The 72,089-nt window shown below is 41.9% G+C and overlaps 3 protein-coding genes across 3 annotated transcripts; 2 read left to right on the top strand and 1 right to left on the bottom strand.

The window, feature by feature from the left end:
* LOC8056088 (peroxidase 5) lies at positions 17,339-19,574 on the top strand. Its single transcript, XM_021458943.1, has 2 exons — positions 17,339-17,768; positions 17,972-19,574. The coding sequence occupies exons 1-2, from the start codon at positions 17,562-17,564 to the stop codon at positions 18,743-18,745; spliced, it is 981 nt and encodes a 326-aa protein (XP_021314618.1). The 5' UTR covers positions 17,339-17,561; the 3' UTR covers positions 18,746-19,574.
* LOC8056089 (DNA polymerase epsilon catalytic subunit A) lies at positions 27,372-51,039 on the top strand. The gene is made up of 49 exons (XM_021459730.1): positions 27,372-27,698; positions 29,211-29,276; positions 29,348-29,407; positions 29,536-29,631; positions 30,055-30,215; positions 30,420-30,508; positions 30,596-30,813; positions 31,334-31,420; positions 31,516-31,650; positions 32,208-32,330; positions 32,698-32,781; positions 32,982-33,146; positions 33,600-33,776; positions 33,890-34,003; positions 34,385-34,489; positions 35,518-35,636; positions 35,705-35,846; positions 35,920-36,014; positions 36,193-36,298; positions 36,382-36,461; positions 36,551-36,727; positions 37,417-37,501; positions 37,616-37,696; positions 37,806-37,949; positions 38,611-38,706; positions 38,811-39,011; positions 39,304-39,358; positions 39,444-39,586; positions 40,150-40,583; positions 42,027-42,165; positions 42,285-42,482; positions 42,565-42,639; positions 42,723-42,913; positions 43,322-43,493; positions 43,578-43,642; positions 44,364-44,496; positions 44,573-44,674; positions 44,757-44,840; positions 46,996-47,070; positions 47,155-47,214; positions 47,311-47,567; positions 47,654-47,702; positions 47,922-48,082; positions 48,164-48,230; positions 48,341-48,457; positions 48,572-48,742; positions 48,993-49,196; positions 49,759-49,865; positions 50,232-51,039. The coding sequence occupies exons 1-49, from the start codon at positions 27,504-27,506 to the stop codon at positions 50,590-50,592; spliced, it is 6,621 nt and encodes a 2,206-aa protein (XP_021315405.1). The 5' UTR covers positions 27,372-27,503; the 3' UTR covers positions 50,593-51,039.
* LOC110434546 lies at positions 53,863-55,614 on the bottom strand. Its single transcript, XM_021458776.1, has 2 exons — positions 54,933-55,614; positions 53,863-54,848 (listed from the first exon to the last, which is right to left on the bottom strand). Exon 2 carries the CDS (start codon positions 54,775-54,777, stop codon positions 54,307-54,309), a length of 471 nt encoding a protein of 156 aa, XP_021314451.1. The 5' UTR covers positions 54,778-54,848; positions 54,933-55,614; the 3' UTR covers positions 53,863-54,306.

Here is a 72,089-nt window from a genome sequence, read left to right on the forward strand (position 1 = left end):
TCTCACTTTTCTCCCCCTTTACGACTTATCTTTGTTTCTCTCCCCCTTTGTCATCAATGACCACAAAGGTTCAAATTGTTAATGAGAATTAAGTCAATCAATGTGAGGGTCAAATTATAGTTCAATCTAGATTATTCGCCTAGAACATGTAATTCGGTTTGATCCAAGGACAAGCTTTTTCACACCTCATGAAGTATAAGGGTTATCTTGACCATGTTGAATTACACATCGTAAGCTCATATTCTAGATTCAACACTAGGCTTGCAAGCTCACAAATATGTCATATGCTACCACTAGATCAATCAATCATAGAAACAATAGTGGTACCATACATACATCAAATCCTTTTGATTTTCATGAATGAGCCTATTGTCATGCAAACATGTCTATATGTTCTAAACATGTCCTTAGAAAAGTATGAATGCTATGTCAACCATCTTTACCTTGCTTTGTTGGAGGAGAGACATGTCATATAGAAATGTAGGGGTGTACTCATCTCAAGTTGGAGAAGTCAAGTAAGTTCAATTCATTACTCAACTTACAAAATCTCTTCTCATCAAGTGGCTTTGTGAAGATGTCGGCTAGTTGATCTTCGGTGCCAATGCTCAATGCTAATATCACCCTTTTGTTGATGATCTCTTATGAAATGGTGCCTTATGTCAATGTGCTTGGTTCTTGAATGTTGAACCGGATTTTGTGTCATCTTGATTGCACTCTCATTGTCACAAAACAAAGGCACATTCTTGAATTTGATTTCAAAGTCATTCAAGGTAGCTTTCATCCAAAGCAATTGTGCACAACAACTACCAGCACTAATGTATTCGGCCTTGGCGGTTGATAGTGCAACACTATTTTGTTTCTTTGATGACCATGAAACTAGAGACCTTCCTAGCAATTGACAAGTGCCACTTGTGCTCATTCTATCAATCTTGCATCCACCATAGTCGGAGTCCGAATAACCAATCAACTCAAAGTTAGACCCCTTGGGATACCATAATCCAACATCATGAGTGCCCTTAAGATACCTCAATATTCTTTTAGTTGCCTTCAAGTGACTTTCCCTAGGTGAAGCTTGGTATCTTGCACATTTGCACACACTAAACATCACATCCGGCCTTGATACGGTGACATAGAGCAAACTTCCAATCATGGACCGATATAGCTTTTGGTCTACCATGTTGCCACTTGCATCACTTCCTAATTGATCATTTGTGCCCATAGGTGTGCTCATTGGTTTAGCTTCTTGCAACCCAAACTTCTTGATCATGTCCTTGATGTACTTTCCTTGACTCACAAAAGTGCCATCCTTCATTTGCTTGATTTGAAGTCCGAGGAAGTAACTAAGCTCTCCAATCATGGACATCTCAAACTCATTTGCCATCATTCTTCCAAATTCTTCACAAAAATCTTGATTGGTTGATCCAAAGATGATATCATCAACATAGATTTGCAACACAAACAAGTCATTGCCTAGCTTCTTAGTGAAGAGGGTAGTGTCAACCTTTCCCATCTTGAACCCTTTAGAGAGAAGAAAATCTCTCAACCTCTCATACCATGCTCTAGGTGCTTGCTTCAAACCATACAATGCCTTCTTGAGCTTGTAAACATGGTTGGGTTTCTTGTCATCTTCAAAACCGGGAGGTTGTTCAACATAAACCAACTCATTTATATATCCATTGAGAAATGCACTCTTCACATCCATTTGATAGAGCTTGATGTTGTGGGCACAAGCATAGGCTAATAATATTCTAATTGCCTCCAATCTTGCAACTGGTGCATATGTTTCTCCAAAGTCAAGACCTTCAACTTGAGTGTAGCCTTGCGCTACTAATCTTGCTTTGTTTCTCACAACTACACCATCTTGATCTTGCTTGTTTCTAAAGACCCACTTGGTACCAATCACATTGTAGTTCTTTGGCCTCTCAACAAGCTCCCACACTTGATTTCTTGTGAATTTGTTCAATTCTTCATGCATGGCATTTACCCAATCGGAATCCTTCAATGCATCTTCTATTCTCTTTGGTTCTTCAAATGAGACAAATGAATAGTGCTCACAAAAAGATGCTAGCTTTGATCTTGTTTGTACACCACTTTGAATACCACCAGTGACTTGATCTAATGGATGATCCCTTGCTATGCTTGTAGGTTGGAGTATTGGGAGTTGATTGCTTCCACTTGCTTGATTTTGATTTTGATCATCATCATGAGAGCCACTAGTACTAGCTTGATTTGTATCAATTTGCACTTCTTGATTGATCATGTGAGTGTCATTATCATCATGAACTTGCATTGTCCTTATGTCACCAACATCCATGTTCTTCATTGCATTTGCCAATTGATATCCTATCACATCATTAAGATTTTGGGCTTCACTTTGAGATCCCTTGGTTTCATCAAACTCAACATCATGAACTCTTCTAATGTGCCACTTGCCATGTTCCAAACTCTATATGCCTTGCTTGTGGTGGAATAACCAAGTAAGAACCCTTCATCACATTTCTTCTCAAACTTGCTCAATCTTGTGCCTTTCTTGAGAATGTAGCATTTACAACCAAACACTCTAAAGTATGCAATGTTGGGCTTTCTTCCATTCAATAGCTCATATGGTGTCTTCCCAAGCTTCCCATGGCAATAGAGACGGTTGCTACAATAGCAAGCCGTGTTGATAGCTTCACTCCAAAATGAATGACTAACATTGTATTCACTAAGCATTGATCTAGCCATATTAATCAAGGTTCTATTCTTTCTTTAAACTACACCATTAGATTGAGGAGTGTATGTTGGAGAGAATTGATGTCCAATGCCAAGATCATCACACAATTCCTCAATTCTTGTGTTCTTGAATTCACTACCATTGTCACTTCTAATCTTCTTGATAGTGGTTTCAAACTGATTTTGCACCCTCTTGACAAAAGACTTGAATAGATCACAAACATCACTCTTGTCATAGAGAAAGAACACCCAAGTGTATCTAGTGTAGTCATCAACTGTCACAAAACCATACTTATTGCCACCAATGCTAGTGTATGTTGTTGGCCCAAATAAATCCATGTGCAATAGCTCAAATGCCTTTGATGTGCTCATTTCACTTTTCTTAGGATTTGCATTTCCAACTTGCTTTCCGGCTTGACAAGCACTACATGGTTTATCCTTCTCAAAGGTGACATCCTTCAAGCCTCTAACTAAGTCATGCCTCAATAGTTTGTTCAATTGTTTCATTCCAACATGACCAAGCCTTCTATGCCACAACCAACCCAAACTTGATTTGCTAATTAGGCAAGATGTCAATTGAGTGTCACTATCATTGAAATCAACCAAGTATAAGCTACCATGCCTAAATCCTTTGAATATCAAGTTTGATCCATCAACACTAACCACCTCAACATCATCACTACCAAAGATGCACTTGAAACCAAGGTCACAAAGTTGTGCAATTGACAAGAGGTTGAAATCAAGGCTCTCAACTAGCAACACATTTGATATGCTCATGTCATTTGAGATAGCAATTTTACCAAGCCCTTTGACCTTGCCTTTCTTGTTGTTGCCAAAAGTGATAGAATCAAAGCCACCATTTTGACTAGTATCAATTGATTTGAACATACAAGACTCCCCGGTCATATGTTGAGTGCACCCACTATCAAGCACCCAATGCCTTCCTCCGGCTTTGTAATTGACCTACAAGACAAGATCAATTCTTTTTAGGTACCCAAACTTGATTGGGTCCTCCAAGGTTAGCAACTAAGCTCTTTGGTACCCAAATGGCTTTCTTCTTTGAGCCCATCCATGGTGCACCAATGAACTTAGCATGAACACATTTTGTATCCTTGGTAAGCACATAGAAGGAATTAAGCTTAATTGAGGATACATAAGCTTTGGGTTTCTTGTTCATGCATTGTTGCTCTAGGTGACCAACTTGCTTGCAAGCTTTGCAATACCGGCCATTGTTCTTCACAAAGCTAGTCTTGTGAGGAGCAAAGGCGGCCTTGCCTTTCTTGGGGTTATAGCCTAATCCCTCTTTGTAGAGAGAAGCCCTTTGGCTACCCAAGCACATAAGCAAGCGGTCCTCACCACCATAAGCCTTGGCTAAGGTGTGATTGAGCTCTTTCACCTCCTTCTTGAGAATTTCATTATCAACTTTTAGTGTGGTGTCACAAGTGAAACCATCACTACTAGATGAGGATGATCTAGATGTGCGACATGAAGGGTTAGTAGAAGCAATAACAATAGGCTTACTTAAGATATCACATGTTATGCCTATGTTGCAAGTTTGAGCTTTTTCAATTTTAGTTGGCTCATTTTCACATTTGTTAACTAGTGAGGAATGAGCTTCTTCAAGCTTAATGTGAGCCTTTTGAAGCTTCTTATGGTCTTCCTTTAGACTCTCATAAGATGCTCTAAGCTCATCAAGTTCTTGCTCAAGGGTTTTCTTATCCTTAAGCAAGGCCTTGCACTCCTTCCTAGTTTCTTTATAGTGATGAGTGCAATCTTCTAGCATAGTGATTAGTTCATCTTTAGTTGGTTCATCATCATCACTATCACTATCACTATCATGGTCACTCTCATCATCGGATGATACCTTAGTGGCCTTAGCCATGAAGCATGATGGAGTGTCGAAGATGGAGCTCTTTCCTTGAATTGCAATGCTAGCATGCGCCTTTTTCTTGGTGCTCTCATCATCACTTGAGGAGTCATCACTATCCCAAGTTGCAACATGGGCATCACCCTTCTTCTTGTTTGAGCCTTCCTTCTTTTCTTGCTTCTTCTTTTGCTTCTTTCTTTCCTTCTTGATAGCATCTTCATCATCACTATCATAAGGACACTTGGCAATGAGATGATCCTTGCTATGGCATCTAAAGCACCTCATGGAATGGTCATTCTTCTTGGAGGAGCTCTTCTTCCTTCTTGCCCGATAGCCCTTCTTCTTCATAAACTTGCCAAATCTCTTGACAAGAAGAGCCATCTCCTCATCTTCATCACCATCACAAGAGCTTGCTTCTTCTTCACTTGATGATTCTTGCTTGGCTTTGCCCTTGGATGTGGAAGCCTTGAATGCCACACTCTTCTTCTTCTCATCATCCTTCTTCTCACCATCCTTCTTCTTTTTCTTGATCAACTCATCCTTTTCATCATCCTCTCTATAAGCATCATCGGTCATCACTTCTTGGAACACTTGTTGGGGAGTTGATTCACTAAGTGTTGTCTTGACTAGCACGGTGATCAATGTGTCAAATCTCTTGGGCAAGCTTCTCAAGAACTTCATAGAGAATTGACTATCTTTTACTTCTTCCCCAAGTGCCTTGAGTTCATTCACAATGACTTGCAACCGGTGAAACATCTCCGGCATACTTTCATCTTCTTGCATCTTGAAGCTTGAGAACTTTTCTTGGAGGATGTATGCCTTGGCGGTCTTGGTTCCCTTGGTGCCCTCAAATGTTTCTTCTAATTTTGCCCATGCATCATGAGCAATCACAATGTTCTTGATTTGCTCAAAGGTCTTGTCATCAAGAGCTTCATGAAGAGCACTAATTGCAATATCATTGCATTGAAGCTTCTTCTCTTCGACCGGTGTTGGTGCATTCTCATTTGCAACCTCAAACTTTGTTTCGGTCACCTTTCAAACTTCTCTATTGATTGACTTGAGATGGGCAGTCATCTTGACCTTCCAATAAGCATAATTGGTGCCATCAAAGTATGGTGCCTTCTTGGTGTTGTTGATATGCAAACTAAGAGCCATTTCTTCACCGTAGGTTGTTAAGCCTCAAATAAACGGTGCCTCGGCTCCGATACCACTTGAAAGGTCCAAATGGCTAGAGGGGTGGGTGAATAGCCTATTTAAAAAATTCTACAAACTTCACTAAGCAAGTGAGTTAGTAAAACAAAAGGCGAAGCAAATCTAGCACTAGCTCAACTAAGCTATGCAAGCAACCTATACAAACTAGTACAAGGCTAAACACTAAAGCACAACAACAAGAGAAGGCTAGTTACACTCCTAAACAAGAAGACTAAACTAAACAAGCTAAACAACTAGCAAGGTATACAAGAAAGTAAAGGAGTGAAGAGTGATTGTTATACCAACGTTGTAGAGTAGAGATATATCCAACCAATCACTCACAATCACAAGAGAATCCTCGGCAAGAGATGACACAAGATTTTTACCGAGGTTCACTTGCTTCCTGGCAAGCTAGTCCTCGTTGTGGCGATACACCCACTTGATGGATCGCGAGCTAATTGGCAATCCAAAGCCAAACCCTCAGCGGGTGCCGCACATCCACTCACAAGATGGGGATCCTCCAAGCCACGAGCAATCCACTAGAGTAGCCAATTGCGATTTCCTGCGGGGAAGGCTCAAGAACCCCTCACAAATCACTAGGTGAGGCTCGAAACAATCTCCAATCACGAGCTCAACACCTCCCTTGCACCAAGCCGTCTAGGGTGTCGGGAAACACCCAAGAATAACAAGAAATCCACACTTGCAATCACCACCTAGTGCCACAAGAATGAAATCACAAATGCACAACACTAGGGTTTCCCAAATCCTCTCACCAAAGAGCACCAAGCTAAGGGGATGGTGAGGAGAGGGAAGAGATGCTCTTGAAGCTCTCAGATCTATCACTAGAGCTCAATCTCTCACTTGAATGGATCACAAATCCTTGGGAGTGAGAGAGGAGGAGGGGAGAGCTTTTCTTTTCTTGGAGTTCTTCAAGAGAGCGAGAATGGGGAATGGATTGAGGAGCAAGAAAGGAAGGGGTGAGACCTGACCTTATCCTCTACCAGCCACTCATCCGACCGTTGCAGCAGCCCAAACTCGCGAGAAATTCCAGTGCGGGTAGGAAATAATTCCAGGCGCACACGCTTTTGACCGTTGGCGTGGGTGAACTAAAGTACCAGAAAATTTCCAGTGCGGGTAGGAAATAATTCCGATCGACCCCTCTCTGTTGCAAGCACAAACACTAGAATATCCAGGTAGGGCAGTGAATAATTCCGATCGACCCCTTGCTGTTTGGGCAGGACTACTAGCTCGGTTTTCCAACTCAAAACCCCTTTTTAAGGTGCTAACTTTCCCACAAAGTACCAAAAACAATTGAGCACTTAAGTTAGCATTTTCACAAATAATTTTTAGGGCTTTCTCAAGTATTCTCACCACGTCACTAAGCGCTAGTTATATGCAAATGAGACTCACACTTAGTGGCACTAGATAACCTTTGCAATTAAAGATTTCCCCTCTTTATTGTACGGCTATCTATCCTAAATCCGGTCAATCACTTCTCTACTCATCTTAGACCGGCAAAAGCAAAATCCTATGTTTATACCTTTGCCTTGATCACTTTGATCCTTGTCCATCACCATGATCTCCACTTCATGCCTTCTCTCTTTATGACCATGTGTCCACCACTCATGTCACGTTGCTCCTTCTTCAAATGTGTTTCTATGCCTAACTCAAATCACTTGAACACAAAGCATTGACAACTTGGTGTCATTAATTACCAAAACCAAACTTGGGCTTTCACATATATATATGGCTGTGATAGGATTTTAAACTCTCATCATACAGGAACTCATCATGCAACATTTTAAAGATTTTCAAAGATAAAATTCTCCAGAATTCTAGATCTCTAGGAACAGATAAATAACAGCTCAACCTTCCCATATCGTATCCGTTAACGACTTAGACTTTAGATCAAGTACACTTCCCACAAGTTCATGTTTAGAGCAAATCTTAATTTATAACAGTCATGCCTAAACTTGAGAGAGATTTAAATTTTTGAGAACTAGTCATGGCAGAGCAACTATTCATCATTTCTATGTGAGAGCTTATCATGAGGGTTCATAGCAAACTTTATTTATTTATTTATTTAGCAAACTAAGCAAACATATATATATAAGCACAAAATCTTTATTTGGGTTTTTATGCTTATGCATCTTTTTATTATTTGAGTAAAGTATAAACGCGAGTAGAAACACTTAGCTGGATAAATGGGGGTGCTCTCCCCCAAGCTGAATTTTGACGTAATTTCTTTTGATGTAGCTAGCAGGTGGCGGAGGTGTATTTAAATGTTGGCAGCACCCTGACAGCGATTAGGATGTCCTTCGTCTGCTAGTCTTCTTTGATCCTTGAATTTTGTGGAGCTCAAATAGACAACAAAGCTTTGTGGAACTGGTTAAGCGTTAGCATAAAATCTCTTTGCCTTTATCATGTTGAGCTTCCTCTAATAAATATTACTCTCTTTGGTAGGATCATAAATTTATTTTTATATTCTCATTTTTATAGGACAGGAATATATTTATTTTATTTTTACGCCGCCATAGTGAATGTACTTATGGGTTTTATGCCACGAGCATACTCACATGGGGCTTACTATTTTTAACATTTTTATTTTCTTTTCAAGATAGCATGATTAACTATTAAGGAAAGTAAATAATTTAAGGGAAAAGGGAATGCAGAAAGGATAAATATGGATAACTATCGATTTTACCTTTCGGCGAGGGTTCAATGTTTTAAGTCTTCTGATCAAGACTTCTCACCGTGTTCATTCTTTAGGTGCGTCATTTGATTCAGGTGTGGACCTTGACGTCTGCACCTCTTGATACGGTGTCATCCATGTTCTTCGTTTGCCCAGCAGTTCGAAGTGCGGCGTTGGCAGTATCTTGCTCAGTGTGTTTGTACTCGTAGATCTAGGTACTTCACTTGGTAGAGTCTGAGACTTGAAAAATCCTCCATGTTTCTCAAAATGTGTCCTACTCATAGAGACAAGGCAGAGATCAAGTGCATGGGTCCTGTTGGTGGAAAACACCAACAGAACCAAAAGTATATTTATTCTTCTCTATCCTTAAGCATAGGGAGCAAGACAAAGTTGATGGGTGATAAGTTCATGAGTGTAGCATTTAAAACATTTCTCAGATCAGATCGCTCAACCTAATGGAAAGATAATCTATCTATATTTATGTTATATATATATATATATATATATATATATATATATATATATATATCTTCCAAATATTGAGTGTGCAACATTTTAGCTCATATGATTAGGAGTGTGGGATCACAAAGGTGGAAGGACTAAACATGTTGAATCGATTGGGTTGGTTAACCTAGAGTTGTAAATCATACATGTTTGTCTCTTTTATTCATATGAATGCCAGAACCAAGGAGAAGCTTATAAAAGTGATAGTCAAGTACCTTAAGATGTTACCTTACTTGAAGAGTGATGGTATAGTATCATCTTGTGGAAGCTTTCCTTTCTTAGTGGTTGTGCATCGTGTTTGTGGCACCCTCCATGGATCATCTCTTATGAGCTACGTCTTCCTTGTGTAAATTGTTAAACTTGATGTGTCTCTCTCTTTGTCTCCAATGTGGGTTTATCTCAGGACTTCCCAGATCGATATTGAAAGTTTTCCTGCAGGGGTTAGTCCAACAAAATATCCAATATCTACTATAGCATACTATCGGCTCAAAAAATCAACCTAGACACCATGTCTAATTTGATTTAGGAGGACATTTTAACCTAAGCACCATGCTTAATTTAAAATCCCTTGGAAGTAAGATCATCATTCCTAAACTAAGCACCATGCTTATTTAAGAGATAAATGAAACTACTCCAAACCTAGACATATACTAAAGTAAATAAAGCTAGCATGAGAGCATTTATAGAGATCTACTCAAGTGGAGATGAAGTAGTGTGATTAGTATTTAACAAATTGAGCATGTCTCAAAGGTAGGGACAACCAACATAGCAACATGGTAAAGGACGTTTTTATGTAAAGTACTCCCCCAAGCTTGAATTTTGCAAAATTCAAGTTTGGATATAATTCAATGTTGTATGATGATTGGTTGGACATACCTTGTGCTTGTCATTCATCCAATCTTCTTGCTCCAATCCTGGAAAGGTTAGTGACAAGAATACCTAAAGGAATATTTTTACAATTATCCTTATATGCTCAATACACAAGGTAATGTTGTAAATAATTAAAAGCTCATGTTACGATCTGATCAGTGCTTATTTTAGGACACTAAGCTTATCCTTGGGAAACCATCAATTTATGTCGGCGAAGTGGTTTCCCTTCCAACGCTGACCTATATCAAGATCAACTTAACGAGATCTGCAATATTTATTATAGACATATGCATCGACAACCGCCCTTTTAAAGTTTTTATAAATAGAAAGGAAGAGGGGTTGGAGATCTCAAATGTGGTGATGTTGGAGAGACCAATAGATTGGGAAGATGTTGCATATGAGCATGGAGTAAACGAAGTGGCTATGAAATAAATTCCATGCTCATTAATGTTATCTTCGTCTCCAATCTCAATGTTCGGAGTTTCTCCTGGATTGGTCTCACCTATGTCCTCTTCTGTAGTTGGATGAATCTCATCTTCAAAGGGAGTCAAGAACTCACCATTTGAAATTGAGCCAAATTTAGAATCCATTAAGGCTTCTTCCTTATCCATCCATTCTACACATTCTAGCCATTTAGAACTTGTGATCAGGAAAGGGGAGGTGTTAGAATTTTCTATATGGCTTAGCTCTCCTTCTATGACATTACTTGACATGTCATCCTCATGGTCTTTTTGACTCCTATGGTTTGATCGTCTTGATGGATTGCTAGGATCCTCATGAGACTGGAAAGGAGAGGGATAAGAGGGATCTCTGTGAACATGGAAGGGGAGTAGATAGAATCTTCTATATGGTTTAGCTCTCCTTCACTTGATATGTCATCCTCGACTTCTTCATAACAGGAACCAAGACATTCTCTAAGAGAACCATTATTGCAAGGATTTAAATTATCTATGCTTAAAAGTCTCTTATGGAACCAGAAGTCTAAACCATCAGTATCCGAAAGATTTAAGGTCAGAATTCTTTCCTCCCTTGGACAATTTTGGGGTATTGATGGTTTAGGATCGATAGCCAAAGTTTGGGATTGAAGTGGTTGTGATCTGGCTATCGAAACTTCTTCTTCTTGTCTAGGAACTGGTTCTTTCTCTTTCTCAGGGATATAAATGCTAGGAAACTTTCCACTCAATGAATCAATTAAATCCCTAGCTTCACTAGCAGGTAGGTGATAGAAGGATCCTCAAGAGGCTGTATTCAAGGTTTGCTTATTTTCCCTACTAAGGCCCTCAAAAAAGTGAATTAGAAGAGCTTCTTCTGGAATAGAAAGCTTTGGGCCAGTGAGAGTAAGGTTAATAAAGCGGTCCCATGATTTGCTAAGAGATTCTTCTTCCAGTTGTCTAAAAGAAATAATCTCACGGCGAAGTTCTGCCACTTTGGAGATTGGAAAATATTTTTAAAAAAAATATTATATAACTCCTTCCAATCTCCATGAACACTCCCTACTTTGAGTTTGTACCAATGTCTAGCTTTTCCTGTTAAAGAGAACGGAAAGAGCTTCCATTTAAGGGTCTCATCGGACATGCCTTCTATGCGAAGGAGGTCACAGACTCGATAAAACTCTCTTAGGTGTGTGTATGGGTTTTCCTCACCTTCTCCTAAGAAAGGTTGTTTTCGAACAAATTCTATGTATTCGGGGTCTATCTCAAAACTAGATGCTATGATAGGCTTTGAAGATTTTGGTGGTTCGAGATGTGTGCCCGTAGGTCTATTAAACTGATAGATAGACATGTTTGCCTTCATGATAGACCAGAGATCAAGGATTAGATAAGAAGAAAGAATAGCAGAGATAAGGCAAAGGATAAAAGGAAATTTTTTATTTTTATTTTTATTTTTTTAGAAAATGATTAAGCTAGTTCGTAGTCAACTCAGCAACCGTCTCCGCAGCAACGGCGCCAAAAATCTTGTTGACACTTGCTAACACCACTTGAATACTAGGTTGTCATCCCCAGCATGGCACTAGAGTGTACTATGGTATTTATACGCACAGAGATAAATCTGCAAGCGCACGGATACCGTTGTAGCTTTTACCCGGTTAAACGTTTATCGTATCCACAGGGAAACGGGAGAACTGATCTACGCTCTAACTTAACCTAGATAGATAGGTAGGTGTAAATAGGAAAGATGGTAGAATTGAATAAGAACAATATTAAAGGTAAGATAACAATGGGTGATAATATGGGAATAGAGAGTAGAGCAATCTAGTATATGGGCGATGGTAGGAGAATAAAGAGGATAACTATGGTTTCTCTACTTCAAAGGGGTATGTCTATGTCTGGGACGAACCACGTGATAAGAATACACCACAAAGGATGCTTATCCATAGGCCGATAAACCATACCAGTCCTGCTAACGGGAGGTGGACTACAGGGGACCAACATAGCTGTCATCTATGCGGCCTACCACATGATCCGGCTAGACAGGGGATATCCACAAGTAATCTAGGTCTAAGCACCACGCTTACACCTATACTACAACTCTAACCTATAGGGTCCTATAGATTAAAAGTACTCAAAAGAGTTGTGAACCAGAACATACATGAATAGTAATTGCATAATGAAATAGAAGTAGATTACCAGAGTCATCCCATGAGCAAGCTTGATTAGAGCTTGATCATGGCGAAGTACAACCGGAGGAAGAACCAACAGGCCGGCCTCTCCTCTAATCCTCCCTCGCTCTCCATCTCGCTACTATCTAGATCTACTCTAGTTTAGAGAAGAGAGGAGAGCTCTCATCTCCAAACTCTAGCTTTTGCTATGTCTATGAATAATGAATAGGGATCAAGGGGGTGCCTCCTCCAGGGGCCAGGGTCCTGCTTATATAGCCCTTCCAAATGAATGTGGGCCGTCGGATCAAACCGACCTTAATCGCACGGTTTTCCTTGATCCTTTAAGTCGGTGGAGCATAATCCGCGAGACGGAGCCGGATTGGCTCCTGTAGCAGGGCGGGCGCCCATGGGGGGAGGGCGGGCGCCCTATCCCCGAGCCCGCTCGGCTTCCTGTCCGTTCCCGTGGCTTCTGGAGTCTTCTAGATGATAGAAAATTGCGCGGCACGTTAATATCTCTATGTAAACCCGACGCGTGGGCCTTTCCTCCATATTTTGTGATAACCCGCTGCAGAAATAGACAAACACCAAAACTCGTGGAATTCTGTCAGATAAAACCCTAAGTCTGGGTGTTGGTTGCATTTGGATCCTTTTTTTTATTTATTTGATGATTAAATTTGATACTTAAAGACCGTCAACACTGTCTCCCAACGGAAAGCTTGTAGTTACGATGATATGGTAACCGTCGAAATAATGTTTTAGCTTCCTGGAAGTGACTAACATGGCATAGATTAGCTTCTGAATCTATGGATATCTGGTCTTGGACTCATTGAGTACTTCGCTTATGAAGTAGACTATTTGCTAGACTTTTTAAATGTGGCCTGGCTCTTCACGTTCGACCACGAGGACTATCGAAACAACACGATCTGTGGTTGCGATATAGAGGAGCAGGTCCTCGTTAGGTCAAGGTGCGGTCAGTATTGGAGGAGATGTAAGGAAAGCTTTAAGTTGTGTACATGTTGTGTCGGCCTCCTCAGTGCAGGTGAACTTGTCCGATGCTTTTAGCAATTTGAAGAAAGGGAGCCCTTTTTCTCCTAGCTGAGATATGAAACGGCTGAGAGCAGCCATACACCCTATAAGCTTTTGTACATCCTTTACGTTTCTTGGTGGTCACATATCAAGAACTGCCTTGACTTTAGAGGGATTTGGACTTATGCCGTCGCGGCTGACGACGTTGCCGAGCAGTATACCGGAGGGAACCCAAAAAACACTTTTTTTTGGGGTTGAATTTCCACTTATATCGATTGAGGGCCTTGACGGTTCGGTCGAGGTTGTCGATCAGAGTGCTGGCGTCTCTAGTTTTCACGACAACATCGTTGATGCAAGCCTCGACCAGGTCATCCCATATTTCATCGTGAAGGCATTGCTGGATGGCACGTTGGTATGTGGCCCCAACGTTTTTTAGTCCGAAGGACATGGTCATGTAGCAATATGCTCTGAAGGGGGTGATAAAGGAGGTTTTAATCTGGTCGTCATACAAGTCCTTACATGTCCTTACATGTCCTTTTTATATAAAGAGAGATTTACTTGTATAGGCCTAAAAAAAATGGCTCTTCCTTACATGTCCTTTTTATTTTTGAACTTATCTTTATGACCCTGAAATAAACTTTTATTACTTTTATGGTCTTCCGTCCGTTTTCAGCAATTAGTTAACTGGAGGATAAAAAGACTATTTTGCCCCTAGCATAAAAAATTATAGTTTTGTTTGTATGTTGTACATTTGGAGTAATATTTATCAAATAAATTCACGTAATATATAAACAAAACTCTATAATTTTTTACGCCAAATATGCCCTACGATTATATATGAATTTATTTGCTAAATATTACTCTAAATATACAACAAACAAACAAATAAAACTCTGCAATTTTTTTACGCTAGGGGCAAAATGATCATTTTACCCTCTACTTAACACCATTAAAAATGAATGGAGGGCCATAGAGGTAAGTTCAAAAAAAATAAGCCATATAAGAAAGAACCATTTTTTTCAGAGCCACATAGATAAATCTCTCATATATAAACTAGGCACCGAGTACAGGAGTCTTCACGTAATGAATGATGTTGGTTTATTTCCTCTTTATCTCTCCCAACTCAATCTTCTTCCTCCTAAGGATAGGGATGGCCCTCCAAATAGATATCTGCGGTTCTTCTCTAGTGTAATTTAACGAACTAAATAGATAATTTATTTTCTTATTTTTTTTATTTAGTTCATCTAGTTACACTAAAGAAGAACCGCGGTAGCACCATCCCCATCTTTACTTCCTCCTCCGACTCGATCTTCTCTCAGGAAATAGAAAAAGCAGAGCAGATGAGAGGGGAAGGGGAGGCGCGACTGGTGTGGGCGAGCAAGCACGGCCAGGGGGGGCCGATGTGGGCGCGCAGGCGGGGCTGAGTGAGGCCAGCACGGGTGGGTGTGGCGGAGAGGGCCGAAGCGGGCACGGGCGAGCGGGCGGCGCGGCTGGAGGGCCAGGGCGGGCGAGCGTGGGCACGTCAAGGCCACCCTCTCTCTGAATCCACAGGAGCACGTCCACTAGGTCCTCCTCATGCACGCTGCCCATGGCTGCCCTCCCCTCCTCATGTCTGATGGTCACCGTGGTTTCTTCCCAATGCTAATTCATTGTTTCTTCATGCCTTGGAGTGAGGAAAGACGTGGTTTCTCTTCAAAGAAATGATTTCTTCCATTTTTTTTCTTTTTTCTCATCAGTTAGGCTGACAATACTTTGCTTATATGATATTTTATTTAATTGAGATAGAAACCACCGTTAATGTCCTATTGAGACTGCCCGTGTAGTACTCCACGCACCAAGTAAGCATGCCTGAGAAATTGGCGAAAATCTTGCCATGCAAGTGATCGAGTTCGGAGTTGGCATCAATCCACTAATAATCTCCGATCCCTTGGCAATGAATTAATAAGAGCGAAGCATGCTTAATGGACGACGGCGAGCGAGACAGAGAAGTATAACTTGCATCGCATGAAACTGATCAGCTGGTAGAGACTGGAGACGACGGCTGGGCCAACTTGCGCCCGTGGAAAACATACGCAACAAGACACCTGATTACATTATTGTACAAGATTCAAGACTCAAGACTCTGACATGTAATCATCCGTGTTCGATATCGATATATATAATCATCCGTGTTCGGTATCGATATATACATTACCTCACTTACAAGATTCAAGACTCTGACATGGCAACGTTATATATCTAAGTAGAGACCAGTAACCACAAATTTTAATAATGGAAAGAAGTATCCAGCTTCATCCCTATTAAAGAGGAATCACCAAATTATTACAGCCCAACAATTCAAGCACAAAGAAATTTATGACAAAACAAACTCAAGACCCAATCCTAAATAATGAAGGCCATGCAAACGAATGCTCAGTCTCAAAGTATGGCAAGCCCCCAACATGAGCGCTGTTATAAAGTTTACTGTGAATAAACCTGTTTTCGGTGAATAAAAGCTGTTGAAAATAAATATTAGCCATCCTTGCAGCTAGATGGTTCCATTCGAGTAGCATGTCTCAGTAATGCCCTTCTAAACTCTACATTAAGAGGAATTAAGCTTAATACATCTGCAACATTTGCTTGTTTCTTGGGGACAATATTAAACAACGTTGAATATTATTAGGTTTTCAGCGGTTGGTTTCCTAACAACTATCTATTTAGCCATGTTATGACTGGCGCGTTCATGCATATGTCAAACCTAATAATGTTGGCACAACCAACTAGCAACCTGTTTATTCAACCGTATTGCCCCCTTTTTTTTGACAAGTCCATATTGCCCCTATGAATCCACTGCAGCACACACATAGTGGAGGTTTTATTTGTCACTGAACATGTGTGCCACCTTATTCTTTTTAAAAAACAAAAATAATATATAGTTTCTCTCTTTTAGATAAACTAGGAATAGTTGTTTTTTAAAAGGTGGGATTTTTCTTGAACCTGCTTCAGCCATCTTTATATACGTAGCACAGCTCACCCATCATTTTTCAAACCTTGCATTGGTTAGCAATGCAACTCCTTCACCAAAATCTTTGGCACTTGATGCGCAACCGATCTATTGTTGGCCACAACACCATTGTACCACCCCAACACTAACCTTTTGAAACCCAACCTAACACGGGAGAAGAGATGCACTATCATATTATTAGAGAGTGAACCATAGATGGAAATGTGAAAAAAAAAAGATGACATATATAGAGAGCACACAAATCTTGAAGCAAATTCTGGTGGCACAGAATTGTATATGTTAATGTTCCCTGATTAAAACCGTCACTGGTTGTTTATAGCACACAGCTCTGATATATGTTTGCACGGTCAACCCATTTTACCAGCAACCTAAGGTTGCACATGGATCCAGTCATCCAGCGCATAATTATTCCCATGTCCATTTAGCTAGGATTGCTAGTGGATATGGTGTGATCCTTTCTAACTTTTTTTATGAGTTCAAAAGACCAAATGCAAAGGAGTAGAACCAATCATCAAGGCTCCATACAGACGACAAGATCACTTAAAAAATAAGCAGCACGTATATACGCTTTTGATGGGGAGGGAATTTCGTTGCCGCTGATTGGACACTAGACTACTCACACCAAAAACGCTCTAGCTAGATGATGAGTATATTGTCCAGAGCTGTTGCTACTCCTCTCTACTTGCATGGATGCTCGATCGATCACCAGACACAGACACAAAGCATTGTTGTAATTGTAATGCATGATTGGGGTGCACGTTCTGGCGCGCCATTTGGTCAAGAGTGGCCCTATTTTTTTAGCCAGTAAAGTCAATGCATGCATGCAATATATGACAAGAGCAACGTATGCCTAACCTACCAATAACAATTTAGAACTTACATTGTCTGCATGGAAGCCAATCAGGCCGGCCGCTCACCCCGGCCCTCGGCAACGTTGGACAGTGCATCTATAAATACCCCTCGGCTACAAGCTTCATTCCAAGCACACGACACCACCAACTCGCTCTCGCTAGCCACGTACCTCAAACCATTCTAGCTATTTGTGATCGATATCTGATCTAGGAGTTGATCGATCTAGGAGTAGGAGGAGGAGGACATGGCGAAGCTCAACGCCACCGTCGTCGCTGCTTTGCTCTCTCTGTCCGTGCTGCTCGCCTTCCTCGCCGGGCAGTCGTTTGCCGGGCGCTACTACTACGACAAAGTCCAGGACAAGGTGAGGAAGGAAGTGGAGAAGGCCATGGCAAACAACCCCACCATCGGCCCCGCCCTTGTTCGCTTGGTGTTCCATGACTGCTGGGTCAATGTAAGTACGTACATACATGTTGAGTTTGCTTGTCGAAAAGTTATGGCTAAAAGTATTGTTCGCTAATTTATTATGAGAAAAAAACATTGCTGACAGATAGAAGTATGACTAATAGGATAAGCGAATGGGGTTGTGAATGCTTGATTATATTCGGACGACAAGACTCACTCGATATATGATGTCACTTGTCACCTTTTTGTTAGGGTTGCGATGGCTCCGTGCTCCTAGACAGGACGCCGACTGACGGCACCAACACCGAGAAGAACGCGACCAACAACATCGGCCTCGCAGGCTTCGAGGTGATCGACGCCATCAAGCAGAAGGTCGGCACCGACGTCTCCTGCGCCGACATCGTGGCCTTCGCAGCGCGCGACGCGGCCGACATCCTCAGCGGCGGAAAGATCTTCTACACCCTCCGCGGCGGCCGCAAGGACGGCGTCGTCTCGTCCGCCGCGGCCGCGGACGCCAACCTGCCGCACCCCAACTTCGACTTCGACCAGCTCAGGGACAACTTCGCCGCGGCCAGCAGCCGAGGCAGGAGCTTCACCGTCGAGGAGCTCGTCGTCCTCTCCGGCGCGCACTCCATCGGCGTCGCTCACCTCTCGTCCTACCAGGACCGACTGCTGGGGGGACCCGACTCCACGCCCATCGATTCCCGATACCAGGCGGCGCTCAACAAGACCACGCCTCCGGCGTTGCTCGAGAGTGGGCAGAACCCGACGGTGCCCAACAACGCCCGCGACGAGACCGACGCGTTCCAGGAGGACGCTGCCTACGACGCCGTGGCCATGGGCGTGAACCCGAGGAGGGGCGTCCTCGACAACAGCTACTACCACAACAACCTCGTCAACAAGGTGCTCTTCAAGTCCGACTGGGTGCTACGCACGGACGGCTTCGCCGCCAGCAAGCTGTTGGAACGCCGGCGAGGATCGCCAGAGTTTGCCCGGATCACCTACGACGGCCGGCAGCGGTTTTAGTCGCCGCGGTCACCACACAACGCGAACGCACGCACGAGAAAGCTGGACACCGAGAGAGTTTTTTTTACGCCACAACACACGGCGCCTTTTCGATGCATTGATCTGGTCTTTACATGGGCTTGAAGCCCTCCACCCCGCCACGGTTCCGCAGCTGCACGGTGCGCCGTTCTTCTCGGGCGCCCGCGCGACATGCACGGCCCGCGGCCATGACGGGGCCTGACCTTATGAAGCGGTCAAGATGCGAACGTGTGCAATCTCCATCCCATCCTGTTTCTACGCTAATCTAGACATGTGTTTGTAACAGCAAATGCCTGAACTAATGCACCTAAACATGCAGCAGCTAGTTGACACGATTACATACTGAATGCAAGCTAATGCAGTTCGACAGTGGACAACAGTTCACCCCCTTAATCGTGCTCAACCTTGATGATGCCCAGCCTCAGTCTCATCTCCATGAACCTGAGCCTCCCGAGTGGCTTTGTGAGGATGTCTGCTAGTTGATCATCAGTACTCACATGATTCACCTCCACCATGCCTTCGGATATGCATTCCCTTATGAAGTGATACCTTGTGTCGATGTGTTTGGTCCTTTCATGATGGACAGGATTTTTGCTTAGCTCCTGAGCTGACTTGCTGTCAATTCTTAGCTCAAACTGTTTGACAGCACCTCCAGTGATATCAGCCAGCAGTCTGCTTAGCCAAACCCCCTGACATGCTCCAGCTGCTGCAGCTATATACTCGGACTCACATGAGGACAGTGACACCACCTTCTGCTTTTGTGATGTCCAGGTTATCAGGTTCTGTCCAAGGAAGTATACTATGCCAGTGGTACTCTTCCTCTTCTCTAGATCACCTGCATGATCACTGTCAGAGTATCCAAGCAATTCTGCATGATCCCCTTTGACATACTTGCACCCAAGATCAGTAGTGCCTGCAATGTATCTGATAATCCTTTTCATGGCAGACCAGTGTTCGGCATTTGGTGATTCCATGAATCTGCTTACCATCCCAACAGAGAATGCTATGTCAGGCCTGGTATTGACCAAGTACCTCAAGCTCCCTACCACACTCCGGTATTTTGTTGCATTCACCACTGATTCAGGTTTCCCAGGTAATAGCTTGACATGCTGCTCCATGGGTGTGTCAACAGGATTGCAGCCCTTCAACCCACACATTTCCACAATCTTCTTAGCATATGAGCTTTGGCAGATTGTTATGACACCTGGTTTTTGCCTCACTTCCATGCCAAGATAGTAGCTCAACAGTCCCAGATCACTCATATTGAAGCTCTTCATCATTTGTTGCTTGAAATTCACAATGTTACCACTGTTTGGCCCACAAATGACAAGGTCATCTACATACACTCCAACTAACAGCAGTGATGCACCAGTCCCTTTCCTGTAGACAGCATGTTCTTCATCACTTCTGCTAAAACCCAGCTTCACTAATTCTCTGTCAAGCCTGTAATTCCAGGCCCTTGGAGCCTGCTTAAGGCCATACAGTGCTTTGTTAAGTTTCAGATACTTCTTCCCAGCACTTGAGCTAGTGAAACCAGGTGGTTGATGCACATAAACTTCTTCCATGAGTTCACCATTCAAGAAGGCAGATTTAACATCCATATGATGGACCTCCCACTCTCCTTGTGCAGCTAGAGCAAGCAACAGCCTTACAGTCTCTAATCTTGCCACAGGAGCAAAGACTTCATCATAATCCACCCCCTGAATCTGAGCATACCCTTTTGCCACAAGCCTGGCCTTGTGTTTCAACACATTTCTAGCTGGGTCTCTTTTCACCTTGAAAACCCACTTCAATCCAATGGCTTTGTGATCAACTGGTAGTTCTGAAGCTTCCCAGGTATTATTTTGCATTATTGAGTCCAGCTCCTCCTGCATTGCTTTCTTCCAGCAGTCATGCTCAAGAGCCTCCTCAACACTCACTGGCTCATCTGCAGCCAGCATGCACATCCCACTATACTCAAAATCAAGTATGGGATCAGTGGAGTCTAACAGATCAGTCAGGTTCCTGTATCTGAGTGGCCCTCCCCAAGTTTCAGAGTTTTCTGTTGATGGTGTTTCATTACCAGCAGCAGGTGCTGCAAGTGGACTGTTTGCAGGTGTGCCAGTACTACCCTGCCCTGCAGAACCTGTTCCTGGTGTGTTGTGAGGTTGTGGTGACACTTGATGATCACCACCCCCTTGAGCCATACTGCCCTGATCACCCAAAGCTCCTCCATTGCCTGAAACAGCCTGCTGCTGTCCTATTGTCGGATTCTGTTCAGTAACCTCATACTCGACAGTGAAGGTATCTGGTTCAGTGTGATTTGAGCCATTGGTTCTGGTCCACTCCCAGGGAACATTTTCTTCAAAAATTACATCTCTACTGACAGTCACCCTGTTTGTTTCAGGATCAAACAACTTGTAACCTTTTGTTCCAGGTTCATACCCCAAAAAAAGCATTTTCTTGGATCTGTCAGCAAGCTTTGTCAGTCCTGGTCCCATCAACTTGACATGTGATGTGCACCCAAATGTTTTAAAATGAGCTACATTGGGTTTCTTGCCATGCCACACCTTGAAAGGTGTCTGGTTCTTCAGGCTTCTTGTAGGTGACCTATTTAGCACATAGACAGCAGTTGTAACAGCTTCTGCCCAGTATTCTGCAGGAACACACATACTTTTCATCATGCACCTTGCCATCTCCACCACTGTTTGGTTTCGACGCTCAACCACACCATTTTGCTGAGGTGTATATGGAGTGGTTGTGTAGTGCTTGATCCCTGTTTCAGTGCAAAATACAGAGAACAGATTGGAAATAAACTCTCCTCCCCTATCTGTTCTCAGAGCTTTCAGCCTGCTGCCTTGATCTACTTCTGCCCTGAGCTTAATTTTCTTGAAGTAATCAAGTGCTTGATCTTTGGTCTTGAGAAATTCAACCCACATGTACCTACTACAATCATCAACAACCAAGAGAAAATAGGAATTCCCTCCTGGTGTCTTAGGACTTATCTGTCCACACAACTCAGCATGAACCAATTCTAGTCCTTGTTCAGCTCTGAAATTTGAGGCTTCTGGAAATGGTTTCCTATGCTGCTTCCCCAAAGTGCACCCATCACAAACCTGTTCCACATGATCAACTACAGGCATCCCATCGACCATCCCTTTTCTGCCTAAGTCTCTTAGTGCTCTAAAATTAAGATGACCAAATCTGGCATGCCACTGCCATGCCTCATCATTGTGTTTCATCAGAAGACAAACAGGATCAGTGAGACCTAACTGAATTGTGTACAGCCTTTTCTTAGTTCTGGGTGCTGAGATTAGTAGTGTGCCTTCAGGATCAATAACTTTCAGTCTACCATGTTTCAGAGAGACTTCACACCCTTTCTCCTCTAGCTGACCCAGACTAATGATGTTACTTTTGAGCTTAGGAATGTAGTACACATCAGTCAATACCTTGTGTTGTTGGTGCTGGCCTTGCATCACCATGGATCCGATCCCGTGGATCTCGACGTGTGAGCCATCGCCAAAGCGAACTGTTCCTCGCACCTTGTCATTCAGAGACTGCAGTGCTGATCGTGTTCCGGTCATGTGGTTGCTGGCACCGGTGTCCAGCACCCACACACCGTCAGTGCAGTCAACAGGCACCACATCCTTCTCCACCAGGTGAACTACTTGCGTCGCCACCTCCTGCTCCTCCTGGCCTGACGTCGCCATCAGCAGAACAGCGCCATGTACACCATGATCGTGCACCGCCATGTTCGCTTCAGGTTCCTTGGCATCTTTCTTCTTGTCTTTCTTTGAGCGTTTGCAATCCTCTGCCCAATGTCCGTAGATGCCACAATTGCGGCATCTCCCCTTGCGCCGTGGCGTCCCCATCGTCGTGAGTTTGACGGATCCGGATCCGCCGCCCTCAGGGCGCGCCGCCGGCTGCTTGTTCTTGGCTTGGGCACTGCCACCAGTCCCACCGCCTTCCTTGGCCGGTGTAGTGTGGAACCGGTGTTTGTGCTTCTCCAACCAGTCCTCCTCGGCAAGGAGAAGACGACCCATCTTGTCAGTGACCTGCTCCACCGGCTTGTCGCTGAGACGATCGTCGGCTGCCCGCAACCGCCCAACCCGCTCCTCCACCTTCATAGTCTTGGTGTCGCAGAACATCTCGATCGTTACCACTATTGGCGTGAAGCGAGGAGGAAGAACACGCAAGAATTTTTTGATCACGCGACTGTCCTCCACCGTCTCACCCATGGTTCGGAGATTGGCAACGAGATTGGTAATCCGCATACCGAATTGGTCGACGCTCTCGCCGTCCTTGAAGGTGATGTTCTCAAAATTTTGGAGCAATCGCTGGGCGTTCACCTCCTTGACGCGTTCTGCACCGAGACGCATCAGCTTCAGTGCTTCCCATGCCTCCTTCACCGTCTTGTGGTTACCGAGCATTTGCCACATGTCCTTCGGCACCGAGCGCAGGAGGGCGCTCATGGCTTGGCGATCTTGCGATCTCTTCACGTTGGTGCCTGGATCGATCACTTGCCAGATCTCCAACGCCTCCAGATTGCACTGGACGAGCATCGCCCACTCCGTGTAATTCCCCTAATCCAACATCGGCCAGACCAAGGAACTCTCCCGCACACTGGAACTCGCCGACGCGCCAGAGTAACTCATCTCCGCCTCCGCCGTCGACCTTCGAGGGATGACGCGCTTCTTCTTCGCAGGCTCCCGCGGCGGGCTCACCGAACCACCGTATTGCATCCACCGGCTCTGATACCAGCTGTTGAAACGCCGGCGAGGATCGCCAGAGTTTGTCCGGATCACCTACGACGGCCGGCAGCGGTTTTAGTCGCCGCGGTCACCACACAACGCGAACGCACGCACGAGAAAGCTGGACACCGAGAGAGTTTTTTTTACGCCACAACACACGGCGCCTTTTCGATGCATTGATCTGGTCTTTACATGGGCTTGAAGCCCTCCACCCCGCCACGGTTCCGCAGCTGCACGGTGCGCCGTTCTTCTCGGGTGCCCGCGCGACATGCACGGCCCGCGGCCATGACGGGGCCTGACCTTATGAAGCGGTCAAGATGCGAACGTGTGCAATCTCCATCCCATCCTGATTCTACGCTAATCTAGACATGTGTTTGTAACAGCAAATGCCTGAACTAATGCACCTAAACCTGCAGCAGCTAGTTGACACGATTACATACTGAATGCAAGCTAATGCAGTTCGACAGTGGACAACACAAGCTGGATGAGTACAAGAACAACCCGGCGGAGTGGAATTCCGACTTCGCCGCCGCCATGGTCAAGCTCAGCAGCCTGCCAGCTCAGGGAAACAAGTTGGAGATCAGGAAGAACTGCAGGGTCCCCAACCAGTACTAGACGATCCAGGCAGTCGCTTCAGCCTTCAGCGACGACATATGTACGGATGAAGACCTGGACATGGAAGCTAGATGCATCAACTATAAATAATCTGTGTTTTTTTTGCGTATCCTTTTAGTTCCGAAATTAAATTAAATTAATCGTTTACTAGCTACTTACGGCAGGTGTACGTTATTATCAAAGCCTATCTACAATAATAAGGATGATGATGATGACGATGTTATTTACTATTTGTCATTGGTAGTGGTGTTAGAATAAAATTTATTTTAATTCACCACTTCTAGAAGAGTGTCTGACATTTATGCCCTCCATCACAAAAATAAGGTACCAATCATCACCTCACATGTCGAACAAATGGACCCAACATTCAAATTTGGCTTCAAGAGCACATCCTATTTGCAATAGGTCTCTCTGTCCTCGCGGACCCTTACCCAACGTACAACTTTAGACCCCTTATGATCTCTCACCTAGTGTACAATTTATATATAGTACTACTTTACTAAAGTAGGATCCAATTATCTTTAACAAAATCATGGGGCTCAATGACTTTGGATAATCGGTTCTCGGTAGCTGTCTTGCTGACTCGCTCTATGTCGGTATGTTGGTACTCAGTACCCTCACTACAAGAAAAATGCCCAAATGACATGGTAGACAAGTCATAGCAAGATGTACTTGATCTAGGCATCTTTGTGTAATTCCATGCAAAGCAAACGACATACTCCTTGAGATTCGTTCAACATTGTAATCGGCTTTCAAGTCGTTTATAAATGTCGGCCTAGGCTCGGAGCCATCCCCAACATCAATTTTTTCAATGGGTCGGCCAATGTGAAACCTTGACCCAACTTATTAATCTCATCAAAATCATCAATAACCTCACAGGAATCAGTCTTAGAAGCCCCAATGCTGCTCAACACAATGTTTCAGCCATTCCAAATTAGCATCCATTAATGATTACATGATGATATTGAGCCGATTATATCAATTGGTACAAAGCCTCTCTAGTGACACCAATAAAGTGAAAAACAACAAGGTCATGACCAAACACAAACAAGCATGCAATGCCATCATCCCCCTCGAGTGAAGGAGCATCAGCCATGACAATTTCAATATCATCCCTCACTGGATGAGGAACTAGTGCAAGCTAGAAGGCATACACCGATTGGCATGGATCCAATCGCACCCAAGTATCAAGTTATAGCTACCTTACACCTCCATGATGAAGAAGGTTGTCGCAAGAGTCTTGCTTCCAAGGGTGACCTACATTGATGCAACTCCCTTGGCTCGATCGAAATAGGCTCTCCTCCACTAACACCACTGATTGTCACGTTGGTCTTCATCAACTCAACATCAGTGCCACCAAGCTTCTTATAGAGTGAATATGACATCAAGTTTATGATCGCTCCACTATCTACCAACATGTTGTAAACTTATGTCCCATTGATGTGGCCATTCACATGCAGTGGCTTGAGATGGTTCACAAAGTACTTTAACTTCAAAAACGCAATGCTCTAAGTGTGCAAAGTCAAACTGAGGCATCTTCGAGTCATCTCCCACAAAATAGTAATAGGAATACAAATACACCACATTGACTTTTGCCATGTCCGGAGAAGGCTCATAATAATCTCCTCTTCTATATCTTTGTAAACACCTCGGAGTTGGTACGAACAATAGCAACATTCTAGAACATCGCAATACCATTTGGAGTGTCAACTAACATTGATTTAGCGTCATATCATAAGTTTTAACACACGTTGGAACTTCCAATGTGACAGGAAGCACTTCGTCTGGTTTTACTAGCTTTGCCACCTCATAGTCTTTCTTTGCTATTTGAGGGAAAATTGGGTGCACTATGTTGAAGATGTCTTCTCTCATCCTCTCTAGCTTCTCCCTCTTCAATTTATTACAATGGGCACGTTGTAGTTTGCACGCACATCATCTTTGTCAAACTCCGAGGACATGAGTTTGGTTGCAAGTACTTGGAATCTCCCTTGGCACCTCCGTCTTCATTATCATTGGTAGTAGCAACTATGGAATCCCCTTGCATTGTTTTTGGAGCCAGACCCTCAATCACAATCGCCCCATCATTATTTGTGATAGGTACCTCGCCGTGGAGTCAATAGTAATGGATGCCGAAGGATCATCCCTTAGTATAGAGGAAGCAGGAAGCTCTTCTTTCTACCTAGGCACAAAATTTTGCTGGATTGGTGCCTTCCCTTCCTCTTTGAGTTGTTAAGGTCCTTGACATGATTGGCTAGCCTTGGCTTGCATTGCTGAAGCTTGATTGGCCGTAGCTCAATCGGCTGAGTACGAAATGTCATGGATCATAACCAATAGGTTCTCTCCACCCTTGTTGATGCATAGGTCTGCCAGAGGATATGACACCAAAACTCCATAAGACCCACATTGGTCACACAAAGGAGGTTGAACCAAAGGACCCCAACAAGACCTGGAGCCGATTTTATGACACCACAATCTGATTGGATAGATCATCTTGATTTAGAGGTGAACACTCCTTTTTTAGCGTCTAATTCACCGAATCGGTCTTCACTCTTCTCTCTCTTATACTTGCTCATAAGCTTATCGAAGATGCATTGGAACTTCACCACCTTCCATGTATTATATTAACTTCATTAGTCTTCCATGTGCCAATCTTCGCACAAAAGTACGCACAACATTTCCCCTAGCCCTGCTAGGACTGTTAAATGATCGATATACTGATGGTAGTTAAATGATCAATTCCATGGTCAACAAAAGTCAACTGTTGACCTCTCTAAATTTGTCGACAAATCAATGAATAATCGTTTTCACTTACACATTTATTGATGGATCATATATCTAGAGCTCTCTAAATTTGATTTGGCGAGATATTCATTTGAATCTTTTGCAACCCTTATCATTTTCTTTCTTGTCTATTCCTTAACTGTTTGTAATAATAGTCTATGGATCTGTCACGAGTGTACTGTTAAGTTTGACACAAGTGAATTTTCAAATTTTTTATTTAATTGATATTTTGATTGAAACGTGTGGAAACCTATGCCTAAATCTGAAAAAGGAGTCACGCAAGGAAAAAAAACTGATAAGAGAAAAAACAAACCTGTTGGATCGACGGACTCAATTATCCCCACAAGCGGGCCCCGGCTAGCAGGCCGCAGAAATACAATTGGGCCAGAGTAGTACGCAAAAGAGAAAAGAGGGCGGCCCACAGCGGAACTGAGAGCGCGCGGGAAAACGCCCCACCGCCTTCAACTTTTGGCGCTCATTTCTCCCCTCCGCAAAACCCAAATCTAGGGTTCACTCTTCCCCTTTCCCGGCGTGCAACGGCAGTCAAAACTATCCAAGCGGCCACTGGGCCAGCGACTCTTCCCTTCCCCGCTCAGCGGAGCGCATTTCCCAGCATGAGCGGGCGGCGGGGTTCAGCTGCCAGAGGCGGCGGAGGGGGAGGCGGCGGGAACTGGCGGCGGAGCGGGTCGGCGAAGGCGAAGGAGCAGCGGCTGCGCCTGGGCGCGGAGGAGCTCCTCGAGAGCCGGCTGGGATTCGCGCCATACACTGACGGGGAGCGGCGCCTCGGGTGGCTTCTCACATTCTCGCCGGTGAGTTCGATCTCGCCCTCTCTGGTCTCTTGGCTGCAGTTGTTTTGGGCTGAGTCTCAACTGTGGATCTGCCGGGGAATTAAGGGCGGACCTGCGTGATGCCGTGATCCGCGTTGGGATTGAACTGGAATACGTTAGAAATGGGGTCAAAAGTCAAGTAGAAATACGCAGATCAGCAAGAAAGCTTTTACTTTCTGTTTTGGTTAGTGCTCCCGCAGGTAATTGGGTAGCTGGAAATTCACTGCTTAGGCTGTGAAATTTCCTCTTATGTACCTCTAGCCATTGGAGAGACTACCACCATGTCCTGGCAGGCAGGTGCACTCAGTGAATTTTGATGTAGCTTAGTGAAAACATGTGTGCATACTAGTGTCTATTCACTAATATAATATCTTGAAATACTACAAAATCAGTCCTTCTAGTCAAGGTTAGAAAAGGCGCTAGGCGGTGACCCATCGCCTAGAGCCTAGGCGTTTTCTAGGCATTCTGTTAAATTTGCAAGCAACATGTGTAGCTGAATAAATTATATAAGTGTAGTAGCTGAATAAACTTGCAGAGACATATTATATATAGTCACACAACTCACTACACAGGCAAACAAACAAGTACATATACAAAGATGATAAATTACCAAGCGCAGTAGGAGGCAAACAACCAGTAGACTATCAAGCAGAGGATAATTTATGTGGAGGACTGGAGGAGCCAGTAGAATACCAATCAGAGGAGGATCTATGCGTTGGAGCAGTGGACGGAGGAGTAAAGCAGAATGAAGGCAGGGATCAGAGGAGAGAGGAGCAGGGGAGGGTGGACCTTACTTTGGGGCTTGGGTCATGATGTTCCAATGGCGAGGAAGCAGCTCTGGAGGCACGGGGAGCTGAGAGGAAGCAGCTCCATGGGCGGCTGGAGGAGTGAGAGTGAGACTCGCCGGCGTCATGCACGGCAGGCGGCTTGAGGATACCGGTGAATCTGGACGTCGACAGCAGTGAGGACGTCCTCTCTCTCTCTAACCCTCTCCAGGCACTGGCCCGCCAAAGAAGAGCCCCCCGCACTCCTGTTACGCTGACGCCTCGTCCACCTTCTTGTCGCACAGGCGCGGCCACCGCCTAGCCCCCTAATCGCTGCGGTACCCCTCCACCCAGCGCCTACTCGCGCCTAAGCGGGCGTGGATTAGCACCTTGTCAAACACTGCTTCTAGTTTCATATATAGAACTACAGAAATTATTGAAACTTCATTGAATGTAAATAAAGTGTTTCTATGTAGATGGTTCACAATAAATTCTAAGGAGCGATTTGAAGAATCTTTGTCTTAGTGAATCAGCAGGGTTTGACCCTTATTGTAAATATATAAATTAAAAAGTTAAAAAGAGAAATCATGCACTTAAAAAGAACAAGAAGAATACATGTCATCAGATCAATTGGCAATACCTTAAAGTTTCTTAGTTGTAAAATAAAATCAAGACTCAGCTTTTGTTTGAAGTTAGTAAGATTGCAATTTAATCCCTATAACACCTGCAGTCATCATGGGAAGACGAGGACACCGGAAAAATCTACAGCTGTGTTGACTTATACTTTGTGTCACAGGTAAATTTTGCAATTATGATATGAGGCCTGTCTGAACTTCCATATGTCTAACTTTGTATAGTTTCTTGCAGGATGGGTCTACATTTAAAGTGAAATACAAGTTTCGGCCTTACTTTTATGCTGCGACTAAGGTGAGCTAGAGCTTGAGGTTTTATTCTAATACTCCCACCGTAAAATTCGATCATGGAGAAACTCAAACCTTTTCTGATGCAGTTTTTGTTTGCTGTTGTTCTATTTTGGTATATTTTAAATTTTGCAGGACAAGATGGAGTTGGAAGTTGAGGCATATATTAGGCGACGTTATGAAGGGGAAATTTCTGACATAGAAATAATTGAGAAGGAGGATTTAGATCTGGTTTGTCACTTGCTCTGCATGTTGAATCTAATATTCTGTTTGATATCCATCATGAAATGCTGTCATGGTGATAAGTTTGGCTATGTTTAGGTTTAAGATGTTTTCTGCAGGAATTTTGATCTCCTTAGGACTCTTGTATCATTATACTTGATGTCTTGATTCTTCATTGATGGCCATCCTTGTGCTATAGCCATAGTGAGATTCGTATGTCCCTGGAGTTTAGCTGAAGCTGAATGCTTTAAATGTGCAGTTTGAAATTTTGAATACACATGCTAGTTACAATATGCTGAACTGACAGATTATTATTGTTTAAATATGAGTAGGGGAGATGCCAATGTGCTCTTGCTTGTGTCTTTTTCTGCCATTTTGATGTGTCTGGGCCAGGTGTAGAATATAATTTTAACACTTGCACTCTTGTTGCAGAAAAATCATCTTTCTGGCTTGAAGAGAAAATACCTGAAGCTTCAGTTTGATACCGTACAGCAATTAATGCATGTAAGAAATGACTTATTACATGTTGTTGAGAAGAATGAAGAAAAATTAGATGCTGTGGAGGCATTTGAATCAATTCATGGTGTAAAAAGGTGCTTATACACTTCTCATCCATCTTAATTATTTTTTTCTCGAACACGGAGGAGAGCTGCGTATCATTATATTAATACTAAGAAGAAAAAAAGGGTCAACACAACCACAAACAAACATAAACTTTATATTGTTCTTGCCATAGTTTTATTTGGATTAATGTTTACTGCCTTATCCATTTTTGTTGATCATGTGCACTATGGCAGGGTAGAAAGGCCACAAGATTACATAAATTACATCATTGATTTGCGTGAATATGATGTTCCATATCATGTTCGTTTTGCTATAGATAATGGTGAGCCCTACACCAGCTAATCCTTGTTTTTTCACATGCTGATTTGCCACTGACTCTTTTATACTCCTACATCAAATTATTTTGCAGATGTCAGAAGTGGACAGTGGTACAATGTTAGTGTATCTGGTTCTGATGTTTTGCTTCAGAGAAGGGAAGACCTGCTTCAGCGTGCAGAAGTTCATGTATGTGCATTTGATATTGAGACCACAAAGCTGCCCCTGAAGTTTCCAGATGCTGAATACGACACCGTAATGATGATTTCATACATGATTGATGGACAAGGGTACCTGATAATCAACAGAGAGGTTTTGACTTGCATTTTTTTGCCCAATGCTTGTTTATCACTTTTTTATTATGTTCATTTATGGCTTGAAACATCCTTTGCTTTATTTCTTGCGCGTATCGGCTAGCCTTGGCAGCACCAATCACCTGAGAATTTCTTCATGATGTCCTCTCTTTATCTCACTTCTTGCAGAATATCATTCCGTTATGTTTCTTATGTAAGACCCCCTGCGCCCCCTAACAGAAATGATTTTTGTGTTAGAAAAGTGTAAAAAACACTTGACTTGTCTGTTGTTTACTGGATACATACTTCGTGATCAGAATTTACACACACACAAAAAAAACAGCAGCCAGATCTATTACAAATAGCTGTACTCGTCATCCCTTATATGGTAGGAAAGCTACAGACCGTCTAAGAGACTATATGGATATATCTAACACAATCATTATCTTAGATTACCCATTTTTGTTGATTGCTTTTGCAAGATGCAGATGTTTCTCAATTAAGTTTATACAATGCAGTATTTTTTTAATTCTTTGTAGTGCGTTGGAGAAGACATTGAAGATTTGGAGTACACACCTAAACCCGAATTTGAGGGGTATTTTAGAGTTAAGAATGTTCAAACTGAGGTATCAGCAACTATCGTTTTTTTTGTTCAGCACAATATGAATTGCATGCATCATAACTATATTGCTATAACCCCCTTCATTTCTATTGTCTATAGTTGGATCTACTTAAAGCATGGTTTTCTCATATGCAAGAGGTTAAGCCTGGCATTTATGTTACATACAATGGTGACTTTTTTGACTGGCCATTTTTAGAGAAGAGGGCTGCACACCATGGAATAAAAATGAATGAGGTACGCTGTTGATTTAATTTACTTTTGGTTTTATACTTTTATTTAACAGAGTTGGATAATTTGGTTATATAATCTTGTTTTGTGGAAGTGCTTTTAGAAAATCTGGTCTCCCTATTAAGCTAAGCTGCAGCACTATGTTAGTATGTTTTACTACTTTTCTAAAGCATGTTTAAAAATAAAATGTTGTGCAGCACAACTTATTCAGTATCCGCCAAACCAGGTTCTGTGGCTGCTCTGCTGGCATAACCATTCTCAAACTGGCATCAAAGTGTCTGAAGAAAAAAAAATAGAGTTTTTTAGGGGGTGGGGGGGGGGGCATCAACTGTAGTTCAACCACTTGATAATTGATACAAAACAAAGTGATCTAAGAAAAACTGTCTGCATCTGCAGGGAAAATAAACAAGGCCGGGTTATTCTTTAGTACTGTTCTTTCTGATATTATACACATGTTTTTGCTCTCCATTTATTTCTGACCTGGAGCAGATTGGATAAGACTTAGAAATGCCAAAGTTTGTTACGTTTGATATCTAGTTCATTTGTATTTTTTATTGTTGCAGGAGATTGGTTTCCAATGTGACAATAATCAGGGCGAGTGTCGGGCTAAATTTTCTTGCCATCTTGACTGTTTTGCTTGGGTGAAGCGAGACAGTTACCTTCCACAAGGAAGCCAAGGTCTAAAGGTGATGCATTACTTACTGAAACAAAAATTCCTTGAAACTAACTTGATGGTTTAATAATATTCAGTTTTTATGGATGTGCTTAGTTTCAGTTCTAAATGTGTTAATAAAATTACATCTTGGTAATACTACAAAACAATTTTTTAGTGATACCATGTGGAGCATTTGAATAAACAATCAATATACATAATTTTAGCATTTTTTTTATTCCACAAGCACTAGAAAGGTTTGCCATTTGCCTTTTGCTGCTTATGAGGCAGCCCAAATCTTTTATTTTTACATTATTTGCATATTCTTTTGCTTATTATTAATATTTTTTCTTCTTATTTAACTATTTTTCATTTCTCTTATTACATTGTCACACTTGCAGGCTGTTACAAAAGCCAAGCTAGGTTACGATCCTCTGGAGGTTAATCCAGAAGATATGGTTCGCTTTGCAATGGAGCAGCCACAGGTGCCTGAAGTTTGCCATTGTTTTTTATTCTGATGAAGTAACATTATCTCCAATGGAGGTGGTTTAAATACGTCTATGTGACATATAACGCTAAATATTGCTGCTTGGCTGTGATTTTTTGTTTAGTTTTAATGGATTTGTACTTGTCTTAATTTGAAATATTTGCCTGAGTTCATTTTCACCCATTGTTTCTTTTTCAGACAATGGCTTCATATTCTGTATCAGATGCTGTTGCGACGTATTATCTATACATGACTTATGTCCATCCTTTCATCTTTTCTCTTGCAACCATAATACCTATGTCACCTGATGAGGTACTGCGGAAAGGAAGTGGGACACTTTGTGAAATGCTGCTAATGGTTCAGGTCTGTTTAATGAATATTTTCTGCCATGTTTCAATAACATATGCATCTTGAAGCAATATCTTCATCTAGATGCAGGTGTTTCTTATGGAACTCTTCAAGTACTTGAGCTGTCAACCTTTCTGCTTTTGCTTTTCTGTTTTCTTGATCTGAAATTGGTGATGGTTTTATTTTGATGATATGCTTTTCCTTCCCGCTGAAGTTCTATGTATATCATGTGAGTTTTTTTTAACATAAAGCTTGTTTGCTCCTTAAGAGGATGTAAAGTTGTAAATACATATTTTCAAAAAATCATGTGGTTTTATCCCACTGTTGCTTCATTGCTTGTTCTTGGATTTGAGCCCATGGCAAGTGCTTGAACTCCCAATTTCCATTACTATGATATGAATAGTGCATCTTTTCCAATCTACCTGTGATTACCCATGCTTGCTGAATTTAGTTTCTTTTAATGTATAGGCATTCAAGGCTAGTGTCATTTGTCCTAACAAGCACCAAGCTGATCTGGAGAAGTTCTACAATAACCGTTTATTGGAAAGTGAAACCTACATTGGTGGTCATGTTGAGTGTCTTGAAACTGGTGTGTTTAGATCTGATCTTCCCACCAAGTTCCAACTTGAACCATTAGCATATGAGGTAATTTGTTATCCCTTTTCTAGAGCTGGTTAGGGTATTAATCTATTTTACACTGATGTTGTTCAACAGATGATTTGCAATTTCTATATTAACAATCCACATTCTTGTTGCAGCAACTCATTGGAAATCTTGATCGTGATCTGCAATATGCCATTGCTGTAGAAGGAAAGTTGGATATTGATTCTGTAACAAATTATGATGAAGTCAAGGATGCCATAGAGCAAAAGGTATTAGACATTGCGCAGGAAGATACCTTGATCTTCACTTTAAGTCCAGGCTATCAAATGGCAAATTAACAAATGGAAATATATTACAATAATTGGACCAGGAAAATGAAAATAATTCAAAATTGAGACCAATATATTCCATATGTAACCCACTGTGTTTTCACTTTGAAGATTGTTAATTATCTTTTGTTTTTGAAACATATAATTCACTGTACTCCAGGATTATAACTTGAGTAATTGGCTAATGTACCAAGGACAGCCATTCTCTAATGTTTATATAAGAACCTCCCTGCACATGTAGCTGCATAATTTGCATTAATCATATATTACATAGTTTGAAACCAAGCTTGTGTGACCTTTGTTGTTATGTTGAATTCTCAGCTTGTTGCATTGCGAGATCACCCAATTCGTGAAGAACGGCCTCTTATCTATCATCTGGATGTTGCTGCTATGTATCCAAATATTATTTTAACTAATAGACTCCAGGTATTTCCTTGTACATTAATCTAGTATGTCTAATGCCGTATTAGACAGATCAGAGATGTGCTATAATACTCGGTTACGGATTGACTAAAATTCAGTAGTATTATTACCAAAACGGCTACTGAACAGTTGAGTTGTTTAATTGTTTTACCAAATACATCAATCTAAATTGATCTATTTCCTATTGGGGTGAGTTCCCTGATGATATCCTTAGGGAGTTATCTATATCAGATGTAGTCATATAAGAAGTTTTAAAAGATCATGATTTGGTGAGGTACATACATGGCTTAGCTTCCTTGGCTACTGTTTCTAGCCATATCGCTAGTTGAAAGGATCATATGGTTGATGCCCACAATCTCATTGGGCAGTATCTCACTGAAGCATCATTCTGGGTTATGTAGACAACACAAAGAAGCAGAGAGAATGTTTAGACTGTTGCATTGCCAAAAATTCATTATGGCACTATTAGTTTCTGTGCACTAGCCAATTCTCTGAAAAGCTTAGTTGTTAAGCGAAGGTAGGCAAAGCACTCATATTTCAGGACTCCTAGCATAATCTCAATCAGGTATTACACAGTGTGTGGGTTTTGGTGGTGCCAAAGTGCAAAGCGCAAAGGTGCCAGAGCCCAGAGCTAGAAGTGCAGGCCTTGCCTAGTCAACCTTGTGCCAATAATTGTTAAATTTAGATAAAATGAAACTTTTGTGAGCCTTTACTTGATACCTCTAGCTCCAATAATTGTACCGAGATTTGTGCACAAACCAATTCACCCTAAAGAATAAGCTATTAGAAGGCTGGGCATGCAAATATTTCAACAGGCACCTCGGTGAATTGAATGGCTAAGTATCAATGTAAGTTAATGACTGCTATGGGAACAGCTAAGGTCTCTTCGAATCAATCACTCTGTTCCATGAACTATTCTGTTTATTCAGAGACCATCCACTTTCTTCTAAGTTCTGCTACCATATTAGGCCCCTACATGATCATATAAATAAAATGAATAAATTGAATCTTTTCCTCCTTGTTGATTGCAGCCACCATCCATAGTTACAGATGTGGACTGCACAGCATGTGATTTTAATCGTCCTGGAAAAAATTGCCTCAGAAAGCTTGAATGGGTCTGGCGAGGAGAGACCTACATGGCAAAAAAGAAGTATGCATTACAATTTATGTGCTGTGATTTTTGATGAATATTTTATGTAATGCAGTTATGTTTTGTAGTGACTATTATCACATAAAGAGGCAAATTGAGTCAGAGCTGATTCAATCTGGTGGCATCGCATCATCAAAGCCTTTTCTTGACCTCTCAAAACCGGAACATTTACTTAAATTGAAGGATCGTTTGAAGAAATACTGCCAAAAGGTACTATTCCCAAATTCATGGGTAAATTCTCTTTTGGTGAGCCTTATGTGGATGTTCTTATGTCACAATGCAGGCGCACAAAAGAGTTGTTGATAAACCCATTACTGAAGTCAGAGAAGCTGGAATATGCATGCGTGAAAATTCTTTCTATGTAGACACAGTACGAAGGTCAGTCCAATGCTTACTATATTCATATTCCTCTTTATTTTTGATAGCATAGACATGTGGCATTGGTTGTCAATCTGTCTACATGGTAGTTTTTTCATGGAGCAAACTGCAGCTCCGTTTTATACTAATGATTTAGATGGACATGTTCTAAATTATTACCTTCATTTGATAATTCCAGTTTCCGTGATAGAAGATATGAATACAAAGGTCTTAACAAAACATGGAAAGGAAAATTAGCAGAAGCGAAAGCCAGTGGAAATTCTATGAAAATCCAGGAAGCACAGGTTCGATTGTGCACTATACATCATACGGCCATGTTTCATGTTCCAGGCATCTGAATTTCTTTTCTCTGACTTGTCTTTTGCAGGACATGGTTGTCCTATATGATTCTTTGCAACTTGCTCACAAGTGCATATTGAATTCTTTTTATGGATATGTTATGCGCAAGTATGTGAAATTTAAAGACAACATGATTTTCATTTGTATTCATCCAGTACGATTCACAATGTAATAGTGTCATACCTTATTTGATTTAGGGGAGCAAGATGGTACTCTATGGAAATGGCTGGTGTTGTAACATATACTGGTGCAAAGATTATCCAAAATGCTCGATTACTTGTGGAAAAAATTGGAAGGCCACTGGAACTTGATACAGACGGCATTTGGTGTGTTTTGCCTGGCTCATTTCCAGAAAACTTTACTTTCAAGACAAAGTGAGTAAACTACAGCAATTAAAAGTAATTTTTAAACAAGCTGTTTTGTTTTATTATTATGAAACTATCCTATAGCTGCTGACCTGCTGTCACTAATTCAAGGCTGGATCATCTATCCTAGACATTTCTATTGAAATGATTGCCTGAGTTGGGTCTTGAGTGTAGTATTTGCTGGATTGCTTTTAACCCTTGTGGTTTCTAGCTTTTCAGTATGTGCTGCTACTTGTGGTTTTATCAAGGAGTTTGAGCATTGAAGTTACAGGGAGCAAATTAAATAAACGTAAAATCAGCATAGTTCCAGAAGTAGTTGGCATTTTTTTACCGTACATTGGCAGAATTTTGACTATTAATTTTCATCACAATAGTTAAGAAAAAACGACAAGATGACAGAAGAGTGATGCCATGAAAGAAGGTTTTTGTACTTCCGCTACTTTTATGTCTTAAATCTAAGTATTTATCAATGGCCAAAGTGACGAGTGTTGCCTACATTCGTATAATAGTACTTGTGTTTTGGACTGGATGTAGCACAAAATAACTACTGAAACGTGTTTTGGACTGGACGTAGCACAAAATAACTACTGAAACTATCTATTCTCAAGTGATTCATTTGCATTTTTTTGAAGATGGAAATTCTCAACACAAGCTTTTATACTCGATTTATAATCTGACACTTACTGGTGATATTTCAGAGCTGGGAAGAAGCTAACAATATCTTATCCCTGTGTCATGCTTAATGTTGACGTTGCAAGGAACAACACTAATGATCAATATCAAGTAAGAGTACATGTCTTGTTCTTCTGAAAGTTATACTTCAAATCATTATTCAAGTTCTATATTGTCACGGTTGATCCTAATGTTATTAATTGCTTGGTTTCTTTGTTCTACTAGACATTGAAAGACCCAGTAAATAAGACATATACAACACACAGTGAGTGTTCCATTGAGTTTGAGGTTGATGGACCTTACAAGGTGAGTACTTAAATGGTATTACTGTTTAGTTTAGTCTCTTTTTTGTAGTAGTAATAAAATACTGGTCAAACTTACTTTGTTAACCTTGAAACACATCTTAACATAATAGGCCATGATCTTACCTGCCTCTAAAGAGGAAGGGATTCTGATAAAGAAGAGGTATGCTGTCTTCAATGAAGATGGCACCTTGGCAGAACTTAAAGGTTTTGAAATCAAGCGTCGAGGAGAGCTGAAGCTCATAAAAGTTTTTCAGGTATATGCTAACTTTCAGCACCAGTTAATTCAACATTCTCCTTATTTATGTTTTAAATTTGTTCACACCTATTAACAAATAGAAACACAAGACTACGTGCTCCTGCAAAAATTGCGTCTTACTATTAAATATATTCTCTCCTAAGTCCTAAATCATCCTTGTTTGATCTTAGTATCAATGAACAAAGACAAGCAAGTTCTTTTTGTTTAGAGAAGGGACCGAGTCTTATATAAGGAGGCATAAATTAATTGAGGTAGGGACACTTGGTAAACATATAGCCATGCCTCTTGAAATCCTCAGATATCATATGCAAGGGAACACTTGTTCGCTCCAAAAACATCACAAAAAGAACTGAGGACTGTTTGTGCTCTAAAGGGGAATAAGAACTCCATTTGACAAAAAACTGTGGAGAATTTACCGCAGTGGCTTTTGTTATAGAAATGGTTTAATTATGTGCAAACAGATAAAAAGAAGAAAAAGGACAGAAGTTAAAGATATTTTCCATTCCATACTTTCCAAATCTCCCATGAAGCAATGTTGAAAATCTCCATAAAGAAGTTCTGCTAAAAATTTCCTTTTGCATTGTAGATCTTTGTGGACAAGTTCTCTGTTAGTTGGCCAGTTTAATTTCTTAGATTTAACATAAATGTTTTGCTTGCAGGCGGAGGTGTTTGACAAATTTCTTCATGGTTCAACTTTGGAGGAATGCTATTCTGCTGTTGCCTCTGTTGCTAACCGGTGGTTGGACCTACTGGATGTAAGCGACCTGTATAATGAATTATATTCTTATTCTCTAAAGCCTCAACAGGCCAACCAGCTTATGTTATCAGTCAATACTATAAAATTATTTTTCTGTTACAGAATCAAGGAATTGATATTGCTGATAGTGAATTGCTTGATTTCATCTCGGAGTCGAGCACAATGAGTAAATCTTTAGTTGACTACGGAGAGCAGAAGTCATGTGCTGTAACTACAGCAAAAAGACTTGCCGAATTCCTTGGAGATTCGATGGTTAAAGACAAAGGACTACATTGCCAATATATCGTTGCTCGGGAGCCACAAGTAAGCTTTGAAGTGTTTCAGTGATTAAAATCATTTAGCTATACATAACTTCAAATTAGGGTAGTTGTCAATGTTATGTTTTCGTTTTCTTTCCCATGTCCTATCTTGGTATCCTTCATGTGATCCTATCAAGGAACTAGAGGAACATCCCTTGATTCTTTTTGGTGGAATTAGTTCTTTTTTGTTGTTGGCAAAGGTTTCGTGGCTTTAGTTTGCCCATGTAATATTGGGCGAGTTGAATTATTTGTATTTATATTTCCTATGGTTAACTTGACTTTCTTAAAATATTTAGGGCACTCCAGTGAGCGAGCGTGCTGTTCCGGTAGCTATATTTGAGACAGATCCTGGTACCATTTTACATGAAAACTGCTCCTTCTGCATCAGTCAAACTGTTCAATTTACTTACCCTCATGCTATCCATGTACCTTTCAGAGATTGCGAAGCACTATTTAAGGAAATGGTGTAGAATCTCCTCTGATGCAAGCATACGATCTATTGTTGATTGGTCTTACTACAAGCAACGCCTAAGTTCAGCTATTCAGAAAATCATAACAATTCCTGCAGCAATGCAAAAGGTAATATACTCCCTCCGATTCCAAATGTAGGTTGTTTAGGAAATGTACATGGGCTCCAATTTGACACTTTGAATTGTACTTCCTCTCCCAAATTATAAGATGTTTGACTTTTTTTTTACCCCAAGTTTGACCACTCATCTTATTCAAAAAATTTGTGCAAACATAGTCAAATTTAAGTCATTCTTGAAGAACTTTTATTAATAAACCAAGCCACAACAAAAGAAGTGATATTTTGCACAAATTTTTGAATAAGATGAGTGGTCAAACTTGGTGTCCAAAAAGTCAAACATCTTATAGTTTGGGATGGATTGAGTAATTTTTTATTAAAATGTACCATTTTAAGTAGTGAAAAAGATATATACTGCAAAAGTATATTCCATGATGAATATAATAACATCAACATGTGTTGTGAATCTATGTAACTTCTCATATTGATTGTCCAAGTTGATAAAGTTTGACTGGATAAAATCCAATCCTAGTATGACCTAGATCTGTAATTGGAGGTAGTAATTATTTCTTGTTCTCTTTGATTAATATTATTGATGAATCCTTATTTCTTACAGATCTCAAATCCTGTCCCTCGAGTTCTTCATCCAGATTGGTTACACAAAAAGGTCAGGGAGAAAGATGATCGATTTCGGCAGCGTAAACTGCGTGATATCTTCAGTCCCTTGGCTAAAGAAGAGGGGCTGCAGAACTTGAATAGAACTGGAGATATGGAAGATTTATTAATTTCAAACAAGGATTTGAGAAAAAATCCTTCTCATGGTTTAGACATTGACAAAGAAAATAATCCAAATGGAGCATCAGTGGGAACTGGTTTGAATAATAGTAAAAAACAACAAAATTGTATAACTGGGTTAAATGTTCCCCCCGCTTCACAAATCCAAAATGATGCTGCTGAGGAAACAGTTGATAAGAGTACTGACTATCAAGGATGGCTTGATGCTAAGAAAAGAAAGTGGAAATATGTCCGTGAACAAAAAAAACGTCGAAGGTATGCTACTATTAAAATACACACTTCTTTAAACACTTTTAGAAGTTAATATACTCTTATAACTCGCGTTATTTTAGATCCAGGCACTTTACTTTGATGTTTGGTGCTGGGCATTTTATAGGACTCTAATAGATTGTTTTTCAAGTAAAATCAGATAACTTAAAAGGAATCAAGTCTGAACTTTCAGTAGGTCATCTTACTGCTATTTGTTTTGCAGCGTATACTACTTTATATGTTAATTTTTTGTTGGCTTTTACCAAATTAGGTCATCCATAAATTGTTTTCCATGAGGCCCAAAGCTGTTCCCCTAGGTTAGTAACATGCTTTTATTGGAAGGTGTACTTCATAGTATTGAATAAGCTGAACAATTAAGGTGTATTTTGTGCCTAAATTTTGCTTGCAGCCTGCAGGTGTCCCACACAGATCATTTATCCTAATTCTATATATGAGACCAGCAGTGTTTTCTGATCGTCCGATTAATCGTCCTTATCAGTCTGTAGCACTTGATTAGGGCCTCCGATTCGATTAGAGCGATCAGAAACCTGATCGTCCGATTAATCGTCGATTAATCACGATTAATCGTTCGATCAGGCCTCCTGACCGATCAGAGTTAACTGGCAGATGGGTTGCTTTTGGCCTGGGATATATTTAATTGGGTCAGACCCATTAGGATTTCCCTTATAACTTCACCCCCACTCTCTTCTCAGTCCTCACTCCCACTCCAGCCGTCAGCTACTGAGCTGCTGCTCCTGCTCGTGCTGCTTGCTGCTTCCTCCTCCCTCTTCCCTGCTGCCTGCTTCTTCCTCCCCATTCCAGCTCCAATCCATGTAGCCCGCTGCTGCTTGCTTCCTCCTCACTCTTCCCTGCTGCCTGCTTCTTCCTCCCCCTTGACCTTGATGCTTGATGTGTACTATATAAATATATGGAGTCAAATCTCACAGGTAAGTAGCCAACTAACTAGAAATATAGTCTTGATGCTTGATGTGTACTATATAAATATATAGTACATGGTATATATACCATACATATATGATATATACTTATATAGTCCTGCTTTATGCTGGACGATTATATGGATGATTAGACCGATCAGGAGTCGATTAATCGTCCAGATCGGTGCCAGACTGATTAGAAACGATAAGCCGATCAGAAAACATTGGAGACCAGAATAGAGTATTACATGTTTGCCCTTAATAGATTCTATGATAAGGCACACCAGGTTTCAGATGTTATAGAAGTCAATGCCTTGTATTGGTTTAACCCATTGGAACCTTATCTGTTTGGAGGATTTTGATGGACACCTTATGTTCTTTGTCCATTAAGCTACTTTAGTATTGTAAGTTCTTTTTAGTCTGGACTTATTAAAGTGATGGGAGACTAAACAAATTAACCACGATAGTTATGTAGAAGCCAAAGTTTATGTCTCTCTTCTGCTTCTGCCAGGTTGGGTGCTGCTGCCACTTTTGACAGTCCTAATGCTTTGCTCTCGGCAAGACATGCCAATCAGTTACCTGGCAACAGTCGAAATAGATCTACATTTTTCCAGAAACAAGAATTGGCTCTCTTTAGATCACATTGGCAGGTATGTATCTCCTGTTATCTATTATGCTCTGTAGCATTTGTTTTACCATCTTTTTTTAAAAAAACATTATGTCTTTGCTTATGGTGATGCTTGTTACTTCCATATATTATCCATACCAGATAATCCAGCTTGCTTCAAGTACAGTGCCTGGTCACTTTTTTGCGTGGGTTGTTGCTGAAGGGATTATGTTCAAGATTCCTATTAATGTGCCTAGAACTTTTTACCTAAACTCAAAGGCTCCTGTCACAGAAGAGTTTCCAGGAAGGCGTGTCAAAAAGATTCTCCCACATGGAAGACCTTGTTTCAACCTCATTGAGGTGAATGTAGTGAATAATAGCTGCAAAGTAACCAGGGATACAATTTCTTTGTCTAAGAGAACATGCTTTGACTGTCATTTAGGTTGTAACAACTGAAGAACAATTCAGGGCCGAAGGCAAAAAACTTGCAGCTCATCTAGCAGAGCCAGATGTTGAGGTGAGCATTTGTTGATGTGTTTATGGGAGATGGTTTTGCATTATGTTTCTTTCATTTCCTTTATAACCTTGAATTACGTTTAGGGAATATACGAGACAAAAATTCCACCAGATCTCAATGCTGTTCTCCAAATTGGCTGTGTATGCAAAGTGGACAAGTCCGCAAAAAAACGAAGTATACAAGATGGATGGGATCTCGCTGAGTTGCAGATGAAAACAACTGCGGAGTGCTCATATTTGGAACAAACAGTTTCATTTTTCTATTTATACCACAGGTACCCCTAATAACATAGTTATTATAAGCATATAAGACCTGTAATGGTAATCTATGTAGCACTACTTGACACTTTTATATTTTGCCTACAGAGTGGTAATTATGCCCATTTTCCATCTCTATCAAAAGTATTAGAGTAATTGTAGTTAACTAATTCAAGCCCTTGTACTATGGAGTAAACTGTTAGTTTTAGTGTATGTATGATCTCTCAAGGACTCAATGATTGTTTCTAGGATATTTTCTCAAGATCATAAGACACATGTTTACAATCTTTTACTTTTTAATGTATTGTAGGATTTGCATCAATGAATGTACTCTTCTTCCTTTCCTGTATCATATGAAAGCCGATTGTACTCTTCAGTAATACATTTATTAATCTGAGACTTACATACATATTCTTTAATTTCAGCTTCAATGAAGGAAGGGCTGTATATGTATTTTACTTCCCTACGTCTCTCCGAATACATGCAGTGGTTGTCAATCCTTTCCGTAACAAAGAAATATCTCCGTCATTTCTTGAAAAGCAATTTCGAGATGCTTGCCAAGCCCTTGGTTCTGTCCCTGAGAATCTTTCTTTCCATGTATGAGTGAAATCATGAGATGCAATATATAAATTTTCATGCTGTTTGGCATACCTAATTCTGATTCTTTAACTCTATCTTTAGGTGGACTACCAAACATCAATTGATGCTGGTAGCAAATACGTGCAAAGAATGTTACTTGAGTATAGGTATGCTGTTTTCTTATTATTTAAAAACAGTCTTGTTTAATGGCTTCTTTTTCTGTGAGCCATGAACACTTTATTGGGCTAGGTTTTGTAATCTGGGGAATAAAAAGTTTCTGATGTACTGGACATGCATGTATGCAAAATTTGTATCCTGTGATCACATTTGGGCTCTTTTTGTGTTTACTGGTTGCTGACACCAGCCAATTTGTTCTAGAAAATTAGGGTAAAAGAGAAAAATATTATTATAATTTAATATCAGGCAAAGTGCTTTTAAGCATTAGATTTCACAAAAATGGCAGATACCCCTTCTCCAATTTGTCCATGTGGTAACTGTCACATCAAAATTCCTGTTGTAAGTTTGTAGCTAAGTCAGTAGAGAGTATCAGTATAATCCTTTGTTGTCTGTGGTTAAGTTTTGTCTGAAAGGGCACTACCTAAAGATTGGCAAGCATACACAGTCAGTATGTTGAAACATAAAGTGCAAATGTTTTACTTTAATGTATGATTCAACATCAGAATTGCCACAGTTAGTATGTTGAAACATAAAGTGCAAATGTTTTACTTAAATGTATGATTTGACATCAGAATTTGCAAATTTCTTTCTATTTTGATCTAATGGCTGAGGCACCTAAGCTGTGTATATGCTAGACAGTATCTAGTGTCTTCCTATTCTAGTATATTTAGTAATTTTGCTTATCATAAAATTTAAGGAAATCTTTTGTAGACAACAACATCCTGGACCTGTCATAGGCATCATAGAGTGCCCTAAACTCCAAGCTATAAAGGCAGCTGTACGAGCACTTGATGATTTCCCATGTGTAACCATTCCTAGCAATGCACGGGACAACAACTATCAGGTATAAAATGGACAAAGGCCATTGCATTTTATTACCTTTTGTTCTTCCTCTTGTTTTGCTTACTTTGCTTGTCCAGGCTCTCGGTTGGCAAGCAACAGCTGGTCGAACAAGTATGCAGCGTTGTGCAGCATCAACCCAATGGTTCAATGAACGGATTTCACTAGCTAGATATGCACATGTAAAGTTCTCTACTAGCAAATACATCAGTTAGTTATTTCAGTTTATATCGAAATAAACTGAACACCAATGCTTTTAAACAGGTGCCACTGGGTAATTTTGAGCTAGACTGGCTTCTTTTTACTGCTGATGTATTTTTTTCAAGGGCATTGCGTGATCAACAACAGGTTTGTTCTATCTTGATCATGGAAGTTGGCATTTATTTTATTTGAATTCCATGCACTTGTCTGTCATATTCTTTGTGGTGAGCTTCTGATTGATTATCTTTTCACACCATTAGTTTTTCAGCTTTGTAAATGATATGCAGCTTTCCAGGAGAACATGCATGCAAACCAGTCATCTTAAAACTATGTCTTGCTTTTCACAAAGGACCATATAGAAGCCAAGTACATTTTCTTTTTTGGAAATTAGCTGGGGCGTGAAGTACCTCTTACCTCTCAGCCCTAGGGTTGGTGCTGTTCTTGTACACGGGCACGCTTATTTAGTTAACCACTGGCATGAGTGAGTTTTTGTTTGTAAGAGTTCTTTTTTTTCTTTCTTCTTAATATACTCCTGTGTGTTCGAGAAAAACATATTATGTAAATTATATATATATTGCCCATATAGAGAAGAAAAAAGCTTGAAATTGTCTGCAAAAATATTTCTCTACATGTCTTTAGGGAAAACTGGGTATGAGTGGAGGGAAAGCATGATGCACTGGCCAACTAAAAAATTTGCCATTTGGATGTGCTGATGTGGAATGAGAAATTGGGAGGCCTCAATAACAATTGTACTGAACACAAACAGCATATCAACAAAATAAGATTACACTAGTCACAATCACCAAACAGACATTTTTTTTTGTTTTCAAGAATGTGTGATTACATGAGCTATGCTCTCCTGAAGGAGGCGACTAAACAGAGAGCAGTCTCTGTATAGCGCTGATGAGGACCTGTCCAGATACGCCTTTGTGGGCCCTACAGCCATCTTATTTTCGTCCCTCACGCACGTCGTGCCCTGCTCGCTTCTTTGGACTCTGGTCAGAGCCTTTGCTGCCCGCATTCCTGCCTGGCTCCAGTGGCGCCACTGGAACTACCGCTAGCAACTGCTGGCAGGCGGCGCTTGTGCCACCCCACTACCACCTCCTCCCCCAGGCATCCCTCTAGACCTGGATGCTACATATCCTGGTTTAATTAATGAGCCTGAAGCAGGGTTCAACCCTGTACTTTACAAATACCATCACGGTTTAAATGGAGTGTTTTTTTTGTTTTTTTTTTTTGAAAACCGCAGGAGAGCTGCGTTTCATTGCATTATAGAGAAGAAAAATAGGGTAGGTCCCCAACAAGATCCTCACTCATACGGGGACCAAATATGAGTGAGGCAATTACACACACACCTTTACTGGGCTCATAGAAATCAGCTGAAGCTAGACCCTAACTAAGCAGCCCTAGTCACCCAACGCCAAACCAAGCTCAATGAGCTTCTTTGCCCCAGCCATGCACCAGAGACTATGCTCATTCTTTAGCTCACTCCAAAGCATGCTCAGTGAAGGAGAAACCCCCTCAAAGACACATGTGTTTCTATGTTTCCAAATAATCCAGGCCCCTAAAATAATTAGAGAATTCACTCCTCTCCTGTGTTCCTTGCTCACTCTGCTGATCGTCTTGCGCCACCATTCAGCAAAACTCCGCTCGTTTTGCCGGGGAGTTCAATCAGCTAAGTTTAATGGGGTGAGTAATTTGCACCATACTTGTCTTGCCATCACACAAGATGTTAGCAAATGTTGTATTGTCTCCTCTTCCTGATCGCATAGGGGGCATTTATCCGGATGTGAAAGACCCCTCTTAGCAAGCCTATCAGCTGTCCAACATCTATTACGGATCGCCAGCCACAAGAACATTTTGCATTTGCTTGGAGCCCAAGACTTCCATAGGCGGTGCCACGGCTCAAAAGTCACTGCACCATAGAAAAAAGCTTTATATGCAGATTTGGAAGAGTAGCAGCCACTTGTATCTAGCCTCCATATGTGGCGATCCTCTTGGTCAGTCAGAGTGATACTCATGAGACAATCACAAAGCTGTAGGAATTCTCTCATACCGATCCAGGATAGGCCGCCATGAATGTCTCGTGCCCATTGCACGTTAGAGAGAGCTTCAGCCACAGTACGTCTTTTGCGAATTCTTGGCGAGACACAAGCAAAAACAGTTGGTGCAAGATTTTCAATCGAGCACCCATGCAGCCACCGATCGGTCCAAAAGAGAGTATTTTGTCCATTCCCTATCTCTGTCGTGACTGCAATAGAGGACAATGCATATGTTTCCTACTGACTTGCCATATATGTAGGTACTATGGATATCGGATGATGGCATTCCTGATTTAGGAGGCACTTACGAAGGAGAGACATGTTTTGCTGATGAAGTGAGCAGCATTGATTTATTTCCCAATATGCATGGTGTTTTACCTTTTTTTCACTGTTTAGCTAAACATGACCTGATTTTATAGGTCATTCAGCCTGCACTTACTTATCCTGGTGCATATAGAAGAGTTTCTGTTGAGCTTAAGGTAGGCTCAGATCCTATTGGCTTGGAAACATTAAAATACTACAAGCTCATTTCTTGCTGATAATCAATTTATATGTAACATATATTTCTTCTGCAGATCCACCATTTGGCGGTTAATGCTCTCCTAAAGAGTAGTCAAGTGGACGAAATGGAAGGAGGATCAATCGGTAGCTTTGGAAACGACGTGCCTCCTGGTCCACATGGCACTGAAACTGACTTTGACGATGCTAGCTTATGTATACCTGCTTTCCAGGTGCTAAAGCAACTTATTCAAAGATGCATTTCAGATGCAGTGTCGTCTGGAAATGTATTTGCTGATGCAATATTGCAACATCTCTACCGCTGGCTTTGCAGGTAATATCTCATGTTTGTGCTTGAACTGTTAATAATTGCATTTCAATTTTAGTGTGTTCTTAGCATGTTCTTGAATACTTTTTCAGCCCACGATCGAAACTTCATGATCCAGCTCTCCATCGTCTTCTTCATAATGTAAGCTGAATTACTTAACTGTGTCAACAGTCCTTTTTGTAATACAGATATCTTTTCTAGTATTTACTCCTTATCTTTTTACTAGATTTACAAAATAATTATTTGGCAAACAATCACTGTTTTTTACTAGTGTCAGTTTTTATGCAGTCGAATGTCCAACATTACCTACACTACAACTTATCTTACCTTGTCTTTTTCTTTATAATTGAACTTTATCAGGTGATGAAGAAAGTCTTTGCTCTATTGTTGGCTGAGTTCCGAAAGCTGGGAGCTAATGTTATCTTTGCAAACTTTTCTAAGATAATCATAGATACTGGAAAAGTAGATTTGTCATCTGCACATGCATATTGTGATAGCTTATTGAAGACCTTGCAGACAAGGTACCGTGTGGCCACTTATTGCAAATAGAATGGGTAATCTACTTATTCTCTAAACTGAGACTAATAGTCTACTTTGTTTAGGGATCTTTTCGAGTGGATAGAATTGGAACCATTGCACTTCTGGCATTCTTTACTGTTCATGGATCAGGTTTGTACCTTTCGTTGTGTTACACTGTTACCACTTACCACAATATATTGATTTATACTTTTCTTTTTTGCCTTTGATGTTTCTTTATCTTATGTTGTTTTATGCTTTAGTATAACTATGGCGGAATTCAAGCTAAAGCACAAAATGTGGACTCTTCAGATGGTGATAATGATATTGACATTGTCTCAAGCTGGAACATGGCAGAAGATTTGCCCAAAGATACACAGGTCTATTTGTTATAATTTCAGTCATCCTAACATTAGTAACGACTTTCTGCAAATGAAACTCAAATGATTGCTCTGACCTAAAATTTCATTATTTTTTCTTTTGTTAAAATACAGGATCACTTTGTCTTAATTGTATCCGAATTCCTATATATTCCATGGAAATTCATGAAGGAACAAGTAGCTACTCAAGCTACCATAAGGGATGATACCTCATGCACTCCATCTGTAACAGTCATGGCCGCCGAGAATCTTGAGGGCCAGGTGATAGCACACCTCCGTGACAAGGTAATGTATTTTCTTTTTCATCCAGATAGCATGGAAATGTGGACATCCAAACATTACCAGTAACATTTTAACCACAATTAATATATTGCTATTGTGGTGCATAAAGCTAATGATGGTTCCTAAGTACATGTCATTCAGAGTTCCATAAAGTTATGGAGTTTCTTAAGCACAATATTTATAACAAATGGAGTACCATATGCTCTGGAAACACTGTTCTTTATAATCTGACTTTAATAATACCTGGTTGCAGATTAGCAATTACTTTGCAGACAAGCTTCTAAGAACCGTAAGTGATATACTTCACCATTTCAAAGGGAAAAGCAAGCATGAGTCAGATGAACCTGCAAACAGAGAATCTGATCCTCACACACATAAAGGCGATGCTGCATTGGAGTTCATTAAGCATGTCTGTGCAGTTCTTGCTCTTGATCAGAATGTTCAGCATGATATTTTGGTAAATCTTCTGTTTGGACGACTCAACTGATATTAAAAAGTTGCTGTTTTCACTGGAAGAACTTAAAGCGGAAAGATTATTTGTTAATTATTATTTCTTCACCAAATAGTTAGGTGTCCTCCCTGTGCTGTTGCTATATATCTACTAATGACTTGCAGATAGGCCGACATGTCTGTCTTCTCAGTTCGACATGCATGTCGACTACTTAATTAAAAAAACATGTAGTCATGTCCTTCTGTCTTTGAATAAAATAATTAAAAAAAGGCTTGACCCTGGGGGGAAAACCCTCTCCCTGGGCATAACTGTTAAGGTAGAAATTTCTTTGACCCTGACTGGCAGCCTCCCAACTAGAGGTCTTGCTGCTGCGCTGTCATTGTGTTGCTTGTCTTTGAATTAACAGAAGTACCAGATAGTCTTGTGCCACATTTGGGCAAGAAAATAAACTCCTTTTCTTTCAAATGTTGTAGAAGAATAACCAGCCTTTCCTTTTTTATGACTGGGCTAAATTTTTACACTTGTAGCTGTACTATAATTCCTCTCACCATACAAATATTTCTGGCAGAGAATGAGGAAGAACCTGTTAAAGTTGGTTCGTGTAAAGGAGTTTGCTCCAGAAGCACAATTCCAAGACCCATGTGCCTCATTCACCCTGCCAAATGTGATCTGCAGGTATTGTATCCATAAACCAAATTGTGAAAAGTTCGTTGCATCCTTGCATAATAATTTGCGATAGTATTTTAGCTATTTATCTTTGTGCTTGCATTGAAAAAAAAGAGTTGAAATACATTTTCATAAAAAAGAAACAGGAGAATGTTAATCAGAGAATTGGAACCAAATAGTGTTTCTTGCTCTCTTGCCAGTTCTCACCTTAACTGCTCAATTTGTAAAATTGGTACGACCTATGGGTCAGAATTAAAATGTAACCTTTAGCTGGAAATTGTTCCAATCTTTTGTTAGAATCATAAATGTACAGATTCAGCATTGTTCTCTTGAATCTTGATGTTACCAAATCTTATGAAACAACTACATTGGCAGCTATTGCAATGATTGCCGGGACCTGGATCTCTGCCGCGACTCAACACTCCAGGGTCAGGAGTGGAGATGCGCGGTGCCGCAGTGTGGGCAGCCATACCACCGTGAGCAGATGGAGAACGCACTTCTACAGGTGGTCCGCCAGCGAGAGCGGCTGTACCACCTGCAGGATCTGGTGTGCGTGCGCTGCAGGCAAGTGAAAGCCGCCCATTTGTCGGAGCAGTGTTCCTGTGGGGGCTCCTTCCGGTGCAAGGAAGAGTCTTCATATTTTCTCAGCAAAATGCGGGTGTTCCTGAAAGTGGCGGTCAACCAAAAGTTCCAGCTCCTGCAAGATTGCGTGCAATGGATTCTTGAAGTCAGATGATGCAGTCAGCTACTAGTAGAACACAGTTTTAGCTGAAGCTAGGATTTACAACTTTGCATAGGCTATAGCTCCGAAGAATGTATATAAACAGGTGTATACGGTGCCACGTATCAAGTTGATCTTTGGTAGAGTAAAACTGTTCGGACTTCAGAAGATACCAGTTTATCAGTGATGATAACGATGTGTGGTAGCAGTGTACCTCTACCCTGCTTGCAAAAGATTGTTATTGTATTGTAGATATTCAAAGGTGGATGACAAGAAACGATTGTAGCCTTGGCATCGAAACATCTGGATAATTAGCGTTACGGGAGGGGGGAAAAAAATCTTCTAGTATGAGACATTGCTGATGCAAAACTCAACTTTGTATATTGGAGGCCATGTAGATATCTTTGGTTATGGCCTAGGAGCATGAGTTGAACGGAAAATAAAGTTTCATTTTCAAATCTAGCCGCATAGATTATTCTAAGCTATGATGTGGCAGCACGAACGGTAGGGATGACGTGAAATGTGATACACGCGTCGGACCAGATGCTGCCAGCCCTGACACTACACTAACCTTGGGACGTCATGCTAGTTGTCTGTTTTTGTTGCCACCATCATCATACTGTGTTATTTTACACAAGGAAATGGAAACGGAGTGTGACTTGTGAGGGGCCAGGATTCGTTGGAGGGTGGATGGAGCCCCCGCGTGCCCTGTGACCTCAGCCTTCTCCGGGCGGGATGCATTATTGTAGGAGTACCATTTGATGATTTTTGTAAACGTTGTCAAACTTGTCCTTTAGTTCGCGAGAGGCGACCTCATCATATTTTAATCTCTGACTGACGATTTGGGACGGCACAGAAAGCCAATGCCATGACAATGATTTGGGCGTTGTTTAGTTCCCAAAAAATTTTGCAAAATTTTTCAGATTCCCCGTCACATCGAATCTTTAGACACATGCATTAAGTATTAATTATAGATAAAAATAAAAACTAATTACACAGTTTGGTCGAAATTGACGAGACGAATCTTTTGAGCCTAGTTAGTCCATGCTTGGATAATATTTGTCAAATACAAACGAAAGAGCTACAGTGTCGATTTTGCAAAATATTTTGGAACTAAACAAGGCAGGTGACGATGATGGTTCCGGTTCAGAGCATCTGCACTGCAGTCTGCAGGCCCGGTAATAAGTGCCAGGTCAGAAAAATCCGTGCCTGCATGCCGTCCTCAACCGCTCGTACGCTTGCATTTGCATATGGATCAAGTTGCTCTTAGACTAGGCCTTGTTTAGTTCGTCCTGAAAACTAAAAAGTTTTCAAGATTTCATGTCACATCGAATTTTGCGGTACATGTATGAAGCATTAAATATAGACGAAAACAAAAAATTAATTACACAGTTTGCCAAATCGCGAGACAAATCTTTTGATCCTAGTTAATCTATGATTAGACAATATTAACACAAACAAACAAAAGTGTTACAGTAGCGAAATCCAAAATATTTTCGCATCTAAACAAGGCCTAGACTTCCTTAGCTGTTGGCTGTAGCTGCGACTTTGACTTAGCTCTTGGGTTACTTTGCACCGTACACGTACTTTTGCTCGTGGAGGCAAACAACGGCTTTTGCCTCCGGCGCGCGGAATGTTTGAATTTCCATCTTTTATTTGATTGCAGAATATATAGTATTAAAAGTGGTTTCCGTATTCATATACAAGTGAGGAAATGAGTCGGTCAACGTGAGAGGGTACTAGTAGTTCAGCCAGTCACTGTTTTCGGTCGATCGTCAACAGAGGTGCACGCGGTCACTAGTTACCATTGTCACGCGTGCTTAAATACGTCATGTACACATAATAAACTAGGTGATCAAAACACACAAAATCCACAGTGCATGCATCCACGAAGGCCTTATTTAGATGCAAAAAGTTTTTGATTTTGACACTGTAGCATTTTTGTTTTTATTTGATAAACATTTTCCAATCAACTAGGCTTAAAAGATTCGTTTTGCGATTTACAGGCAAACTGTACAATTAGTTTTTATTTTTATCTATATTTAATGCTCCATGCATATGCCGCAAGATTCGATATGATGTGGAATCTTGAAAAGTTTATAGTTTTTTAGAATGAACTAAACAAGACCTAAGCAGCATAGTTGGTTACAAATGCTCTCTCCATTTGTTGCAACGTTTCTCTAGAGTGGTTTTTTTTTTTGGGGTATTTGGAAATAGTTTTACACACAGCTGATCCTTATAAAGATTCCAGTGCTCTCTCCATTTGGCGCATCGTTTCTTTAGAGAATGTTTATCTTTTTGGTATTTGGAAATAGGTTTACACACAGCTGATCCTTATAAAAATTCCAGCCTCTCAAGCTGTTTGAATGAAAAAGCTCACATAACAGAAACCAAGCGAACGAGCAATTAACTAATTAATCTTTTTAAAGGACGACCACCCGTGCTTGGTGAAGATATCCATAGCCATAGTCTCTAGCAATGTGATAGGTCCATTACTCCATTTCAAAAGTGATATGTTGCTCTCTTTCTATAGGATATTCCAGCTTGTATATAGAAGATATGTTGCCTTGAATTTTTTTTTCGACCAGGATATCTGCATTAGGAACAGAAATCATGAACAGAGGTTCGAGAGTAGCATCTTAGAACGAGTTTAAAAGGCATTACATTAGCACCTGGCTCAGTTTTCTAGCAAGCCTAAAGATTCCCATTAGTTGCCTTGAACATAACCTACAAATAAGTATCAAATGTTGCATCATTTCTAAAAATATTGTGCTTGCTCCCAAGCAAATTAGAGAGCCTATTTGTTGGAACCACGCTTACTCTCGGATAAAATCGGCTACATTTTTAAGAGGTTTCAAACCAAATAAACACTGTAAAGACTCGTGTGACAAATCTATGGTCTATTTGGCAGAGCACCTAGAGCAGCTTCTGGATTGAATAATCTAGACAGAGATCACCGAACAGTATTGTGCTGATTCCATAAAGTGATTCTCTAAAATTGAACTAGGAAGTTGGAATCTGAGAAACTAATTCATTTCACGTACAATACCACCTTCCACCTATATATAGTTATTCTTAGAGAATCCAAGAGAATTTACCTTCAAACGACACACACAGTTCTAGGGATAGGAGAAGCTAGCATATAGGTGAAAACCAAACTATCTATATGAATAATTCATCCTAGATATATAGCATATGCATGGATGAAATGAAATGTGAAGACCACGTCGTGAATCTACCAGAGCATACTTGCATCGAACAATATATATATATATATATATATATAAAACTTGTTATTATTATTACACTCATTGTAGTAAACACGATGTATATAGGGGAGTAGCATATATACATCTTCAAACGACTTGAAGACAACATGAGAGTTACAAGACGGGCAAAGCAAATCTATGGAGTACACTACGATGATGAAAAAACAAAGAGTGATGAAACAAACGTTATTAACAGACGGCAAAGCAGCAAACAACGAGCAGTTGAACAAACTTGTGCGTGCGCCTGGATCTCTAGTCTACTTATGATCGATGCCGAAGAAGAAGAAGAGATCGAGCTAGGTTTCTTTCATCAAGCGATCGAGATCGTTGATCTCAGAAAAGTGCTCAACGTAACCACAACCGACGATACGACGACCAGACCATTTTAGACCGTCGTCGCCGGGCGATGGACCAAAGCAGGCGTTCTAGCTGTTCAAGTAACGAATAACATCCATCACGATCACCGGCCGGCGACGAGGAACCTCGCCGGGCTCACCATCTGGTAGCCGCCGGCGGCCTGGTGGTGCAGATGGTGGTGGTGGGCTCTAATACTGCTGCCGGCGGCGAAGCGTCCACAGCCAGCAGGCGACGCGCTGGGGTCGGCCTGCTCCATCTCCCACATGACCTCCATGAAGTCGTCGACGGCGCAGGGCAGCTCGAGCGGGCCGTCGCAGCCGGCGAAGCCGTACTCGGCCTCGGCCGCGTCCAGCAGCGCCCGGAAGAGCGGGTGGTTGGCGCAGCGCGCGCGCACCCCGAACCGCTCCTTCTCCGGACCCACCAGGACGGTGAAGTACCCGGCGGCCGGCACCGGCACACCCAGGGACGGCGACGACGACGCCCTCTCGGGCCGCCTCCGTTGCGCCAGCAGCGAGGTCCGGCACCTCTGGAGCGTCTTGGACAGGATGTTCTTCTTCTCGCCTCCTTCCTTCATTGTTGTTGTTGTTACGAGAACGAACTTACGACAGCAAACGTTGTTACTGATCGAGCAAGAAATTAACAAGCCTAACACAAACAAGACAGCGCTAGGATGACGACGAGCTGGGTTAATTTCTGTTCAACAAGGACACAATTAACACAAAGACGTACACTAGGTATCAAGCCGGCTAACTAGCTAGCTAGCCGCGGTCGTAGGCCTGGTGCAGGCGAGACATGTCGACGGTGGCCTTTGGCGCGAGGAGGCTGTGCTTCTTGGTGTTGCTGGTGTTACTCATGGCTCTTGGAGGACGGCAGGAGGCATATTACAGGTTCAGCGTGCAGAACGAAGAAGCTAGCCGGTGGACGATCGATTGACCGGTCGGGAGGGAGGGACGAAGAAGCTAATTAAGGAGCTGATCTGACAGGATGAAATGAAAGCAGGGCAGCAGAGCTAGCTAGCTGAGAGAGTGCGTGAGGTACTAGACAAAGAAGGGTTTTGGCTTCGATTCCTCGTGGTCGAGATGGATGATGAGGAGAGCTAGAGCTGATCGATCGAGGAGAGGAAGGAAGAAGGGTTCTGAGGCGTGGCGCGTGCCAAGGCAAGTGGTTGTAGTAGGTGTCTTGGAGAGAGCTCGATCGGCCGGGCAGCCTTTGTAGCTAGGCTAGGGCCAGCAAATATAAGCGGAGGACGGAGGGAGAGGGAGAGGTAGCAAGTGGCGGCGTACGTGCAGGTGGAGGTGGAGGTGGAGCCGCAGGGCCGCGCGCGGTAGCAAGATTTCCCGCTTGCGATCGGAGCGATAAGCAGCACGCAACCATACTAGTGTGTGTAGCTAGAATTAACAAGCAAAATGAGGCCGGGGAGTGCGTATCCGCCGCCGCGCGTCAAATTAAAGGGCAGGCGGGCAGTCGGCTTTCCGGGGAGGCTTATGTGGCCGGGGCCGTGCTGGGGCCGGCCGGCCACCTCTCCGCCCAGATGTACAGCAGCACCGTGCGCAGCGATGGCGACTTTAACATCATATATCGACCCGCTTGCCACTGCATGCATGCATTCAATTGCACATCCGGCCGATCGACTTCAGCCGATCACACGTTCGCTTGAGCTTATCCACCGAATCGGTCAACTATATAACATTATTTTTCTTTCATAATAAATTAACCATCAGTATTTTCTATCATAATTTATCAGCCAAACGAGTCCTGTTGATATCGATCGCCGTCGGTTTTTAAAACTCTCGAGCGATGCGGATATATGCGCATATGGCGCGCTTGTTGGTTTTTTGTTTTCCCTGCGATTCTCATGTTACCTGTTCGCGGCTACGTACCTTTAATATCTCCACGAAATCTAGTGGATATATAGATCACTGTGGACGACTGCCAGCTGCAAGTAAGCGCGCACGGCTTTAAACGACAGTGACATATATGTGTCATGACTCATGATATGATACTAAATTACAGTATTACTGTACTATATATCTAGCTGCTAGTCTCTGGTCAACACCCAACAGTATACTTAATTGTATGCTTCCGCTGGAATTTGAAGATCGATTCCCTTTCAAAAAAAAGATCGATTGGACATAAGTGTTCTAGCTAGCGCATCTTTTCTTTTTGCACAATAAAATTAAGTGCAGAGTAGTAGTAGTAGTAGTAGTAGTAGTAGTAGTAGTAGTAGTAGTAGTAGTAGTAGTAGTAGTATGCAGTGTGTTCACCTCTGCTGATGTTTATATTTTTAGATCAAAGCAGGCTGTGCGCTCAGTTATTATATAGAAATCAATCACACCTGCAGCTAACAAGGTTCAGGCACCGGCCAACTCAAAGTGACATAAAAAAAACTCAGGCTGCGGAGAGGGGGGAAGATAGTCCCCGAGCTAATGCGCTTAAGGTAGAGGACTCTCATCTTAGCCCGAGAAAACCCCCCAACCCCATGTCCCGCCCGCACATAGGGGCCCGCTACCCGATGAGTGGGGCGTATGCTTTGGGAACACGGGATAGGCGAGGGATTTTTTTCCACACCACCGACCAGAAATTCGCTATTTTGGGAAATTGAACTCTGGTCACGGAGGATGCCCTCCTGAGGCTTAACCAACCTGTCTAGCAACTGGTGGCCAAAGTGACATCAAAGCCAACAACCTCACTCTAACTCTTGCTCACATCTCAAGGCCGTGAATTAATTAAGGAAAAAAATTCAGTGGGAAGGTTCTCATGCATTGGGCTATTGCTTAAATTTAATAGGAATAGTTGAAAAGAAAAATACAACAGTGTTGGATGCATATACGTAGATGTTGACGGTAGATAACCATCACATTTATATCAACAAGAGAAGGAAAAAGGGCACAAAACATTCATCAACATAGAACTAGGGTTTTATCTCATAGATTTCCATGAGTTTTGGTGAATATCTATTTCTGCAGAGGGTTATCAGAAAATAGCCCAAGGAGGCCCACATATCATGATTACATAGAGAGAAACGAGATATCAAAGCCACGTACAAAAAAGAAGCATCTAGAAGGCTCAGGAAGCCACTAGAACAAAGGAGAAGCAGAGTGGGGCCAGAGCCACGGCGCCCACCCTAACAGGTGGGGACGCCCACCCTCCCCTATGTCCAATCAGGGCAAAGCTCGTGGATTATGCCTAAACTGACTTTGAGGAGAAATAATCTTCGCCCATTAAGGTCGGTTTGATCCTAAAGCTACGGTTCATCCCACCGGCCTATATAAGGAGGCCTAGACCTCAGGGTTTTCGTCTCATCTCATTCATTTGAAGGGAGAGCCAGAGGTAGAGATCAAAGATCGTCTCTTCCACCAGAGAATTAGACTATATGCTCTAATTCCTCAATTCTAGATAGGATTAGCAAGGTAGATTTTAGAAGAGTTCAGGCGCTACGCTCAGGATTCTCGATTTTTGTCTCAAGAATCGGGTATTATCTTGTATATTTCTCTAAGAGTTTATTCTAATTGATCATGTTGCTATTTATTATGTTTCTAGTTTGCTCTAGTTGTGTATTTGATATAGTCAAGATTGATATTGAATGCATACATATGTTCGCAAAGCGCTTAGTTCTCATCGCGAGGGAATTAAGTGGTAGACTAAGTTTAAAAGTGGTGCTTAGAGGGCATTTACCTGTGGATGCATCCTATTGGTCGGGCCTTGCGGTAGATCGCGGATATAACAATCTGTTGAGTCTTCTATAGTCCACACCCTATCAATAACGATAATAGAATGATATTGCAAGGATTGTCTTGCTTTGTTCATGATTTTCCTTGTTAATGTTCCTTATGCATGAATTCAAAGTCATTATGCTATATATGATTGTATATATGCTAGAGTAGATGAAAAGACTTAGTAACTTAGTTGCTACTTAAGAATTTAATATCTTGACTAATCTCTTGTTTGTCTACCAATATGATGAGTAGTCTATTTCTAATCTCTGGGTTATTATTATCATTATCATTAGATTATTGGCTCACCCCTACCTTAGCAAGTGACTATGTGATTAGTTTCCTCATTAGTAATCATATTTGACAAATCCATCTCTGAGCCTACTCCTTAGCTCCTCTTTGAGTTAAAATATAAATAATGATAACTGGAATACTCTTGGTGAAGTGCTACAATGGTATTTGATCTATGCGCTTGCAGATTACTTTTATATTATTTATCATATCAAGAGTTCAGTTTTCTAAATACCAACCCCACGCATTTCTGGCGTCATAGCTAGGGATGACAACCTAGTAACTAAGGTGACGTTAGAGATGGCAACAAGCATTTTTGGCACTGTTGTTGGGGAGGAGCAAAGGCTACCCGGAGAGAAATTGTCAGATAGATACTAATTGAGAAAATCATAACAATGCACCTCTGTTTTGGCAGGCTTACCCTTATTTGTCTTTGTCTATATTTTATATAGAGTATTTGCAGGATTGATTTCATGATTCATTCAACTCTTCATCAAATCAAATCAATTAAGGAGAAGCTCGACACCAGTTCTTGAAGTCATGTAACAAGACTATGTGAATTCTCCGCTCCACGCATCAAGAATATTTGCACCGGTCCAACACTTGCAACTAAGAATCTTGAGTTTGAGCTCAAGCCTTGCCTCATCAACATGGTGCAAGCTACTCAATTCAGTTGAAAGGTACATGAAGATGCAAGTGCATATATTTCTTGGAGATTGGAGGCATAATCACCATCAAGGACGTTGCTCAAGACATCATTCTACTTCGCCTCTTTCCATTCTCACTTGAGGGAAGAGCAAAGTAGTGGTTCTACGCCAATAAAGAAGACATCAACACATGGGCAAAGTGTTCTAAGGCCTTTCTATCCAAATTTTTCCCTATAGGCAAAATCAATGCAGGAAAGATTTCCAATTTCCAATAGCAGAAAGCAGGAGCCATTTTCGAAGCATGGGAGCATTTACACTGATACATGTGAATGTCCTCATCATGGAATGGAAGAATGGTTACTCATGCAAGGCTTTTATCATGGATTAACTCTGAAGGCTCATGAGCACCTAGATGCAACCACTGGAGGATCATTTTTGTCACTCACTCTTGGAAAAGTTGAGATACTTATGGATAAGATTGTAGAAAACCAAGGTTGGTCCCAAGACAACACCCAATATTGTCACCAAAGTGAAGAGATACCCGAAGAAGTAAAAGCACCGTCGACCAAAATAGAAGATTTGCTAGTTTGGCTTGACCAAAGAGCCAAATTCAAGGAAGACCAAAGAGCGATTGAAGGAGCTTATACAAGCCCTCCAGTCAGGAAGGTCCACATCAACCAACATGGAGACAACAGAACAATACCCAAGGTAAGAATTCAGGTAATGTTACTAAACAGCCTACCTTGAGGGAATTAATTGCCGAGCAAGATAAAATTAGTAACACACTTGTTGAGAAGCTCGCTGCAAATGATAAAGTTTTGGAAGATATAAATCTGAAGATTAAGGACTTTTCTTGTGCTATGAATGATCAGTTAGAATTTAATAAGAAGATGGAAGCAAAAGTGTCACAGTTAGCTATTGCATTGCCTGTTGCCACTAACATTGAGTAGGTCAAGAATGTCACACAAGAGGTGGGAGGTCCACTAGAGATCCCCCATATCCAAAAGGAGCAAGAAGAGCACCTGCAACACCAACAGTACTAGCAGTGGCACAAGAAGAGAACAATAAAGTCAAAGTAGAGATTCCACAAGTAGAGATTCCACAAGAGCGGGAGATGAGACAAGAATTTTATGACACCACTTATTTACTGTTTCCCCACACAAACCGAAGACCATAATCGGATGAACAGTTTGGTAAGTTTGTAGAGGTTATTCAAAAGTTATATATCAACATACCCCTACTAGATGCCATGCAGGTCCCTACATATGCCAAGTACATTCAAGACATCCTTAACAAGAAGAGACCACTGAGCTGGCAGAAGAATGTAGTGCGGCCATCCTCAACAAATCACCAGAGAAAAAAAAGAATCTAGGATGCCTCACTATTGATTGCTCAATTGGAGATCAACACTTCAACAATGCACTTTGCGACCTTGGAGCAAGTGTCAGTGTGATGCCCGTTGTCATCTTCAACAAACTCAAATATTCAACACTTGAGCCAACATCAATGTGCCTACAACTAGCTGATCAATTAGTTTGATATCCCATGGATATTGCTGAGAACATTCCAGTCAAGATAAGAGAGTTTCTCGTGCTAGTAGACTCCATGGTACTTGTCACACCCTGGCTTTTAAAATAAGACCAGAGTCGTCATATGCGTGCCCAGGAAGTCCACACATATAACAAAAGAATAGAAATATCAGAATCAATGTTATATATAGCGGAAAACATATTTATAATAACACTTACAAACATCAGAGTACGCGGAAACAGTAGCTAAAACTTTTTAGGCTCCATTCTTCTGAGGGACGGTTGACTGGGGGCTCCGTACGCCAAGCACTTCTCATAAGCTTCTAGAAAACTCCATGACATCTTTATCCTTCTTCTGAGCAGCACTTTACTACACACTGGGGGTGTGGAGGGGAAATAGCAAGGGTGAGTTCATGTCGAACTCAACAAGCACAGACGGAAAGTAATGACATGCAAGGCTTAAAACAAGGTAAAGCTGACTTGGTTTGACTGCGGTAGCATTTTAGTTGATCACTTTTAATTATGACTATTATTAGAACAACCTATTACTAATTGTGAGTAGCATAAACCCAACCCTTAATCAGTGCAAGTAGTAATTAGCATCTTTTAAAAGACTATCCTAATTATTATAGTAATCCAGGGATTAACCCCAATTATTAACACAGGATAGCAATCCTGCCAACACGGAATGGCCATTCCGCCAAAACACGAGGTAGCAACCTCGCCAAGTTCCATCTCCAAGTATCCAGTGAATCCAATTTGCTCATCAAGTGAGGGTCTGGGCCGCTCGTGACCGTGAGCACGGCTGATATATCAGTTTTACACTCTGCAGAGGTGTGCACTTTCACTCCAAGTCGTGATTCCCATTCGCCCGAGGTCATGACTCCCCAAAACACTGCCGAGGTGAGCAGGCAGGGTCTCACTACGAGACCTTTCACAGGGTCCAACTAATAGGATGCCACTCGTAAGTTTTCGCCGGGGCGCTCGACAGTCGATACCCATAGCCATGGCGTACCGAGCAGCCGCTAACTTAATATTCATTACCCAAGTTACTTTCTCACGCCTACCCGGAAAGTAACACCCTACTAGTGGAGGTCCTGCTAATTAGTCAAGCCAGAGCCATATAGCTTGGAGCTGCACTGTATGTCCCAGGGAGCCGCTCCCTGACTAAGTCCTTACGGAGAGCAGAGACGGGTACGCCCGCCAAACCAGACCACCAACAGTACCCGCTCCCCCTGTCCTCAACCAAAACACGACGCTCGCAAGCACCACAACATCTCCATCACCGAAGTGACCATTGTTCACCCTTTAATCATTAATCATCATTGAAGAATTTATTAAGCAAGATCATTACTTTCATTTATCATATGGAATAGATGAGTAGAGCAACTAAGCATATCTACTATTCACTATACTACCCATGTATAAACCCAGGTATACAAGGAATATAGTAGAAGGCTAGTCAAGTCCTTATGGTTTGCAGTATTAAGACACATGCAATGGAAAGTAAATGTATTTAAAGTTCATAGGTACAATATGATCAAAGGGTGCCTGCACTTGCCTTTATTCTCAGTGTATATCTGCTCAGAATTCTTTGGCTTCTTTCTTCTGATCTTCAACTTCTGCTTCGACTGTCGGTCCTTAGCTCCTGATCTTCACTGTTGGCGAGTCACGCTTCTTCTACTCATAGCAAACAAGCAACACAAATAGACAAACAAACAATCACGACTAAGGACAAACGACAATCAAAAGAAAAAGCTTAGAAAGAGCGTACTAAACGACACGGCTTGATGCTACAATCGAGACAACGCAAGAACGACTGAGAACGAAGCTATAGTTAAATGGACACGACTTTCGAGGTTCGAAGTGCAACGAAGAAGATCAACTAAACGTTGGTCGTATTTTATTTAATAAAAGAAAGTGATAGACTTTTGAAAGAAATAAATCAAAGTTGAATTGACCGAATTATAAAGAATTATAAAAGCTGGAGTGAAACTTTAGTCATAACCTAATTACAAACCATTCTACATCACTTAAGTCACTTTACTATTTATAAATAGCAAACAAGGAATTTGTGACATAAGATAAACAAAGCATTTATGAAATACGATTAGATTAAGTAGGTCACCATTGAGAAGGCATTTATGTTGGTATTAATAATATTAATGTGTTTACGAAAAACCAAAGTTACAAACATAAAATGCTTTTGCGGATTAAAAGGGCATTTAGTTAGACATTAACCATTTTGTATTTATGGTGAAAACCTAAATGGTCAAACGAGGTAACTAACACTGCTAAAGTGTAGCTTACGATGATACGAAACTAACGCGACAAGAACGGGCTCAAACAGAGTTAAAACGCGCGTTCTATGGCCAAAACTAGATCAGTGGCAAAACTGTGAAAAAGTAGAACTATTTTTCGCATTTTTAAATAATCAAAACTAAATTTTAAATGCATTTTGGACTAAATCTATGAATACCAACGATTCCAGGGTCTAAGCTGCTAAAAACAGGACTTAAATCTAAATACTTTTGAACTGTTTGGATGGCGGGTTGATTACCGAAAACTGCAGGGGCTTTTTCGCAAAAGAGCAGGGAGCGCGCTGGGGTTGGACGGTCCACGGGCGGCGTTGTGGACCGCAGGCTGGGGCGCGGTCCACCGGTCCACGGTGGACCGGGGAGGGTCGGGCGTGTGCGCGGCGCTGGGGGCTTGGCCAGCCGCGGCGGCGCGGTGTGCCTGGGCGGCGGCGCCATGGCCGGTGGCGACGAGGTGGGAGCGACGGCGCTACGGGGCACTACGGACCGAGGCGAGTGCACGGGCGCGCGGCGCGCGATGTGGCGAGCTCAGCGCGCGCGGTGGCAGGGGCTAGATGCGGCCGAGCGGCGCGGGCCACGGGGCGGTGCGTGACGGCGGCGGCGGCTCTTCTCCGGCGAGCCCGTGTGCACAGAAGGGAGGGAGAGAGATCAATCCGAGAGCTCCTACGCGTTCGTCGCACCTCCGCGAGTTCAGAGAGCGTCTCACCTTGGCGGACGAGGCAGCGGAGAGGCGAGCTCGTCGACGTCCGGATTCGCGGACGGAGCGGCGGGGCTTCAAGCTCGGTCCAAGGCTTCTTGGCGGCGTGGCAGCTTCCCTAGGGTTTCGAGGGGGGGCGCGAGGCTCTAGGCAAGGCCTTTATAGGCCGCGGCCATCCTCGGGAGGCGCGCGGGCTTGGATCGAACGGCGGCAGCGGCTCCCGCGTGATGCGGGCGGAGGTTGGGGATGACCCCTCCCCGCTGACGCGTGGGGCCAGGGCGTCAGCGGCTCAGGCGCGGCTGGCAGGCGGGGCCCGCATGGCAGTGGCTCAAGCGGCGCGGCGTGGGCGCTGGGCTGCGGCGCGGCTTGGGTGGGCCGCGGTGCTGGTCCAAGGCTCAAGTGGGGGGAGGCGCGCGTGGGCTAAAGCAGTGGCAGGCCAGGGCTGGGCTTCAACCGAGGAGTGGGCTGAAAGAGAGGAAGGGGGAAAAAGAAAAAGAAAAAAACTTTTCTTTTTATTTAAAAGGGTTTGAAACCAATTTATTTAACCCAAACATAAACCAAAACTTGATTTAGTAATTTGAGATTATTTTAGAATTGTTTTTATTTTAACTCAGATACGAATTAGTTTTTAAAATATGACTTTTGGAGTTTTATTTTTCCGAAAACCGAAAGAACCTAAACGTGGCTCGCTCGAAATTTTGTAATTCATTTTTTTCACACAGAAGCTAAACAAAGCTAGGGCACAAAGCACACAACATTAAATAAAACACTCATCACTTATCTTTACAAAAATTTTAAAAATTCCACATTTTTATCTCTTTATGAATTCAATAATTAAATGAATCTTGGAATATTTTAGAAAATTTTTAAATACTTATTTAATTTAGTGTTTTTCTAATAACAGTCCAAAATTAAAAATTTTAGAGTGTTATAGTACTAGACATGCAACCAAACTCAAAGGTGTTAATCATTCTTGGAAGACCCTTTTTGAGCATCGCCAATGCACACATTGATGTTGGGATAGGAGAAAATAAGTTCACCATAAATGGACAAGAAGAACGCTTCGCCTTCAAACCAGATGGCATGCCAAAAGAATAAATAAGAATCACCGGAGTCATCGTCACCAGGGCTGGATGAAACAGAAGAATAAATGACATTGGAGGTCTCGATCAGAGGACTCAAAACATTCGAACCCTCGTCTGGAGGTAAATCGGTATTTATCCATCTTTACTTTTAATTATATATTTATTTCATTATCGTATTTAATTCCTAAATCATATCCACTATTAATCATGTTTGCTTAAAAATATAAATAAAGCCCTGCGTAGAGAAATTTTTACGGTGTGTAAAAGCCCATATAAACTATCTATTGTGGTGGCACAAAATATTTATGCTTTCCTAGTAGTTCAATTTCTTTTCCTTATTTTGTTGTGGTATTTCTTTATATATATTGTTGGCATTTACTACCGTCATTATTAAAAATAGAGCTAAACCCTACTCCTAATAACAACACCAGGAATGCACGGTATTTAATTAACTTGTCAAATAGCAACTAACCACTCAAATATTTCTAAGCACAAAGTAGGTTGTCATCCCTAATTATATTGCTATGAATTTAATATAGATTCACATGTTCTACTGTAAAGATAGAGAATAACAATTATGAATATAATTATAAACTAAATAGATTCTGCAACCGGACAGATAATTATACCGTTGTAGCATTTTACCTAGAGAAGTATCCAGGTTGTCGATTTATATTTATACCACTCGGAAGGCTAAGTGTTAAACTATATCTATTATATTATAAGAAACTATATAGGATGAATAATATTACCCAAGTCGTATAGTCTACTTCAGGTAGAGGTTATAAGATAAATATAGGTAAATAATAATGAAAGCATAATCATCAAGTATCATAATTAAGGATAATCATCAGAGCATCTACTAGTCATAATAATAATTGGCCAATAAATAAACTAGGGAGTTGAATCTAAGGTAATTGTATAACTACGCCAATGAGTAACTCTAATTAGTGCAATTACATCTAGAAATTATCGTTAAGTCAACCCTATATCATAATTACATGTAAAGAGGCATCAACTACTGAGAGTTTTAAGATACAACTGTCACCTCCTTCGCGACCGCGCCCATGCTAGCCCTACGTATGTGGGGTGGACTACAGAGGAACCAACGCAGGTGTCACCTACGCCGACTACCACACAACCCGGCACATCAAGGGGCACTCACAGATAAATAAGATATCTAGACACCACGTCTGCATATTGTCTATCATCTACCCAACGATCGATTAGGTAAACGCTATACGAGCAATTACATGAATTCACTAAGATCAAACCAATTATCCTAGACATATAATCAAAGTAGACAATGACTAATGCAATTAAAAACATATGAATATATTAAGAATAAAGTCTCCCTAATATACAATTGAATACTATAAAGAAAGAACTAGATCTATTACCGAACTCTTGCGCTCCGGACCAACGCCAGGGGCTCCAGATCCCGATGAAGAACTAGATCTCCTCTACTTCTAATGTAATTAACTAGAACTATGAACTAGAAGGCTCTTAATGAACTTAAAGGCGCTTGATGCTTGATGGCTTGAGGCCTTGACGAATAATGAATTGGCTGATGTCTCCAGGGGGGTCTACCCATGTATTTATAGTCCGGTGGGATTCGCGTACGCTGTTGGATCAAACCGACTTAACCAAGGGCCGAGATGACTCCTCAAAGGCGGTGGAGGAAGCTTCCAGAAGGGGGGAGCAAACCCTAGCAGCAAGGGGCCAGCCGACGGCAAGGGGCCTTGCGTCGGGTGTCTTCTATAGTGTTCATGAATCCTCCCGTGATGCTTCCCGTGGTGGATACGTTTCCGTATTTATTTTGTACTGGAGTCCCTCTTTTTCAGCTTACCTAAAATTCACCTTGGAAAATACAGAATATACAAAACTCATGGAAATTGTTAGTTTAAATCCTGTACTAGTGTGTATTCATGTTCTCCTTCAGGTTTAAAGTTATAATAAAGTTGACGTTATCGTCCGCCAACATATATCCAAAAATACAAAAAGGGACCCACTTGCCATAGTGTCACTCTCACATACATCACATCAAATTTCTCCACCATTCCTTTTCCACTGCCCATATGCACTCAACCAGCATAAACTTTGCTTCAGAATCAAGCAGAGTGGAGAACAAGATTTTGCAAGTTAGCCACATGAGTAGGGCGCCTACCCTACCTCCTCCTCTGCTATAAATACACCTCCTCCCTCTGTTACTTCATCACACACACAGTCTAGAAACATCCATTGCTTCGAAGTTCTGACCCCAAGAAGTGTGAGCTCTAGTTGAGACAAAAGGAGTAGTGAAGAAGGGAGGAAGTAATAGTCTTGCTCTTCAGAGAAATAGAGGAGAAATTGTGAAGTGAGAAGTTCTGATCTTGAGAGAAGTAGTGCTGAAATTTCATAGAAGATAAGAGCTTGATTAGTGGACATACTGTCCAATTAGAGATAAGAAATTAAAAGCAATTAGGGAGAGGTTTTGTCAAATTAAAAACTGAAATATCTATAGACGACTAACCTCTGGATTGCTAACCCTCGGACGGCTGACCACTAACCATTCTAATGTAATACCCGATTTTAAGAACAAAACCAGATATGCACCATATCTGAGTCTTAGAGGTCAAATCTCACATATAGCTACAAATAAGGGGTAATATCAAAAGACAATGCATAAATATATAACGTACTTAGTATAAAAGATATAACCTTTGATAGCAAACAGCGGATAGACCACTCCAAACTTCGGGTATTAACTTCACTCTACAGGATCCAACTGACTGATTGATCACAAGCCTAAAGCATCTCCTGAAGTGTGGGGGAAATAGCAAGAGTGAGTCTTTGTCGAACTCCACAAGTATAGCAACTAGATTGTATAGATCCCACAATTTCATGATCAATGTGACATAAATAATGTAAAGCATTAAATAATTGAGCATATTTAACACACAAGAATCATCATCGTCGATGCAAGAATCCCCAAGGCCGCTCCTGACCATGAGCTCGGCTAGTATACTAGTTTTTAACCCTCTGCAGAGGTTGCACATCTTTACCCATGAGTCATGATTTACCCTTTCGCCCGAGGTAGCTAGTCTCTTAACCCCCTTCCTAGGGAGGTCGGCAGGGATCACTATGAAGTCTTTCATAGGTTCGTCTAACAAGTTAGGGCCGCTTGGTTTCATTAGTCAGTCCGTGTGATTCACCCGCAGGAATCCACGGTCTGCTATTCCCCAATTGCGCCACAACAGGTAACCGCTAACGAGCTAGAAAAGTTACTCATACTTAACTAAAGCCAGAGCCATTATAGCCCTCATGGTTGCACTGTTGTCCCGTTATCACTTACAGATAAATCATCAAGTGGCTAAAAAGTCATTTTTATTATTTATTACTTAACATTAATCTAGTCACAAGATCATGGTCACAGAAATAAAATCCAAATGCTATACTTGCCTTAATACAATTGCTCTTGCAGATCTTGCTAATTGTCCAAGGCTCTGATCTTGATCACTGAAGTACTCTTGTTCACCACGAATTGCTCACCGACTAATCCGATCATCGATCACAGAAACAATCGAAGAAAACATACACGAAGCAAACAAAGCTACAATTAGAACAGTACACCAATCATATAAAAACAGTATGAAAAGTTTATAAAAAGATTCTATGCATCGCTACGATTTCATAGACGTAAAGATCACGAAAATCGAAACTAAAACGAAGAAGTTATGAATTTTCTAAGATTTTATATAAAAAAGAAATTAATTAATTAGGGTCACGAAAATAACAAGTTTCAAACTGAGTGAACAATATTACTAACATGTAGTGCTCGTGATTACGAACCTAACGCAATTTGAATGGACGAAAACGGAGTTAAAACAAAGATTTTATGGCTAAAACTGTTTCAGTGGCAAACTTGTAAATACTGGAAAGCGTATTTTCACCTAAGCCGATCCAGAATACGTCTTTGGACTTTGGAAACGTAAATGGGGAATATGTAAAGGACCGCGGGTTCTATTTGGAAGAACTTCAAGGGCTCTTTAACAAAAATGCCAGGCGAAGGGGTACGGTCTATTTTCATCCGTTGGATTTCGATCTGATGGTTGAGAATCGCTCCAGGGGGAGGAAGAGAGGGCGTTGGCGGCGCACAGTAACGTGACGGCGGCGCCATGGCCGGAACAGGCCGGAGCCTCGTCGGAGCTTTACCAGACCCTGTTTCCGACCTCGGTTTTCGACGGGATTAACGCAGGGAGATAGAGGAACTCAAGGCGAACTCACCCAGGGAAAAACGCGAAGGCGAGGAGGGCTCGGAGATGACTGGCCACGTAACCCGGCGGACGGCGGTGCTTCTGTGAAGTTTGGCGAACAATTGAGCATCACAGAGAGGGATAAAAAGCTGATGGAATGCACAGGGAGGTTCGGGACCGTACCACGAAGCTCGGCTTCCACTTGATTTCGTCGGAGCGGCCGCGTGAAAGCCCTAGTTTGGTTTTGGATAATTGATAAAACCCTAGTACTAACCTCTATGCTAAGTGAGTGTAGACTTAATGTGGTTGGTACATGCCAAGTGAAGGAGCAAGTGATGATCATGGTGATGATGGTGATGACCACAAGGTGATCAAGTGCTCAGCTTGGAAAAGAAGAAAGAGAAAAACAAAACCCTATGGAGATCAAGGCAAAGGTATTGCTTAGGGTTTTGGTTTTGGTGATCAAGACACCATAGAGGGTGTGATCACATTTAGGATAGATAGCCGTACTATAAAGAGGGGAATTCTTTGGCTAAGCGGTTATCGAGTGCCACTAGGTGTCATTGTTCATGTGCATGCATTTAGAACCTAGTGAGCTAACTTAACTCCTTCAAAGAAAATGATTGTGAAAATGCTAACACACGTGCACTTGTTGGTACACACGTTGTGGTGTTGGCACACTTTGAGAAGGAGGTGGAGTTTCAAAGGTAGAGAGAGGATGGGATTCGGCGCTTTTCGAGAAAATGAAGTGCATATTTTCTATTGCGCCGGTGGGATTTTTTTGGAGAAGTCGTGGGAGTGTTTCTCGCTGAGAAAACACTCACCGGACGCTGGCTTCTGGAGCACCGAACGCTGCGTCTGAGCGTCCGGTGTAGACAGTGCCTGGCCCAGTTAGGGTAAGGCACCGGACGATAGGCACCGGACGCTGGCTTGAGCGTCCGGTGGTGCGCATCCGGTGTGCAGGCGTTTTGCGACCCTCTCTGCGCATGGGTCCGGTGAGCACCGGACGCTAAGGGTGCGTCCGGTGGCTTGCGTCCGGTGACCCTGCAAGTTTGCAGAGCTCTCTGCGCACGGGTCCGGTGTGCACCGGACGCGTCCGGTGCTAACTTGCTCAAGCATCCGGTGCTCTGCAGGTTACCGTTAGACTCTGACACGCGGCTGACGTTGGAGCACCGGACGCTGGTGTTGAGCGTCCGGTGCCCCTTTAAGAGCGTCCGGTGACCCCGAGTTTTGCCCAGTGAAAGAGCCAACAGCTCTATTTGTTTGAGGGGCTATAAATACGTGTTTGGCCGGCTTGGGGCTCATACTCTTGGCATTCTAACATACTTGACATCCTTGTGAGCCTAAGCAAACACCTCCCACTCATCTCCTTCATAGATTATACATCTTTGTGAGATTGGTAGTGATTCCAAGTGCATTTGCTTGAGTGATTGCATCTAGTGGCACTTGGGGATCGTTCTAGCTGCGGTTTTCTTGTTACTCTTGGTGGTTGCCGCCACCTAGACGGCTTGGAGCAGCGGAGGAGCATTGGCACGAGTTGCTGATTGTTCGTGGCCATCTCCCGGTGATTGTGAGAGGTTTGTGCCTACCTCGGCGGAGAGCCAAAGGCAACATTAGTGGATTGCTCGTGTCATTGAGCTACCTCACTTGTGGGTAGGTTCTTGTGGTGTCCTAGTGAGGACGAGGTTCGTGCTACACCTCTTAGCCACCGAACCACCAAGTGTTGGTCGACACAACGGGGACGTAGCGTGCCGGCAAGCACGTGAACCTCAGGAGAAAAATTGTGTGTTTCCATTGTGATTGTTCATTGTATTTCTCCCGGTGATTGGACTTCATATTGTTGATTGGTTCATCCCCTCTACAAGGCGGTATAAAGTTCAAACACTCTCTTTTACATTTCCGCAAACTAGAGTAGCTTACTTACTTGTATAGAAACTTTAGATAGCTCTCTAGTGTAAGTAGTGACATAGCTCTTGTGTGCCTAGTGATTATATCAACTAGAATTGTTGGATAGGTGGCTTGCAAACACCCCATTAGAGCTAGAGCAAAAAGCTTCGCTTTGTTATTTACTAAACCACTTGCTCTAGTGAGTTTTGTAGAATTTTTTAATAGGTTATTCACCCCCCCCCTCTAGCCATATTAGGACCTTTCACCGCGTATGGCAAGAACCACGGCGGCGGCTTCTTCTCCTCACGGTGAGATCCAAACGGCAGCTCAGAGGTGGAATTTTGGGCTATGAAATAGCGCATGGATGGAAAGAAAGATGCAGTGGGGGTCATGAAGCCTTATAGGGCAGCTTGGTTTGCTCTGGGCAAGAAATCCCGGAGAAATCGGGATCGGATGCGCCCCTGAGAGAGTCCCGGTCGGCAACGACGCGAGGAAGAAGAGGGTACCGCTGACATGTGGGACCGGGCTGCAGTGAGAGAGAAAGGAGAAAGGGGTGGCGCGGGCTTGTCCAGCTGGGCCACGCGTTGGGCCGGAGCGAGGGGGAAGAAAAGGGGAAGGGCGGGGTGTGCGGCTTGGGCCGATTTCGGCCGCGAACAAGGAGAGGGAGAGTTTCTGTTTTTTTTTCATTTTTATTTTATTCCAAAAGCCATTTGAAACTCATTTAAAAATCCTTTCAAATCATTTGGAGTTTTGAGTTCAAATACACTCAGCACAATAAATAAAATGCAGGAGCATGAGTGCACAAAAATATTGCTACACCCTATGATAAATTTTATTTTGATGAAGAATATTATTTCCTATGTTCCATGAGCACAAAAACAATAAATTAAATTGTTTTTCACCTATTTCAAAATGAGCAAAATTTTGGGTGTTACATCTAACCTTCTCCACAAGTTTTGTTTGTTTCAAGTTTGTTTTACAGGATGAGCAAGTGGGCGAAGGCCGCTGCTGGAGCAATCTCGAAGATAGGATCGGGAAGGCTGACGTGGAGTTTCTCGAGAGTTGCACCTGAGATGAACGTCGACCCACCACCGTCTCAGGAGCTTGCATCCTCTTCAGCACCCCGACCATGTGTCCTCACCAATCCAAGCGAGCTCAGACTAAAAACCGAGCACGAACGAGACTTCTACAAGAAGTTAAAAGGTAAACCGTTTGCCCATACTCAAGCACTAGATTTTCAACTTTTATAAGAAGCTGGGACAGATAGCGAGTTTGATCTTATTTTCACCTTAGTGGGTTGGGGATCCTTTTGGAACATCACAGAAATGGAGTCAAAGTTGTTAACCATAGAGTTCTTTTGCACCCTCCAAACCACCGATTTGGGTGTTGCCTTTAGGCTCTTTCAATGAACATTTATTCTCACATGGAGAGAGCTTAGCAACCTCTTAGGATTTCCACCTACTGCTGCCATGGACTTAGATGTTGTG

The sequence above is a fragment of the Sorghum bicolor genome, chromosome 4, assembly GCF_000003195.3.
Source record: "Sorghum bicolor cultivar BTx623 chromosome 4, Sorghum_bicolor_NCBIv3, whole genome shotgun sequence".
Lineage (NCBI taxonomy): Eukaryota > Viridiplantae > Streptophyta > Magnoliopsida > Poales > Poaceae > Sorghum > Sorghum bicolor.

Coding starts and splice junctions, on each gene's coding strand:
- LOC8056088 (XM_021458943.1), top strand. CDS start 17,562: ATGGCGAAGCTCAACGCCACCGTCGTCGCTGCTTTGCTCTCTCTGTCC. Junction 17,769..17,971: donor TCCATGACTGCTGGGTCAAT/GTAAGTACGTAC, acceptor CCTTTTTGTTAG/GGTTGCGATGGCTCCGTGCT.
- LOC110434546 (XM_021458776.1), bottom strand. CDS start 54,777: ATGAAGGAAGGAGGCGAGAAGAAGAACATCCTGTCCAAGACGCTCCAG.
- LOC8056089 (XM_021459730.1), top strand. CDS start 27,504: ATGAGCGGGCGGCGGGGTTCAGCTGCCAGAGGCGGCGGAGGGGGAGGC. Junction 44,675..44,756: donor CACTAGCTAGATATGCACAT/GTAAAGTTCTCT, acceptor GCTTTTAAACAG/GTGCCACTGGGTAATTTTGA. Junction 48,083..48,163: donor TTGAAGACCTTGCAGACAAG/GTACCGTGTGGC, acceptor TACTTTGTTTAG/GGATCTTTTCGAGTGGATAG.